Below are 72,089 nucleotides of genomic sequence, written 5' to 3' on the forward strand. Positions count from 1 at the left end.
CTCACACACACACACAGTTAGGGATCCATTTTCAAGGTAGGTAGAATGATTAGCGCTGCTGAAACATGAACAGTAATGAAAAAGTCAATATATTGTGATTTTAAGTGAAGATTGTTCCCTCGGTTATTGATCCATTCTGGTCATTGACCCAGCCAGTAATCTGCTGCCAAACAGATCTGAGATATGAGGCTTCTATTCATGTTGGCCTGTATCTCTGTTAAACTCATAGAGCTAAGGCTCAAACAGTCATCTTTTAAAGATAAAATATAGTACTTGCAAAAATGTATTTTTCTAGATACAGGGATTTATTGAGAGATATCTACATATTCTACAGTGCTGTGCAAAAGTCTTGAGCTGATGTCACCCCCTAATTTCTTTTAATTTTGCTAGGAAAACATGAAATGGGTGCAGTGATTTGTTGAAACATCTGGATACATACATAGAAATACAGTATATAAGGTAAAAGTTTGCACAGTTCTAAAAAGTTTGAAAGTCCAAATTGTGAATGACCACATTTATTCTTCAAAACAGCCTGAACTTTCTTCAACAAGATATCTTGTAATTTCTTTAAGTAGTCTTCTTGAAAAGTTCTCCGGGCTTCTTGAAAGGCATTCAAAGTGCTTCTGCAATTCTTCATTAGTCCTCCATTTCTTCAGTTTTCTCAGTCTTTTTAAGGACACCGTGGACACCATGCCAAGAAATGTCAGTTCTTCAGTTAAAAGAAAGAAAAAAACCCCCAAACTATTTCATGTCTGTCAAGCATTTTTTGTTGATTCAGCTAAAGAACTTGGAACAAATTGTGTGCTTTTGTGTGACAAGTGCCTAAAAAAACACTTTAAAATTGCTTCTTTGCTAAGTTGCCTGTTGTATGTAAACACAACACTGGTTTATCCCTTAAGTTAAGTGCCTTTTTTATGCTTGAATGGGTCAGAGGTCAGTGTTAAGTGGCTTATCAAACAAAAACAATCCTCTGAAAATGGGCAGGAAATGAGCGAAAAAGCAGCCACTGTCTAAAGAAAAACTTTAAAATAGCTACAGAAAGTCTGGAAAACTATCGCTTAAAACCACTTTAAAAAATTACAAGAAAGTTTGGCTCTTTGGGTTAGCTCAACATCTTTACGGACTACCCTGTTTCTACAGCAACAAAATAAGTCGGGGCAGAAAACAGGACAATACCCTTTTTTACACAAACACTTTGCCTCGTGGCTCCATAGTATAGCAGTTTACACATTTGCCTAACAAGAGAAAGTCCTTAGGTTTGATCCTGCATGAGGAAGGGCATCTGACATAAAAATCTGCCAAATCAAACAAGTGGATCTACCCCTTGTGAATAAAAGAGCAGCCAAGCTCTCTTATTCACAAGCTTTTGTGTGAACATGAGAGTCAGCGTTTTATTATGTTTGACGTGACTAAAATGACAGCTCAGCTGAATAGGGTGGAGTTACTAGCCTCTGTGCAAACTAGTAAAATTGGATTTATCATGTTTCTTTGTATGATGTGAGTGCAGGAGCCTTTTTCGTGTTTTGGTTATGCCTATTTTACACTAGATGGACACTGAACGGCTGATGCTCTTTCAAAAAAACAAGGTCATCTTTAAAAACTTTGCAAAATGCTCCTGAGGCATCTGGTCACGTTATTCCTTCTGCAATCTGATGTAAACTGAACTTCCACCTCCTGCGCTTTCACTGAGCCTCCGAGGCAGACCTTGTTGTCTTAAAAAACAATGCATTATTTAATTGGATATTATTCAGAGGTAATTCAAATGCAGACCAAATCATAAGAAAGACCTTGAAGTTTTATGTTTGCTTAATCCTTTGAATTTGTGTCTGCTATGTGATTCAGCAACGCACTGGAGCAAAAACCCAATCATTTAAAAAAAAAAAACCAAAAAAAAAAAACCACCCTCTTTAATATTTATAATCCCTTTTGAACTGTAAACTCCATCTGTAGTTTAAAGTGATGACTCATTCAAAGCGTAATCTTAATCCTTTTTTACGCAGCTTAGCTGTGAAACCAAAGGGAACGGTGGGAAATTGAAAGCTGCCATCAGTGCAATAAACCACAATCAAATACAACCAAAAGGGCACAATCTAATTCTCATACAAGGGCACCAATGCTGTTCATCTGTGTCCCTCACAGCATACTGTTATACAAGCTGAAAAAACCCCCTCAGCTTTAGAAAACTACATTCTGTTGAATTCTGAATTATGTAAGAATCAAATAAGCCGTATCACAAATGGGAGGTCGCCACAGTTTCATTGAGGTCACCATCCAACGTTGCTTCTTTGTGTAACAAATTGAGAGCACTGTACCAGAAGACATTGTACCATACAATTAGTTTACATGCACTATAATCCAGTTATTATAAGAGTAAAGCAACTGTCATGTCAGCACCACAGGCAGATAACCTTAACTACATTAAGGCCATCGTAGGAGCGTCATTAACTGAATTTGAAGCGGTGGTTGTTATGTAAGAGCTCGTGTCAAAGAGTTGTGATGCAATTTCGAGTCACAAACAATGCACAACAACGCTGTTTCTTCATTAGGCCATATATCTATAGAGCTGCGCACATAGCGAGCAATTGTGAATCTTGAGATTTACGTCTGAGGCTAGAATTTATTAGTGTGAGTCAGACTGACTGTGTGGAGGTCATCACATGAATAGAGACTAGAGTTTAGATCCTTTCATAGCTACTGTAACCACAATCTTTCCCTGACTTTAACTAAGCAGCTATTTTTTCTGCCTAAAAGTAGCCATTGAGGCGAGAATTTTAGCAGCAACTGTGCTCGATTTAAAAGTAAGCAGTGGACAAATTTAGACAGAAATACTGAATATTGACATTTGGCTCATTAATGTGTTCGCCACCAAACAATTTTTCCGAGATTGAGAAAAAGTCTTGTTTCTATAGATCATATAACTTTAATCCTCACTTAATTAGAACATTACTAATCATTTAACTTCTTCCTTCCTTTTGAGAGTCACACATCACTCTCCTGTTAGTGAACCTGTCCATGGTTGCGATTGCTCACATGCTGCCAACAACAACTCTTTCATGTGAACAGGCTCGTATCTAGATTAGACAACCTTTGGCTTACTTATCAAGCTGATAAGCACCTTTGTGTGACCATTAACTTGATTGTTGATGTTAAGAGTAAGTGAATGCAGATAAGGAAAATATATCCTTGAGCTTGTGTCATAGGACAGGTCCCAGATAAAACTATGATCATTTAAAAATGAATAATACAAATAAAAAAATTAACTCAGCCCTTCTATTGACCTATACTGTCAATGTCACAACTGATTTAGACATTTAGACTTCTGCAGTAAATCTCTACAGAGTTTAAAACATCATAACTGGCCGATGCGTTATCAGCTTTCATGCTTTTATGTGGTGTTTTGTTTTAATTACCTTGTGGTCATGTCTCAGTCTTTTAGCCTCAGTGCCAGAACAATAGAAACAAATTAAATCATGGGACATTTTTCCATGCTGGGTCTTTTTTTTTTTTTTCAGATGCAAACCTAAGTTTTTCCTCATCCTTTTCTCTCATGACCTTTTTGACAGTTGCTCCAGTTTCCCTCCAGGTATTTGCTGACATCAGTGAGTCCTTATATTGATTATTAATTCCTTACACTTAAGCAATCAATGATTGTTATTTTCTTCCTGATAAATTCACAAATCGCAGTGAAAAAGTAGCTTGAAATGCATCAACCATGCCGAACAGGCTGCATCAACACAGCGTGTAGTTACATTTCCAGGGTGGTGCACGTCAGGTTACGGTGTAGGATTTCAGAAGGGTTTTCGGTTACTGTGTACCTACGGCGTAGATTTAACCCAGAAGTATAAATCCCCGTAACTGTGACTGAGGCAGAACGTTTAATGCGCCAAATCTGTCCAGTGACACTTTCACTGCTTAACAAATACCTAATTTAAAATACGTGCAAAACCTCTGTGAGAATGTGAGTGGTGCTAAACATTGTTGTCCTTATCGGTTTCTGTTTTCACTCAGCTTTGTGTGGTGATGAATACAGTTTATGGACGCGTTAATTAGCAGTGAGCGCTCATCTCATTAGACAGTAAATGACATCAGTGCTGAGTCCACAACATGCTGTCAGAGCTCTGATAACACATTCCTCCACAGAGCTGCTTCAGCAGCTCTCTGCGTTTATATGGTCTGTTTATAGACAGTGACACACATTATTACATCCCTCCCGCTTTCAAAATAGAGTACTCTAAATCTAAGCTTACAAAATTAATTGAGGTCTCATTTTGAGGCATTTTCTGTGATACTGCGTATCTCCTTGCTGCTTGCAATTTGGTTTCTAAATGATTTGAACCACATAAGAAAGTACAATGCAGCACATATCCTGCCATAATCCATGCGACTTAGGTTTGAAACATCTGTAACTGTCTTTACTTCTATCCATACTACTCAAATTGTGCAGAAGAATAAAAAAATCATACTGGTTCATTGAGGGCCACTTTTAAAAGACTTGTGTCCTTGGTAGTTGACTCTGACTCCTTGATGTGTGATTGTGCTGTTTGATTTACAGCAGGTAAATGCAATTTTTGCAGAAGGCTTCAAAGGGCACCTTTGCCCACATATTCATTATAAATGTGAAAACATCACACAATGAGGGTCAAATGAATAAGGTAGTCTTTTTATACAGTCGAATGTGGAATCATCTACATTCTTTCGCATCTGTAAACAGGCTCTCTGTTAAAAAACAGATTATGACCAACACGAACATGCACGAACGCTTCGAGCAAAGCAAAAAGGAAGAGGTGCAAAATCTTTATAGGTCATGATTCAGCAGGAAGACATAAAAACATCTGTGACACACTTACAAGGACAAAGCTGCCAACGCTTTGAAAGAAGCTTATTTTTTCTCAGGGGAAGGCATGCATGAGAGCTTCTGTCCACAGTAAAAAACAGAAACCTGAGTGTAAATTCTCTCGTTTTATTCTTTACCGGGCACTGTAAGCTTGCTGGGTTAGATATTTAAAATGTATAAATGATGCTTTTTTTCCACTAAGAGGAAACTAGTCTTATTGTCCTTTGAGTGGTGTTACTGACCGCTTTTATACTTTAAACCAAACATTCACACAGTAGAGTCCTCTCCTTTTGATGTGACTCATTGTTTTCACTCTAATGTGCTTTGCTTTGCACTCACAGTGACTTATGAAAGAACCTTCTTGCATTTTAACTTTCCATTTCATTCAGCAGAATATCAAATCAAAGTCTAATCTCAGAGGAAACTGACACTCACTTGTAACCAAAAGCAACTTTCAAGGTTGGCAAAAGTCAAACAATCTCTAAAGACTCTTGTGCTAAAAAACAAAAGTTTGCTAGAGATGTGAGCATGTTCAGTCTGGTGCAAAAACATTTTCTCTTATTAGCTAATTCTGGTGTGTCATTTCGTCTTCTATACTCTTTTCTTTATAATATCAGGTAATCAGCTTTGGGGGTAACTGAATTTTGCTTTACACATGATGATATCCAAAATTAGCATCCCATTTAATTTCATGGAAAATTGTAGGAGCACCCTGCTTATCAAGCTAACTAGCCATAGCTGGCATTAACAGGTAACTCTCCAGCTCTACTCTCTCATGCCAATATGGCTGTGTACAAAACCAAAATGCTGAATGTGAATGTTCAGGCTGGTGGTATACAAACCTGTTGGTGACATCACAGTAGGTGTGCCCATCTTTTATGTACAGATTTTATATACAGTGCAAGCCTTTCTATTTACATCTTGAAAAAATACGAGTAATTTGTAATTTGTTATTAAAATCAAAAACTTTAGCTTTCGCAATGAGAAAAGCACACCCCCGTAATTTGCTATAAACTTTAATTTTTTACTTATTCGGTGATTCGAGCAGTGAACCTAATGACCACACGCAATTTCAGCACAACCGCTTCTCTCACTGATTTGATTTCCACAGACAAATTCCTACATAAATGGTTTAATACCAGAAGTGTCTCCAATTTATAATCTGATTAGGTTGGACTTAACTGAGTCATGGAGCAGGTGTGAATCCTTCTCGTTCTCCTCCTCGTTGACACGGGGGCAATCAAGCGCCAAGCCACAGTCACATTTTCATAACACCTTGCTAACCACTTTACAGGTCTTAAAAATTTAATGATCCTGGCAATTGGACATTATAATTCTTATTTTCTAATCATAAAAACCACAGGAGCTTTCACCACACCGGTCACATTTGCCACACAGACCATTTGACAAATCCCCCCACCCACCACCCCATCACCTCCCCGCAGCAGCCTTAATGTCTCTTGCATATTCATTGCTTTTTCAGAATCCCAATCAAAGTAGCTAGCAGGTCTCTGGTGTGAGCTGTGCCTCTCACTCCTCTATGAATCATTCATGCTGTTTAGCTCACAGTTGTTTGGGTGCATCTGGCACGGGGAGGTATGGGGTTGGCCAAATGGAGAGGCCACATGGCAGCTCCAGATGTTTTGCTTTTGTATATGCACAGCTCATCAAAAACAACAAGCAGTGCCACCCTAGAGTCTATGCCATCTGTGGGAGACCAGACAACAGCTTCTTGCACTCCCTGGTGAATTAGTGGAGGACTCTTTTGAAACGATCCGAGTTATTTTCAGGCAACCCCATACTGCTGCCTTCAGCAACTCTGAAGACTGAAGTCCCTGGTCTACCTTTTGCTAAATTTTGGGCAACGGGCTGCTAATTTGAAGTCAAGTCTTCAGCAGGAAAGCTTAGATTTAGGAGAAAGCAGGCATCTGCACATCTGCACAGCAAAGTGCCCTTGAGCAAGAGCAAATCCCTAACAGCTGCTGAGGATGTTTTATAGCTGCTAAGTGTCTGAACTGCCTGTGGAAAAGGATACATGTAATACAAATTTAAAAAGAAAGAATAAAAATGCAGTTTCAACACGAGTTTGTCCTTTCGCTTTTATTGACATGCAACACAACAGAAATCAGTAACCGTAATGAGAAAAAAAAAATCGAGAACTCGAGTTCACATTTTTTGCGCAAAGTTTTTGAAAATCTGTCGGGCCCCATTATTCTGAGTGCTGCGTGTTCTCTGTAGGCTCTTTGTGTCCAGGCCCTGTGCGCATCACACCCATCCCAAGATCCCTGCCACTCTCAGTAAAATCATTATTTAGTCCTTTTGTAAGCAAGCAGTGTCCCAGATCACAAATTAATCTTTCATATGTTTCCAAGATCTAGCCTTCTGTAATCCCATCTGTATGAGACACAACAAAGCACAGTGAGAGAGCGCCTATGAATTATTCATTCATTTCTCATGAAAGGCTTTCGTTATGTCTGTCATGTTTCACTCTTGCAAGGAAAATCCATTGATCCTTGCCTTTTCTCTGACAACAAGAACAAACAAGCGACATCACATGGCTGTACACTCCAACAAATAGATCTGAGAAAAATGCATTTGCAATAAGGCTATGTATAATCTGCATATGTGCATAATGTGTACACACATTACCAGTGCTCACTCGCACGTACTGTATGCACACCACATTAAACACATCTCCCTGCTCTTAACTAATAGCTGCAAGTGCAACCTCGGGAAAAATGTTTAAACTGGAACACGGCGAGGCGCAGTCGATAAAGTCACATGTGCCTTGCCAGTAATCATTTATCTCCAGATGTATTATAATCTCATGGGCATGTCTTCATTCTGACAAGTTGCCTTCATAATTCAGCACAACAGAATAGAGAAAACAGCATTGTTAACAAGAAAAGGCTTTAAATCACAAGCACGGAGTACATTTCCTGTGAAATATTAATGTGGAAAGTGTGTTTGTGTACAAGGAACAAAGGGCAGAGTGTTGTACATCAATGGGCTGACAGTGCTGCAGGCTGCACAGACTGGCTCTGCTTACTCCAGCTATGGCACGCCGTGTATGTATAGGGGATTGGTGCATGGGAGGAAAGAGAGAGGATCATTTATAATGTATAGGCCTGCTGGTGTGTGAGCTTAGTCTGCTTAGGTTAGTGCACACAGCTCTATGTGGCTGGTCTTCACCTTGCTCCAAGCACTTGCCTTATTTACTTTAAAGCTTTCCTCTGGAGTATTGCAAGGAAACTTGGGAGGCTTGATGAACAAGACAGATCTAGTTAATTTTTACAATCGCCTTACAAAGACGGAAGTGGGCAACGCATGAGTGCATTGTTACCTGCAATGTAATGAGTTTTGGCAGTTGGTTCTTTAGTGAGGCTTTTGGCTTTTAGTTTGGAGGAATCTGTCAAGAACAGCGGTGGCAATATTTCTGATCATAACTTAAAAGCATCACTGCATGCATTTGAAATCACCGTTTATTGACAGTGCAGTTATCGTTATTCCTAATGCACCTGTAGCTTATTCTATTCTTGTCACTCATACTTCTTTCCTAGTACACTGCAGCTCTGATATGACAAGTTGCTTGTGCTGATTGTGTGTACTTGACTATGTAGATTACACAGCAGCTTGCAGGATAAGAGTGCTGTTGTTGGCCCAGGCTGCCTCCTCCCTGCCTGTCAGCTCCAAGCAGAGATGAGCTCGTGGCCCGTTCTGTCTGCTGTTAATCCTGCCTGTTCTGCTTTGTCAAAGCTGCTGTTTGAACAATGGAGCTGTCTTCTTGTCTGCTAATTTAGGAACAAACATTTGCCTGCGTAGCAAACAAGCTCTCCCAGGAAGTGCTATTAATAGGATAATTAAGCAGATGGTAATGAGCAGGATTACTGCTAATTATGACAAGATTTGTTTTGGCATTTGCCTGAGAGGCAGCAGAGTGTTAAAGTCTGCACAGGAGTTCATCACTGCACTGAGAGAGCAGGCACCTGAGTAAACAGAGCGGGACCCACCGGGGGTATGGGTGTGCTGCGTGCACGTGTGCGCGCGTGTTGGTGGGTGGATAGGTGGTGGGAGGGGGGAGGAAAGCCAGGATAAGCAGAGGGGAGAATAACAATGCCGGAGTGGCGCTGCCAGAGCAGGAATTTCAAACTATAACAATCAAGGTCAGTTCAACCTGGTCCCTGTACAACTGAGAACATTTACACAGCATCTATTGTGATGCTACTGAGTAACCTCCATTCCACTTTCACTTTCAAGAAAGCAAAGTCATAACATCAAATCGTTTGTCTAGCAGTTCAAATATTCACAAAAATCCCTATATGTGATTCAGATGTTCCTATAATCAATAACATTGATCAGTTATTAAAGTTGTTCATTAATTTTCTGTTGGCCAGTTGTATCCTTTCCAGTCCTCTTATTACTTTGATAACTAACGAATTGTAATTTTTTGATTATAGCAAACTATTTCATTGCGGGATGTGGGAATAAAATTCCCACATACTTCAAAGAGTACTGTGTAAAAGTGTCAAGCTACCTTTATATTTTGATTCTAAGCAGCCAGAGTCTCTTACTGTTGTTTTAAAGTGGTCTTGATAATCCTCCAGGGTTCCTGAAGGAAGCTTATCTTTTTTACTCATTTTCAGTCCACTCTTTGTACTGACCATTTTCAGAGGAATGTTTTTATGATTAAGCTACTTAATCCTTGAATTATTCAAACATACAAAGGCACCTAACTCAGGAGAAGAACCAGTATTGTGTCTATACATAACAGACAACTTAATAAAGAGATTAAATTGTATTTTCTTTTGTTGAACCTTTAAAAAACACATAAGGTAGCACAGTTTGACAGGCATAAAATCGTATTTCTGCATCTATAAGGCATACGTGAGCATGGTGTGCAGTGTGTCCTACACACCATGAGGAAACTGTAGAAGTGGAGAACAAAAGAAGGCCTAAAAACCATCTACAGCATAAAAACAGCATCTGAAAGACCTGATACAGGACCTGAGAGATGCATCTGGCTCTTCAGTTGATCCATCTACTATTCACTGAAGTCTCATCAGAAACAGTCTCAGTGGAAGGGTGGTTTTAAGAAGCCATTTTAAGGAAAAGGGGAGAATGACACTAGAGCTGGACTGAAATCAGGCCTTACAAATTTGATGAATCCAAATTTGAAATCTTCGTTCATATCATCATCAGCAGGTATGGAGGAGGTCAGGAGAGAACTACAACAGTGAGTGTCTAGAGTCATCTGTAAAGCACAATGGATGCTGGATGTTTTGGGGCAGGATCCAGTGGTATTGGTGATATCATCAAAATTGATGGGATTATAAATGCATAAAAGTACCATCAAATTGTGATCCACCGTGTGATACCATGTGGAAACAACAATGATCCTAAACCCATTAACAATGCTGTAAAAGCACATCTGGATATAAAAACACTACCAGTCATGGATTGGTCTCCCCACAACCAGAACTTCAACGTTAATGAAGCAGATCGTCTTGAAAGAGAATGGAGCAAAAGGCAAATATCCAAAGAAGCTACACTGAAGACTACTTAAAGAAATTCAGTTCAGACTACGTAGAAGAATAACAAAGGTCATACCATGTTGCGGACTTTCAAACTCGGTTTATGCCTTATATATTGTATTTCCGTGTATGTTTGCACTTGTATCAATAAATCCACCTATTTTCTATTTTCCAAGCAAAATAGGCAGTGGCTCTTTTTTTAAAAAAGCAAGAACTTTTTTAAATGTCTTTCACTGGACACTGGCAGTTATTTTCTGGTTCACTTTGCAGGTGAGAGGAAAAAAATATTCAAATGACTCCACTACACGGCATCAATTTTAAAAAGCTTTTTGTTAACTTGTCATTTTTTGCTGCTATCACACACTAAAAGCACTGGCATTTTGTTTGAACTGAAACTTGATTTTATTTCATGTGAATAAATGTGTGATCATTTCTTTGTACTTGTGGTTAAGGTTTTGCTCCTTTGCAGCTAACAAATAGGCAAAAAAAAATTAATTTTCATCTTACACTAGATTAAAAGTTTGATTATTTTTCAGCACGCTGTTGTATTATTAGTTATAAAATCATTGTCATTTTCATACATGATAAGAGATTAAATGAGACTGTTCCTTCCTAGGAAGTCAGGAGAATTAAACTGCGGGGTGACTTTAACCGAGATCAAACCTTAATTCACAAGATTCAATCAAAAACTGACAACAAGCAAGCCTAGTTGAGGTGAAGGGGAATCTTAATGCGATTGTAGCTAAAGCTCAGACAGTGAGCCGCCTCCATTAAAGCATGCCACACAGCCCAGCAGCTCCAGATAAGACAGCTGAGTCTGGGATTTAAAGCTTTGGCTTATCGTCATCTTCACACCGCTGTCTCACCAAGAGCAGTGAACACGGCACCCAAATCCTCTCTGACGGGGAACCAAGTTTGTCTTTGGGCTGGAAGTGCAGTCCAAGTTGGCCACATTTTTGTTAATGGGTTACAACTCCCAATTAGTACCTTGATGTCTGAGCCTCTTCGGAAACGCACAGCAGCTTTGGCACGCTAACAAGACTTTTCATTTTGTAGCAGTAGCTAGGATAAGATTAGAGAGAGAGCGAGCTGTGTAGAGTAGTGTTTCAGAAATAAAATTGCTTTTATTCCACCCAACATGTGTTCAGTGAGATTAAGGCATAATCTTGCAACGTTTAATAAGAACCCGTTTGTGGCCTTCCGGCTGAGGCAGAAAAAGTGGAGCATGCTTGCTCTACTTTAAATCCTGTTTATTGAATTACAAAGAACCTTAAAGGATCAGGAAAGCGACTCATACATTTAAATATTTGATGTTATTTTCACATTAAAGCACGCCGTCAAGGAAACGATGCAATGCTTCGAAAACTTTTTGCGTCCATTTATTTATTTATGTTGAAATATAAATGATCCGTATAACAAAATGGCTATAAACGGTATGGTTCAGGGAACAGAATGCAACTACCTCTGTGTAAATGCATGCCAGCGCTTCAATATTAATTACCAAAGGGTTTCGGGCTGACTTTCGGTAATGATCCTTTAATTTAAGATTCAACACTAAAGGGAAAAAAATGATAAAATGTCACTACATCCTACATCCAAGTCGTGCTCTATGTGCAAACATTAGGCCATGCTGGAAATCCCTAACCTCAATTTATGTAATCCAAAGCCCTCGCATGAACTTCAGTTTGAGCTCTGGCTTTCAAGAGGTATTTGGAAGTTAAAGTCTCAGATCAGATTTGGGCAGATTAGAATTACGACTTCGAAGTCTGGGAGGGGTGGATATGAGGATTTGCACTGCTCCACGAGACGGCCTTGTCAGTGATAAGTTATACTGAGCCACTGGTAAGAGGATTGCCTAGACTAATCCGAATCAAAAGACATACCATGTGAATTACATCCCGAAACAGGTTCGCTTACAGAGATTAGGAGCCTGCATGTAAATCCTGTCATACTCTACTTGGCACTGGAAGATGAGCCTGAAAGAACAAATACAAACATGTGCTCTGTATCCCGCTGCAACTGCTGGCACCAGGTCGCTTACCAAAATCATCGGCTTCCTTGATTACAGCTTCCTTTTTTCCCCTCATTCTTCAGAAGATTAAATGGCCATTGATGAGACTATCTAGGCCAGGCACACTAATTATTCACACCACATCTAAGAAAGTGCTTATACGGCGGGTTGAGAATAACCCTCCCCATGTGAACTGACACCAACAGACACCCACATAGCAGCCTGCTCGACCCTCCTTTTCTCTCCCTCGCCATTCCTCACTCCCACCATCACTAAGCTGAGCTCTAGTTCAATGAAGCATTTATTTCTCTTCCTGTTTGACATGGGTGATTCTATCAAGGCATCTGGCAGCAAGTGCTGTAATACAAGGCTTGCTGTTGAGACGTCAAAGAATGTTACTCTCTACTGTTGCGAAAGAAAGAAAAAAATAGCTTGCATTTTTTTTTTCGCTCTCCTTCTCTCTCTAGAAGTACAGAACAAACAAGACTTGTATCCCTGGCCCAGAATGCTTCAAAGAGCACATGTCTGCTGGGACTGGCTATGAAATGTAGAACGGTGTTGGCTGCTTAGCTTTGCATTTCAGCCAGAGCACGCTCATAAGAGCACTGCAGAAACTTGGGCAGATCTGTAAATCAGGGAGCGTGAGGGAAAAAGCACTCGCCCTGCAACATCCACAGAAGGTGAAAACATGCTACTGTGATATAAAACAACTGCAGTTTCATGAGTTATCCTCTGCCGATACTTCCTGAACCACACATGCACCGCTGTGGATGATAAGACACGGCGATGCCAAGACGCTGCGAGTTACACGGGGCCGTGGTGCTACTGATAAAAACTGATGAATATCATTGCTTAAAGGTGGAGTGAATGTGTTGGGCCCCTGTGTGCATATGAGAAATATACTATGGTAATTACCCTAGACATCAAGCCTTGTGAAAAAGCAGCAAAGCAAAGCTATTTTGTTGTAGACTGAGTGGATGTAAATGCTTTAGGGCACGCTGTAAATGGGAAGCACTGAGACGAAAGCAGTAGGAGCAGGCATAAGAAAAACCATCAAGCGGTGGTGCAAAACTCTCTGCAGTGCTATGAAGCATGCCGAATAGAGGTCTCTCACTGCAGTATAACGGCTCATAAAGCCGCAAATGGTATTTCCACTTCATTCAGTCTCAGGGCCAGGTTCCAAGCAGCTCCTCAACGATGGAATTGAACCCATTAGCAATCGATTAAAGAACCAGCAGGCAGTCGCCGCTCTGCCTGTGGGGAGGACAGCGTCTGGCGGGGGTGGGGGCCTGTCAGCCAGCCGAGCCTCCCGGGGATTGAGGTTCAAATCTTTGTTTATGTAGAAACTGTGGCCAGCACTTTAACCCCAGATCCCACTCCTATGGTGCAGATTAGGACAGTCGTACCATGGAGCCCGTGGTGCTCTGGGATGCAGAGCACGAAAGCTTTTGATTGACACATCACATCACTGATGCACAAGGTACATGTGTGACACCTGCCACTCCTAAAGAGATGATGGCTTACCAATTTGATATTCATAAATCTTGTTTAAACAGAACATGAGATATGAATGATGAACAATTTGACCTTTGGAAACAAATTAGAATTCCAATCAAGTGACCAAAAACCAACTCAAAACACTATAATACAAAAGAAATGAAGAATTAAGTTGTGTAATTACCCGGCTTAAAACAACTTTACATTTTTTTCTACAAGTCTTTTTGGCGTATTGTGAGCCTACAAGGAATAAGATGCATATTTCAACAATTTATAACACAGAACATATTCTATTGTGATCCTAGTTCTCCCCCAGCCATTCCTTTACTATATATTCTCTCCAAATAGCAGCCTGTCAGCTTCTATTCTTGGTGCTGACCTTTGTATGCATGGGCCTCATAACTGACATTTTCAATTACACTGCAAACAACTTATCAATATGCATGGATTTCCCAGCCAATATCAGAGCAAACAGAGTCGTTTGGAGAGCTGTTTCTGTCAGGGGAGAGAAATAGGGCAGACATGTCAAGGTCAGGATTTTGTTAATGAGGGACGGACCGCTGAATAATTGAATGGGCTGAGCAGTATCGACTGTTGAAGCAGAAGCATTTAAAGCGTTGGCGATCGTTAAGGAAAATCCTCCCAGCACTTTATGTTCCATGGCAGTAATTTATGCACGGGCATCCAAGCGGGTGCCCTATGGTTCACAGCACTGAATGCACAAAGCAATGAGTGGATTAGCCAAGCACACTTTAGAAGCAGCAGCCAAGCGTGCAAGTCATTCCTGTGGATGAAGTGATGGCTCTGGCAGTGCAATTATTCAGCTGTGCATTTTAAATACACAGACAAATGGCATCGAGAGAGGCTCTGAATATCTGCTCGGCGTGGACGGAAAAAACAGCTAAACACGAAACGAATGTCAGGGCTGAAAGTGATCAATCCTCAAATTACGCATCGCACAAACACACAATGAAATGAAATGCAAAACAGGCGGCAGCAGTAATGGAGGGCGATCGGGAACACGAGCATGTGACGAAACATGTGATGTAATGTTGTGCGCATTTTGTTAACAGGCTCCTTCCAGGTTTTGGGGAATGATTGAGCTGATAGCCGGATTCCCTGGCTGAAGCAGCTGTGATGTTTGGCCACGGAAAGCAAATTGTGATAATTGTGGGCTCAAAAGCAGCAGATGTAAATGCATGTAAACAAGCCAAGTAATACTAGTTTGGCCAAATGCCCCCTTTGTTTTGAACACAGTCTCAGCCATTTTTAATCTGCACGGAGAACTGCTCAAGCTGTTGTTGTTGCAGCACCATACTCGAGCAGTTCTCAGGCCTTTAAGCCTCCACCCCTCTCTCCTCTCTTTAGGTTGGGAGCTCTGAAAAGGGGTGGGGTGGGGTGGCAGGGGCTTCTAATCCCTCTATGTAATTACTGCTCCCTGCAATGGCCAGACCATCTCTGTGTAAATCAGATTAGCTGACCTAAATCGCTCTCGTTTCTCTCTACCCCATCAAACAATTCCTTATCTTCACCCAGAGAGCTAAACAACACCGCTCCTCCAACATCCACCCCCAACACCCCCCACCCAAAAGACATGGCCTGTTTATTTGATCAGCACAGGAAAGCAAACAGTTTCTCCATGATACACAAACAGGCAGGGCTGGGCCAGGCCCTACTGGGTGGCCGGGGGAGTGAGGGTAGGGCAGAGACGCGGGCTGGGGCTCAAGACATGCAGATAACCACTTCCATCACGTCCGCAACTTCCACACCGGGCCATTAAAAGAAGAAGGAAGCCAGGCAGACACATAACACGGCCGGCGATGATGCTCAACGCGCAGTAAATAAAGGTCACCGAACATGATAGAGATGTATTACTGCTCTCTGTGCTGCCTCCTCGGCTCCTTCCCATCCAATTTATTCCTCAGGTCATACATTTACAACTTTGAGAGCAGGAGGAGGAGGAGGAGGGGGGCGTAGAGAGGAAATGCTGCTCTTCAGTGGGAATAGAGACAGGCTAAAGTAAAGAGGGGGAACAAATGAGGTCTGTGATCCTGTCTGTCCCCTCCTCTGCCCCCCCTTCCTTCCCCCCTGAGCCCCAATCAGGCTGAACCACTGCTCTCAGCGCGACAGCCAGGCCTTTGTTGCTGACTGAATGGAGGTTAAATATCCCTCGAAATCAGAGCTCTTTGGCTTTCTGGACGCATAGTCAGAGACCCGGTGCCTTTCACATGCTAATGCCCGTGTTTTTTATTTCCTTTGTAACCATGGTTAGACAGCGGTATCATGCTAAAGGGCGATGAATAAAGCTGGTGAATTTGTTTTTTTCTCAGCTTTTTTTCCTCTCCTCTTTTCTCTCTCTCTCCCCCCCCGCCTTTTTTTTGCCTCGCTCCCTCTTTTATCACCATCTCTTAGAGCCAGCCCACATTCCATCCCCCCCTCCTGCAGGGGTTTAAAAAAGCACAGATGGTCTCTCCTGACCCGCTATTCATCATTGTGTCAAAAGCTTTGTCAGAATAATGCTCCCCAACAACAAGCTGGAGGATTTTATTTGTTTCAATTGATGAGGCCTGTTAATTTCACAGACGTCTCATTAGGCTTAAACCACCAATTAATTTCTTTTGTTCTCATTAAATGGCTAATTCTAAACATGAACCGCGCTGACAATAAATGCTGCTCAGAGCCAAAGCCAGACAGCGCTGCTCCCGCCAGTGAGCTACTGGAGCGTGAAGCAGGCAGGTAGAGAGAGAAAATTGAAGAGCAGGAGGAAGGGCGTGATGGAGGGGAGGGCGCAAGGATGAGGCGAGAAAGTGGCGGCAAGAGGAGGCAAGGGGGGAGCAAGAGAGAGAGAGCAAAGGAGAGCCCTGACAAAAGGGTCTAATTTGTAGACACCCTTAACACTAGGAAAGGATGGCAACTCATTAACTGCTTGCGGATTTTTTTTTTTTTTCCCCTGTCTGCGGATCAAGTGGTCCTCAGGAGTAAAGGTTGCAATCATCTGTTGGTGGCTGCAGCCAGCACTCAGCCCTGAATGAAAGCAGAAAATAAAAAAATAAAAAAAATGATAGAAGAATAAATCAAAATTCAAATGGGAACAAAAGGAAAAAATGAAAAGCACAGACTGGGAACCAAGGTAGTAATTTTTCTATTGGAAGTGTACTCACAAAAGCTATCTTGTGCCTGCACTCCATTATAGCAGTGCAAGCTGTCATTACGGCCAAGGATATATGGAAGCCTCATAATATCCAGAGATTGGTAGTTTGTTAGACAGCACTGTACAATTTGCTGCAGCCTTGAAGGATCCTTGAGTCTCTCTTGACAATTTACCGAGGGAATTGCCGGAGCGTTGCCTTTTGTCTGCTGGAGACACAGGGGCAATTATCCAGCCTCCTGTAATGTTTCCCTGACTTTAATCTCCTGGCTGAGAGCGTAAAGCAGAATGGGTAAGGTTTCAGAGTGCCTCTGGGTTCTATTAACACACAACTGCTGTTTCTGTTCAGGCCAGGCAGCCAAGAGAGGACTGCAATCTGACAGACGGGCCTCCCCCGGGCTTTTAGGGAGAAAACATGATTATGTCATAATATATTTTCAAAAAGAGATCCATTTGAAAGATTGCCCCTCTGTCTTTTCAATCTAACATGGCTCTGCTTTTGTCAGGCACAGTGGGAGCACTGGGAATGACAGATGCTTCAATGAACCAAACAGGAATAAAAATAAAGTGTTTTACCAAGAAAGGAAAAAAAAAACTCACCAGAGACCGGAAGCAGGGGCAAGAAAATTCAGTTTCTCTAACAATTTCATCATGTGAATCTCGTCACTCTGGTGTCAAACTTTAGGTCTGTTTGCGTAAAGATGAGATCCTGCAGGAGGCCTGCAAAAAAGACAGATGTATGAGTTATGAACAAAACCATGCATGCCTACTTTTTTATTCATAACTTATAAACTGTCACCACCACATCACCATTAATTAGATTGTAGAGTGAATAATAATCTGGAGGTAATTGTTCTGCTAATAAACCAGTCACTATAGTTCTTTTTCAAGTCACAATGAAAAACATTCCCTGTTTTCAGCTTTTTAAATATAAGGATTTTATATTTTGTTTCCTGTCATATGCTTAATTAATCTGAATATTTTTCTCATTTTATCAACTTAATGATCAATTAGTTAAAACCCAAAAGGACTGAACGATAATTAGATTTTGTATTGTACAGTACTTTAGATTTTGTTTGAAATGCTAATCATTTCTGATGATAATTTCTTGTGTCTAAGCCACTATATAATAGCAAACACATTAAATCCGATTCACAAGTATTTGGATAGGTTTGTGCCCTCCAGCGTGGACCTGCTGTGGCTATTTTCCTCTTTAAATGTGACTTTTAACAAAGCCAAGCAAAAACAGCTATCTCGATTACAGCCAATACCTTTTAGCAGACCACCTACTGTCTGCATCTTTCCAGTAATGACTATAGTGTAGTGGAGCATTCACCATATAGAAGCAATAGAGTACAGAGAGGATGGGCACATTGATTAAGTAATAAGACCCCCCGTGCCCCCCATATTGCTGTTTAAATTCTTCAGTTCGAATGACACAAAAAGGTTTACCAGTACTGATGTTTGATGGATATGTAGGTGCATCACACATGAACACCTTTTATTAGTTTTTGTTGGAAAGGTGTGAACAAATGAATATCTGCAAACCTCGCTGAACTGGTTTGTTAGGTTAATTGGTTTTTCTCAACTGGCTCAACTGTGTGTGTTAGCCCTGTGACTGACTGGTGACCCGTCTAGAGTGTACCCCACCCTCTGCCCCATGGCTATCCTTGCTGCCATGGGGTAAAGCATGGGGCTGTGGAAACCTGGAAATAATGTAAGAAAATAGATGGATGGCGGAAAGTCCAATTTGCGAGATACAATTTCTAAAAAAAATTCACTCTTTTTTTTTAAATCTCAAAAATAATTTCTTTGATGATCAATCTATAGCTCAATACACTGCGCTCTTTTTTCTTCGTTTTTTCTTTTACTTTTTAGTCCAATTCATGCTGGATTTTTAAGTGTCGCTACATGAGTAAAGGAATGAAAACCTGATATTGATATATCATCTAATACATTTTTTTCTAATGAAAACTAAACAATATACTAAACAAAAAAATAGAAAACTTAAATCACATACTGAATCCAGATGAATGAAATATTCAGGTCGAAAATATTTCACTGGTATACACTGTGTAGCTTGTTATGAACAAAACGATGGCGCTAAACATGAAGTTCGAGGTCTCCATTAATTTATGAATATGGAAACAAACCCAACCATCTCTTTAATGAAAAATACAGGGAGTAGCTTGTCCTAAAGCTTTCTTACCTTAGCCAGTTAACTCGATTTGATTGTTGCCTGGTTACTGTTACGTCTCTTGAGTATATCTAGAGCTATAACTGCATCGCCAAATCATCACCTCAGCAGGCACGGTTTTGCCTTCAAAGCGCTGCATCTGGTGTTAGCTTGAAGCCTTGCAGCATCTCGAAGCCTGCATGATACCAGCGGTAACACATCCATGGAAAGGAATCAAAACCGCACATTACACTTCCTCCTGCTACATGATGTTGCTAGCGGGTATATGTTTTCCCCTAAACACGACCTTCTAAACTACTCCAGCTGCTTAGGAGCGGATACAGCTAACATATGGAGAAGAGACAGAGCTACGTGTTGAAAGCTACAAACAAAACCTCAAGCTAGGTATCTGTTCAGAATGACAGCGGTTTTTCCTCCACATAATTAATTAATATATTTTTGTTATTCTAAAATATTTCATATCATCCAGTACCTGTGTTTGGGTGATAAACAGTCACTGGCCACTTTTTTGGGACAAATGATTAGATATTGCAGTTAATGCAAATATCTGCTATTCATATGGCAGAAACTCTGTGCATGTAGGCATGGAGTCATAGTCAAGATGATCTGCCAAAGTTGAAACTGAGCTTATGAACGGTGAAAAGGGTTGATTTAAGTGACTTTCATGTGGTTGCTTAAAGTATTTCAGAAACTGCTGATCTGCTGGGATTTTCCCCACATAACCATCGCTAGTGTTTACCGAAAATGGTAAGCAAAAATATCCATTAGAAAGGTGCTCAGTGAATGCTCACCCCTACCTTTTAGCTGATTTGATCAAAGTTACACCACCTAGTTATCTAAAGGAGTTGTATCTCAAATAACCACGTGAAGTGACAATTAAATTCACTTTTAGCTATTTACCTTATAGCTATTTACACGTATGTACATATACATGAAAATTAAATTTTGAGCTTCTGTTCATTTTGAAAACCAATAATAAATATATTCAGATTGGCAGGTGGACCAACATAACACAAAGCTCCCCCTTTTTTTTATTTCTTAGTAATGAATAATGTGAAGTATAGCTTCAGGCCTGTGTAACAGCATTTACAGTATTAGTGCATGCAAGATACACCTGTCTTCTAAGGCTTCACTGCAGAATCTGAAGTTGTGAATATCAAATGGGATATGAATTAGGGAAAAGCCACAGGGTGCTGTAAAGTTTAGAGAGAAGACAACTTGTTGCATGTTTTGTACTAAGTAGTCGATAATATTATCTTTATGAATATGCCCTGTATTTTGTGGTTAACTGTGACTGAAAGCAATTATATCTTATCCCACAGAGAACAACAAACAGAAGCTACTATACACAGTTGGCATATAGAGTTGAATCAATATTAACTACTTAGGAAATATAGGCTTACAAACCTTATATTTGTTCACAGGCCCCCTCTATTATTTCAGAGTAAGTGGTCAAAGCTGGTAACTGGCTTTCTCAAAAGAAATTAAGTATGCATTAGAAGTAAACAGTGAGAAGAAGGGGCCAAAGGGAAATCCAGCTTCCACCACTTTAGCTCAGTACCTCCATTTCCTCTGTAATTAGTCATGTTGCTTATACACCTCCAGCTGTGCTTTAATCAAAGAATGTGTGTGGAAAAATAATTAGCATGTTAGCATAATGCACATAATAAAGAAGTACTTGTAGCCGTCTTGATCTCAACATCAAAGACCGTGTTGGTTCTTTCTTGGGGCATTACTATCATACAAATCTAATTACCCCTGGTATTGAATTACCGGATTTTAGTGGATACTTGGAACCAATATAAAGGAATGTCCTCACAGATCTCCAACCTTCTCCATTACAAAAACAGCACACATGGACAAATGTTGAAGCAGAATACTAATAATGTGTGGTGTTTGTCTCTGGGACATGTTAGGAGAAATGTAGTTTTTTCTGTGGTTCTCTAACTGCAGCCACGTAAACCTGCCCAGAGCAGACACTCCTTTGACCTCAGTGTCTAAAATAGCTCCCAGTCCACTACTGTGGCCGTGTCCTCTGACTAAACTCTGGGACGCCACAGGATTAAGTGCGGCATCAAGTTCTCATGTAGAAAGTCCTGTGAACATCAGTAGTCTGAACACACCAGCTACAGCAAAAGCAGCAGCAGCAGCGGCGGCGGTGGCAGCAGCAATCCAGTCTAATCCAAATGAATCCGGGTCTCCCAGGTTTGTTCATCCTGGTTGGAGGGTGATGACTGCTCTGCTCTGCTGGAGTGCTTATCTGCTGTCAGTGGTCGCTGGCTGTACAGGCCTCGTGTTATCAGGGCTCAGCCTGCTCGGGGATTGGAGGGTCTGCGGAAAGTAAACACAGAACCTGTCCTTTGCTTATCTGTCCCAGGAGAGAGTATGTGTGTATGCGCGTGTGATGTATTAGTGTGCGTGTGTGTCTGTGAGAGAGAAAGAGAAAGAGAAGCTTGTTTCCATGGCAACCTCCTCCTTTAACCCCCCCACACCCCTCCCCTCTAGAGGAGAACCCTGGTGGTCTTTGTGTAATGCGATTCCACTAGAATGCACTGTGGATTAGAGCTGTGCTGCCTTCGGGCCCTAGGCAGGGCAACAGTGAAGACATTATTACCCAGATCAAATGCTGTAATCACTAGGCACTGGGGGCTTTCACGTCCATTGCAGATAAAACCTAGGACTGGCAATACTCAGGTGATTAGGGGATTATTATTCTGCATTTCAGCACGGTGCCAGTCCCTCGCTGTTGAAAAATAAATAAATAAATCCTGATTCTCTGTGTGATGGATGGGGGAGGGTAGAAAACAGAATGCCAGCCAAAAGAACCAGCCAGAAATCTGGTGGACTGTGATCAGTGCCTGAGAGTTAAAGCTAAAAAAAACAAAACAAAATACAACCAAAAAAAAAAAAAGACATTCACACAGTGCACACACTGGCATTACAGACCACCCTTGAATTTCTGTATTGTCTTTGAGTCTTGGCTCTGACAATGCAAAAGAGAAGAAGAGAACTGGACCACGTTCTTATCCTCAGAGCTGCTGTAAAACACTTAGGCCACTCTATTTCCTTACACTGCACTGTTGCCCTTCTCTAAATAGAACAGAGCACCATGGGCTTTTGCATGAGAACCTGCTTGAAAGCCTTCCATTCAGAGGTAGATCAGCGGAAGGCGAGACAATGACCCCTTCAATGTCCAGCAATAGGCACTCAGAGGTACAACCTTTCATCTGCAGATATTCCACTGTTTGATTAAGTGAGGAAGAAAACTGTACTTGAGCAAGAAGCTTGAGCTACAAATGCGCACAGGAAGTACACACTTCAGCAATGTGGGAAAAGAAAGACTATAGCCTTTAACAAATGAGCCCGTGAGAGCGGGGCATGGCGGCTGGCTCCATGCTGAAAGCATCCGGCCCCGCTTTTATAATCTAACAACAACATGTTTGAAGAGGCAGCCATATGAAGGGCTCACAGCTTCAAGCAGAGTCCTAGGAGAGCGTTGCTCTGGAGTGGAGGGATTGGGCCATTCATCCGTCCAGCCCAAAAGTATTCAACTACCAAAAGACCACTCAAGGGAACTCGAGAGCAGTGTTTACGTCATATTTCTGAAGTGGCACTTCATAAACCTCTGCCTTATTGTATCACTCTGTGATGGGCGTGTGATTTCATAGCTGCCACCATGCATTAATCCAAACTCTAAAAAAAGTCACTAGCCGTGACAGTGAACACAGTTGGTACAGCACGATGCGACTTTGAAAGTTGCATCAAGTTCATCCCTCAAATATTAATGCAAGCTCTGTAATCTTCTGAGTTAAAACCAATGGCAAAGGTCCATAGCAACCCTCTCTAACAGCACCCAGAATGTTTTTTTCTATCGTGTCTGTGGTTCTCCTGAGACAGTTGTCAGCTCCTATCTGAATGCATTTACAGCAATTTGCTGATGTGCTTCCATTTACTGTCAAGAGCAGCCCGTGAATAAGATTGTATGTAATGTAGATGCAAGCTAGAGCAAGGGAGATCCCTCACTAGCAACACACAGGACAAGGGGGACTTTGAGGTTGCATTTTTAGTTTTTAGAAGAGGAAAAAGCAAGCCCGAGAGACGTTCAGCATGTCGGTGCATTGCCCTCAACAGCAGTAAGTGCTTTAGGTGTTTTACCACACCCACTGTTGGCTGCACTGTAAAAGCAAATATTAATCAGTGACTTTAAGCTTCTTTCCTTAAACAAATGGTTTGGCATCTTTCTTGCCAGGAGTTGTTTGGTAAATTTGAATCGACAGGCGACAATCTTAGCACAGAGGCAAGGGAAAAACGGGTAGCCTTAGACAGTCTGGCAATAACAAAATCTGTTTATCAGTTCCTCTAAAGCTCACCAATTAACACATTATGCCTTGTTTGTTTAATCCAAAAACCAAAGTGCAAAAACGGCACGTGGTTTTATGCCAGGCTGCGTTCTGGAACATTTCTTGGATGGATTCAGTAACTTTCTGGAGGCTTGTCATCACAGATTTTTTTTTCCTTTTTAAACTGAGCCTAACCAAACAAATAATAGTAATATTTGGGCACATACACCTGTTGAGATTAAATTTAAAAAAAAAAAAAAAAAAAGAGCTTTAGATTTGCGGGTAGTTAAGCTATTTCTGCATGTTTGGTCATGACGCTAAGGTGGATTCTGTTGGCAACTTCATCTTCAGGCATACACTCGATTTAACGCTTTACAAAAAAGAGCTAATAACCATATTACCCCAAAGTCTCCAACTAATCCTTGGAAACCTACCACAGCGAGACCACAGCACTACAGAAATCCAGTCAAGATAAATTTTATATAAAACAGTTTATTGATTTATCAACAACTGTCAGCTGTACAGTCCTTATGGATGATGCCACATGTATGCTACACAGTCTTAACTTGTGTTTATGATGAGACCATTCCCGTCTATGAGAAGATTGTAGTGAATATTATGAAATACTGAAGAAAGCAAAGAATACACCCAAAATGTCGAACGTGGTAATGGCTTTGCCTGCGTCCTTTATGAGTAACCAAGTCTTGCATATCAGTCACAGGCTCGCAAACACAAGCGGCAATAACGATCTCTAATAGACTGATGGCTAAACTTTGCAGAGTGGAGCAAAGTTTTCATACAGTGGTTGAGTCAACAGAGTGAGCTCAAGTCACAGCTGCTTCTCTGTAAAACCCATCAATCCGACAGTTGATATAAATCCATTTTGATGTTATAGACAGGAGCCAGGGTTCAGTGAAAGGTCTTCATTTCAAAGCTGAAATTCTGCTGATCAGGGTCAAAAGGGTAAACATAACTGGAAACCATGATTTTTTCCTCCCTACAGAAAAAAAAAAGCCTTTCCAGAATTCTCGACTGCAAAAATCCATGGGACAAATGTCTGTGATACAGCAAATAGCGAAGAAAAAAAAAGCCTTTGTCAGGGAGAAAAAAAAAATACAAATTAGATTTCCGAAAAGGTCATTTTGGACAAGGAACATGAGAAAAAAAAAAAAGCCGAGGAGGGGGAAAAAAAAAACTGAAATAGAATATCCTCTTACAAAGTCCTAATCTAATTTCCATCCCCGGAGGGGACAGAAAATCACGGAGAGAACAAGAAAGAACCATCACAAGCGTAACTGGACACCAAAATATAAATCTATAAAAGGCCTTTTATTACTCCATTATGTACACTTTTCACAGGACCTCCAAGGAGAAGCTCCAGAGCGAAGCGCCGCTTCTACTTGTGTCATGGAACTTTATCTCCACATTAAAAAGGACGAATAAAAAAAGAAATATCCAACAAACAGAAACAGCAAGACATTATTTTCTTCTCGGTGCCTTGGGAAACTGCACTCGCTGTACAAGTGTTAGTTGTATGAGTGAGGAAGGGCAGAGCCGAAGGACACAGCATCCAGTGCCACAATAACACCACCATCCATTTTCGTCTGGCACTGCCAAACTTCCTGCCCATCCACCTTGGAGCTGCAGGCAACATCCATGCTGTCTGTGTGAGGGAAGGAGGATGGAGGAAGTGTCTACTGTTCCTGAGCATGAGCATGCTCCGATCCAAAGCAGTCTCTTCTAATAGATCACTTCATACACAGTGGCCTTCTTGTCACCAGAGCCTGTCACGATGTACTTGTCGTCTGCAGAAATGTCACAGCTCAGGACAGATGAGGACTCCTTGGACTGTTTAAAGAAAAGCAAACAAAACACACAAAAAAAACACTTTAATCTTGGAGGCAGTTAACCTTAAATGTTGCTGAGTAAGTTAAGTGGTGAAAATTAGCTGACTTCATGGCAAGATTAGATTGCACTGACATCAACTTCTGGCCTGACGGGCCTCAAAAAGGCGTCTTTGTCAGGTCAATAATTCAGGTTCAGTTTTCACTGATAGGATAGTCCTGTCAGACAGCGGTCGTTTTGCCCTTCCTCTTAGAGATCTGTGTGTACGTTTGGCCTGGCTACAGACAGAGTCTATTGATCTGCATACCTGGAATATGCTGGCGCCATAAGGAGTCCTCCAAGCATTCAACAGATTGTCCTTCCCGGTGCTTACGAACCATTTACCTGCAAAGACAACAAAAGTGCCATCAGGACACCTTTCACTAACAAGTAGTAGGAAAAGTACCTACAAATGAAGAGTAGCCTTGAGATGACAACAAGCATTTACGCTATTTTAAAAAAAGGCACTAATAAGGACAGGCAAAGGGCTCTTCACAGTTAAATACGGTCAGCTTTATCTGATGCTCTTTTTGTGTGTTTGTTCATACCGCAGTAGGCAAACTTGAGGGAAAGGACACAGCTTTCGTGCAGGTGGAGCTGATACTTGTCAGGCTTTGAATGGTGGAGCACTTCCACGTTGCTGCTCTCCATTCCCACAGCAAGCCACTCGCCAGTCGGACAGTAGCCCAAAGAAAAGATCTGGAGATCAAACAGGACAATAATTGCAGACAGTTCTTCGGTCGAAAGGAAAACAGACTCCAGGTCTGGCCCCTTGCATTATGCAGCGTTGTACCTGTGAAGTGAAGTCGTGCTGCTGCAGCTGTCGACCCTCTCTCAAATCCCAGGAGCGAACAGTGTTATCGAGACCACCCGTCCACAGCTTAGTGCCATCATGGGATATGTCAATACAGCTAGCACCATCCGTATGACCTTGAAACTGCCTAAAATCAAAATCGGAAGGCATACAGACAGTTATTGACATTATCTTTTAAATTGACTCAAGCCCACATACTGGAAATAAAGTTTTGTTTCCGACCTAACGAGAGTCTGGTTATGCAGGTCCCAAACGGCAATGTTTCCATCACTGCAGCACGAGAAGCAGACTTTGGCATCAGGGCTGATGGCCAAGGCGTAGCACGCCGGGGCTGAGGAGGTGAGCTCAGCTTTGATCCGCGGTGTCTGAGAGGCCAGATCCCAGATGGTCAGTGTGCTGGCCTCGCCTCCGACAATCAATGTGCGACCATCAGGCAGTAGCTTACAGGAGCGGATGTAGTTATCCCTGTTCTGTTGCACCGAGGACAAAGCAAATCAATACATGTTCAAGGCAGTGGAGCTAGGGAGAGCTTTAGAAACAAACAAATCACAGGCGGAGGATAAAAAACGTCCTGTCATAACAAATAAACCAGAGATTGAACCTCAAACCTAATCTGAACTATGTGAATAAGTGTTTGGCTTGTTAATTTTTTTCTAGTGTTAATGAAATAACGTGTGTAAACATTAAGAAAAACTGATGAGGTCCTCACCAAACAGTCCAGCTGGGACACGGGGCTCTTGCTGCCTGGTTGGCTCATGTCCCAGATTTTGACACAGCCTTTGCCACCAGTGTAAACATGACGTGTGGGGTTGCTAATGGTGACAGCACAGACCACCTCGCCATGGCTCAGTGTGTTGATCTGACGGGCGTGGCGTGGAATACCGGGACCAATGAGGGCGTCGGGTGGGAAGGGCACAGGCTGCATTTGACCATCTGCGCTGACATGGAAGGAGTACGCTCTGAAGGAAAAGACACATGCCTGTCAGTATTTGATATCAGCTGTGTTACAAAAAAAAAATGGATCTGCAACATATCTGGGGAGACACTTACGGTTTGCCGCCAGAAATAGATGTGAGGCTGGCTGGGAGGCCCGGGGCTCTCATGTGGGTGTGAGGATCAAACCCCTAAAAGATGATATGGGAATGTTTGACTAACATACTCAACTGTTATCACAGTAAAATCCCTCATTGCATCCTGTACATGACTTTTAGATGATCCAAAACTACAGAAAAGGAAACGGAAAGCCTTTACCATGGGAGTGCGTCCATAGGCTGCTGCTGCTGCAGCGCTCATCTGAGGGGAGATGTGCAGACCAGCATACACCCCAGGGCTAGTCAGGCCTCCGTTCATTTCATGATGGCCCATCATAGCAAAGGGGGTAGGATAGGAACCTGCAATGGATAGAGGTGTGCGCAAAGCTGGGGCTGCTGTAGACAAAGACAGGAGATCGGTTTGTGGCCTAACAGTTATGCGAAAGAATGGAAAAAAAAGATCATCTCAGTTTCTGTAAAGTGAAGAGAATGGTACCAACCGAGAGCTTCCATGCCTGGTGGCTTGCCCAGGATGGGTCTGAGCCCAGGAGTGGAGCTGGTGCCAGGGGTGGGGGCATCGTTTCGGGGGGTGGGGGTGTTGGATTTGAGACCAGGCGTGGAGGATTTGTCATTCTGTCAAGGGAACGAGAGAGCAAGCACAATCACAATCCCGGAAACCAGGCACTGTGCAGACTGACAATTTGAAAGCAAACTGAACTTAATCCAATCTAATTCTGACAACCCTCATAGTCCTGCAGAGCCATAAACTGCTATTTATTCTAAAACCTATTATGGTCACAATGGAGATGGGGACGTTTTTATCCCCTTACTGCTTTGGCTTTAATCTTTTAGTGAGGCAGAGGGAAAAATCCTGGAATAGTTAAATACATTGAGCTATTAACAGAGAAGACCTGACTGATCCTGATGCGGGACAATATTATCCCTGACGTTTAGTCATGCACTTAAAGCACAGACAGCCATTGCTAATCCACTGCAGAAAATGTCCTAGATCTATTTGCACATGTCCCTTTGGTCTCTCGGCAATTGTCATTTAAAACCCTTTCTGTCCCAGTTTGTCCACAACTCTTTTGATGTCTTACATGACTGAGCTCCTTAGCCTTGGAGGAAGGGGTGCTTCCAGATGACGCCACTGATGCGGGGCTGTTGGGTGTGTCTTTCTTTGGGGGGCGGGGCTTGTCAATACCATTTTCAGGTGGTGAGTGGGCTGGGCTTGCCCGTGGAGTGGCAGGATCCTGGAGAAACACACCAGTAATATTTACATAACAGCAACGTCACGTCAGTGTGCTACGAACAATTGCTGTGCAGCTCACCTCATTGGACACATCGACCACCAAGTCGTCGCTTTTCTCTCCGTCACTGTCCTGTAACAATAATTAGTAATCATTTAACTTAACACATACAGATGGGGAAAAATTAAAGCACAGACTCCAGGATGTTGTTCTCTGGTCTAAACTTCATTACTTTTTTAAATTAAATTGTGAACCTAAAGCAATTTTTTTAAGTCACCATTCATAAGTACATTTCCCCAACATGCTGAACTACTCCTTCAAGGACTTACATATCTACTCATGCTGTCCTTCTCCTCCACTTTGCGTTTCTTAGAATCCAAGCTGTAGTCTGAGGAGCTGCGATGCTTCTCACTGGCTGTGCGTAAGCTTTCTGATGGGGATATTGAGTTATTCTGCAAAAGGGGAAAAACCAAACACGCTTTATTACCATTTTGTCTTCCTTCTGTAAGAGAGCGCAGCAAGTCATTCATCCATTACAAATTCACAGAGAACACACTGTGCCAATCCAAACACTAAAAATGCCTTATTCACACAATGATGGATACAGCGGACTCTTAAAATGCAGCTGTAGGCCAGCTCCAAACAGTACCCTGACACCAGCCAAGCCCAATCTCGCACACAAGCCTGTCCCTGGCCACACAACAGAATGGGCTGTTATCTGAACTGAATGGAGGAGGGCTTGTTTTCCGAGCTGGGCTCCCTCCTCCTCATAACTGGACAACAAACAGCCTCACAGGGACATGAGCAGTGTGTTGTAGCTGAACAGAGGGCCTTTTCTCCGGAGTCAGTCAGGCTGAGCGTGAGAGAGAGAGAGATGGGAGGAGAGAAAAACGAAAGTAAAGCGAGAGAGAGGGGGGAGAGAACCTATATGTTGTGGGTGCTGGGCATTGATTGCTGTAGTGCGCTTGGGCACCATGTCAGCTGAGGCTTTGAGCTCAGATAAAGAAAGAGAATCTATATCCTGCCAGTGGGCACGGCAGCGTGGGACTGACTGGTGCTTCTTCATGGAGCCTGCCCACACAAGCTGGGACAGCTCACTCTAAACGCCAAAAGAATGGGAGGCTTTAGGCAGGTGTCCAGCAGCTTTCACAGGAGTTTGCCACTTGCCTGTAAACTGCCAAGTTCTCCCGATTCTCTCTGTCCCTCATCTGAGGACCAAAGCGAAAACATGGACTAAGTCAGCGGCGACTCAGAGAAGTGAACAATGGCTGATGGACTAGCAGTCTGGGCAAACAGCCACTGTCTGCATAATGGCTGACCTTTAAAGAGATGCTTAGCGTGACTCATTAACCAAAGTCACCATTCTACTATCAGATGACCAGGGACGAGAGCACAGAAACAAAACAGGCCCGCTAATCGCCCCAGGACTTCCATTTCTTCAGACATGACTGCACCCATTCAGCTGGCCCGGCCTACAGAAACACAATCTCACAGGCCCATCACAAGCCATCATAGATCGCAGCATTTCAAATATAACGCTTTAGCAGGCCCAGCCAGACGAGGTGGAGAAGAAGAAAAAAAAAGAAAAGAAAAACAAAACAACACTCCATTTGTGTTCATAAATATTCATCACATGCCAAGAAGAAGAAAGAGAGAGAGCTGGTAAACAAGGGAGACAGTAGAAGGGATCAAATAAATCCTTTAAGAAGGGGAAGTCCAAGCCCTTCTTTAATTGTGATGAAATTACAAGGCTTCTAATCTCTCCAGCATGATACCAGTCATTTCCCCTTCTGGATTAAACACACACGACTTATATTCCAGACCTCATTTTCCATTAATCATTTTATTGAACTCAGATTACACCGCATGAAATCAGTATATGCATGCACTGATGGAGGAGTTCTACTTGACACTTGCAGCGCAGATGAAAATGTGATGAATTACAAAAAAGCAAAACAAGTGCGGCTCGGGAAACTTACCGTGCTCTCTGTGTCGCAGACATCACGGTGGCGGCCGAGGCAAAGATGAAACCAAGCGGAGCAAAGAGAAAAACAAGTCAGTTAGCACATCATAACAGATGCTTCTAGCCGAATGTGTGACAATCAACTGCAGGGCACAAGGCCCCTCTTATCGGCGTGTATTGGAGCTGCTGAATAGCTTATGCAGTCATGGGCTGGGAATGTACCAGCTCATTACCCAGACAGAATGTGAACAGACAGGATGTGCTCCTCACCTAAGGGCCCTATGATTGTGAGAGTGAGAAGCACTCAGCACTAAATTGGTTTATGTCAGTTTAACGTCTTTTCAGAACTGCTAAAATTAATATGCCTTTTGATTCTCGCAAATAATAACTAGCTAACAAAGCCATGGGGCCGAGCTCTTCTTCTCACCTCGGTGTTCGAGATCATGGTGGTTCTTTTCATCCTTTACTGGGAGGTGGGCTTGGCTTCCCAGAGCTCCTAGCGCCAGCAGCCCTGATCCGGAGCCCGTCACAGGGGGGATACCAGGGGGCTGCAGGCCCGAGGGGTGAGGCGGCAACTGGACTGGAGGCCCATGGGCAGCATGGGAGAGGTGCTGTGCCTGGAGCTGCTGCTGCTGTAAGGTGACAGGGAGATAGACAGACAGACAACAAATGGGTTGGAGGGAAAGGGCAAGGAGAAACCACCAACTAAGCACGAGGCTAAACCCCAGATGATATTAGCACATTCACAAGTCTATTACTGTCAGGAACACACAGCAATCCCCCTCAGTGCTATTTCCATACCAGGCCAGGGTGGCATAAGCCCTAGATCTGTGCTGAGGCGAGTAAAACTTATAACTGACTGACCGCTCTCAGCATGTGTAACACACGAGGCAGAGGTGCTCAAGTTATCGAAATAACCCACTAATCGCAGTGTATTATTGAAAACTGAAATATTTTTCATTCTACTTTATCCAAAAAGAAAAAAAGTCTGCTTCAACCACATCTTAAAAGAGAAAATCATTATGCTTAAAAGGTAAACTGGCACATATTCTACTGCAACAACACAACTCCTGTGCCTCTGTGATTTAAGCGATCAGAATACAAAGCTCTGTGGAAATGTCTGTGGGCTAAACAATACCCGCTTTTCAAACACATCCAGTGTCTGTTTACTGATCTCATATTCACATTTCTGGATTGACGGAACATGAATCATTTGCACACCCAAACTTTAAGAGACTGCGGGAACACAGAGTGCTAGAAGCTGGCACGCCTTCCCTCTCACTCTGAGTCTTTGAGTGTGTTTCTGAGTGTGTGTCTGGAAGGCTGCTGCGGGAGCCAGGACCAGGGGTCCCATGCTGGCACTCAGTCAACCCTCCAATACTCAGCATCAATATTTGAAAGGCACAGGGAAATAGATGGGAGTTAAAAGGCACTCAGCATGGAAGTAAGCAGTTTAAAGCAAGGTTAAATAATACTTAGCTGAGACACCAATAAAAACATCAGCAATTTATTACCCGTATACGAGCCAGCTGAATAATTCAGATGCTGTTACAGCACACTCCTCTCTCTTTTTACAAGACGGATTTCAATCAGTGGCCATTTATGGCCATTTCAGGAATATTAGAATCTTTGTAATGACCAGGGAGGTAGTGCGACGCATAGAAGACGGTGGTGGGCAGGCCTAACACATAATTAAAAATACATTAACTCAGCAGGAACTCCTAAATTCTGTAGCAGGAATACAAAATACACTTAGTGCTTAAATATGTCCTTAGAAATATAATCCACATTGTTCTTTTGTTTTTCTGTTGTAGAAGTAGAGAGGACTAGCATGACTAATAGCTAACTTTTTAACTTGCAACCTTGTGCTTTGTTACATGGGGCAGATGTCAATCCAATTACAAAACGTACCCAAGACAGACACAGGGAGCTCTCTCTCTCTCTCTCCGTGTCTGTCCGGGAGCCTAAGAGAGCGAGTACGTTATAATATTGTGTCCATGAGGGAAATTAAGGAGCCAGTTCATTGGCAGGGGAGAGCCATCCTTGCTCATTGTGTTTAATGAGGCACTGATGGGTAATAAGCATGGCTGATCAGCAACAGCCCTCATTACAGGGGCCATAAATGAAGACAATAATAAATAAAGAAAGGAGTCTGGCCTATTTTCTCTAATTTAATATTCTAAGATAAAGACCTACTCTTTGCTCCTTTTTCCTCTAACTGAGTGTAGCTAAAGAAAAAAAAAGATACACACAAAACTGAGCAAATATATTATAGTAGTCTCTGGTGTGCTAACAAACTAACTTTAGAAAGGCAATGCCCTTGGGCTGGAAAAGTGCAATGCAACTTGCACAACACCAAATCCATTAACAAGAGTGTAGTGCAGACATATTTGTAGATGCCGTTTAAAATGAGACCTAGACAGGGTTAACAGAGCACTCATGTCTTGAGCTGCTACAGATGCTTCTGTTCTTACTATATAACACAGTTAATGGTCATTCAAACATAAGAAAAACTTGTAATAATCAGTTAACACTTTAAAACAATGAGTATTATTTTACGCAGGGAGAAATGTGGGCTCGTTTAAAATGCCTCGTTTATGACGCGGATATTTTGGGTATTTTCTAGTCTACCAGAAAACGCTGCTTGTCAGGTTCATCTCAACACATGCAGCTGTCCCAGTTTCATTCTATTAATGGCCCTCAGCTCCATCAATAAGACATGCAGCTGGCTCCTGGATGCTGCCTGTCTACCTGGCACGCTCTTTCACCTTGCTTTACAAAATACATGAGGATTTTGGCATGCCTACGGAGCTTCTTCTTAATGAATAACTAATGGCAAGGTATTCGTAAAACATACAGTGGCTACATTTCCTCCTCCTCTGACGTGAGTGACCTGAGTGACCCGGGTGGGAGCCTTACTGTTTCATAAAAACTGTCCTGGTTCCCACAAAAGACCACAAACTAAAACTCTGAGCTTGTCAGATAGCTCATAAAATGTTTTCTTAATGCTTTGAAAGCCCAACAAGGCACAGTCAGATGATGAAAAATACAAATTCAAATGTACAACATCCTAGTACTGTGGTGCTCTAAATGTGAAAATCATATAGACCACAAAAAACCCCACTAGTGAAATATCCTATTCTTAGGAACTACTGCTTCTTCTACTACTACTACTATTACTGCAGCAGCTGCTCTTCCAATAAGTGTAATAAAGCATCTGTTTCAGTCCAACAGAGGAGTAACAAACAGTTTTCCATCACCTCAAGACACACACTCAGGCAAATTCTAGGGAGCAATTATCCAGGAACAAAAGGTCACCAAGGGGGTTATTAATTGAATTCCAATATGTGCTTCCAGTCATCAAGTGAGCCTTTAGGCTAGTCTTCTGTGCATGCCGGAGAGTCTACAGTAGTCACAAGATCACAGACAGTTTGAGCTTTCTATCGCAGGTGAAACCAATCACTTTCATTATAGCATGCCAGGGTCAGCACAGCTGATCAATGAGGAGCAGATGGCGTTTGGAAGCCGCGATGAATGCAGGATGAATGCAGCGGATTACCGCTCGCTGCCGTGGCGTGAAAAGAACTGTGCAGCGGAGCCGTGATGGCTGACGACTGTCTGTGCTGTCTCAGTTAGCTTGCAGTGCTGGCTGTGTTTAGTTCACCCTCAGCCTTTTAATTCCCACAGCAATCCAGGTCAACTGTGAGAGATGAGGCTCCTCATTAAAACCTTAGCCAATTAAAGCAATACGAGCTGCGAAGGGGGATCTCGAGAGCTCTCAGGCTCGCATTTATCAACACACAACAAGGCATTGAAGATGCCACCGAGGCCAAAGCTAAAGCAAAGCATGAGTCTTTTTTTGGTTTGTTTTTGGGGTGTAGTTGCCAATATTAATAGTTTAGTTTGAATTTAATAGTGAAAAATAAGTCATGAAATGAAAAAAAAAAATAGTGATGACACATTTGATTTAAAAAGAGGCAAATATGCACTATAAGTTTAGCAAGTGGTGTATTACAATGTGTTCACTCAACAGTTCAGACTACTCGGTATATGAATTTGATGTGAAGGTTTGCCCCTACCCAAGGTCAAATAAAGGAATAAAAGGGGGTATACACACGGTGAGAGGCAGATTGGGAAGTCCACGTACCCCGATGATGGCATTCAGCTCAGTCATAGTCACCTGCTTAGCCCTCTCTACTGCCTGAGCAACCTGCTGTTGGTGCTGTGGACAGACATTTGCAAAAGATTATTTATCACACATTCACACTTGCTTATCTATGAATTTCACAGTTTTTTTCCAAAGCAACACTAGAATTATAAAGGTGAGATAAAATGCTCTTAACCACAATTATTCCCAAATGCAAGGAGTATTATCTTAAGGGTACAGGCAACAATAAGTGGCGTTGCTTTAGTAGTAAACTGTGACACCATTTGGAAACCGGGCTCAAAACTCACCTCTTGTGACAGGAAAGGCATAATTTGAGCTAAAATTGCGTTGAGCCGTTTGGCAATCTCCGTCTGGAAAACAAAGAAAGGAGAGCAAAATGAGACGGTAAAGTATGAAAGAGACAGTGACTTCATATAACCCCGCCTTTAATGTTTACACCGATTAAGTCAATTACTGCGGCAATCAGAACTGCTTGACTCAACATCCTCTAAACAGCGTGATATTGACATTTGAAATATTTAAAACATTAGGAGAGCCCAGGGGGATGGAGCACAGCTGTGCTAAGAGTGCACTCCATGCTAAACGGATATGAGCAGGCAGAGTGCTGCTGTGTTGAGAGGATCCTCTCTCACTCTGCCCTTCTTCCCCTCATCTGTGAATGTGCTGTCCTGCAGTTAACCTCAGAGTTAAACCACACAACCACACCCCAGGAAGGAAGGCCTACTAACTACAGCGCATTGTTTACTTACATGTAACGGTGTGGGGAATTTACATTAACAATTAGGACTGCAGAGCATGCAAAGACAAACCATAATAACATTGTAGGGGAGACACCTTAAATCTATCAATCAATACCATTAAGCAAGCAGCCTGTGTCCCAAGTGGCGTTTGCTAAAGCTACAGCTTTTCGGGAGTAAAGCCCAAGCCGTTTCTCACTGCAATCAAGCGCCCAGCCCACCACCCTCATAGCCTCCCAACATCCACGACGCCCTGCCTCCATTCTTCTGCTTGTCTACCAACTGCCATGGCAACGGCTGCAGCCCTATCTTGCTGGGATCATTATGCAAATGGCACCTCTGCTTGACCGTAACAGGCTTTAAAATCATATTACGTGCTTGGAGGCAGGTCATTAAATTGAATTTTCAGCCTGTCGATCACATGAACGTACCAAATGAATGGTGGATAAAAAGAGCAGTGGGAGGAGGTGTGCGGGGGAAGATCGGGGGGGGGGGGGGGGGGGGGGGGGGGGGGGGCTTATGCTCCACGCCCCCCACCCCCTCCAGTCTCCTGTAAAAACACTGCACAGTCGGCCTGCTCTGCCTCTCTTTCTCCTTCCAGGGAAGGGAGATGAGACTTTCAGGTTCAAGCTCTGCACTGGGAGCAGAAAAATAACAGTGCCAAAGCTACATCATCTTTGGAATTTATGAGCTGCAGTTCAACCCAGGGCCACTGCAGAACACAAACACATCACAGGGATTTTCTCTGATTTTTCATTTGGAGCAGCAGCACACACAATGTACTTTGCAGGCCGCTAGCTTATTTATTACACATGGCAGAAATGCCAGGCAGTTTTGGCAGCCAGACATATTACCTCTAAGCAGAGCCAGAGAGATTGGAGAGTAATGTCCAACAGAACGAGACCTGCTGACCCAAGCTGCAACATGGATAGCCACTTAGCCAGTCAAGCCAGCAGGACAAACAACAACAAGCTGAAGATGCAATATCAGATGAAGCCGCGGATCAGATGCAATAATGCCAAACAAATATATGGCAGCATGTGTCACAGGAAGTACAATAGTCCAAAAGATAACACTGACTATAACTTGATTATTGCCCGCAGACAAAAAAAAAAGGAAAAAAGAAAGAGACTGAACCGCAGTCCCCTTTGGCACACAATAAATGTGACCTACAGGTAATAAAGATAAATGTTTTACGAGCGCTGGTATTAATGCAATGTAGTAAGTGTTCTAGAAAGAGCTGAAGGAGCCCCACAGAAATGGTCGAAAAGCGACAGGACCCGTATAATCCATGTTTGTTCAGATAAGCCATGTAAATAGCAGTCGGACATTTGACAGGATTTGCAGAAAGGCCTTGAGCGCACGGCCCATTCCTCTGTAGCTTAGTGTCATGGTGACAGCTGGCTGGGAAAGGTCAGGAGGTGGCTGATCCACTCTGCCCCAAACAACTGGCAGTCTCTACACTCTCACAGCACAACATGCAAATACACGGAAAAGGCAACAACTCAACTCGCCACTGCTGTCAAAATAGATACGGTGCAGAGCTGGGAGGATTTCTTTTTTTTCCCCCTGCCGGCAGATAAAAATTGGGCTGTTGTCACTTTAAGCAGATGACAGCTTGGCCCTTGAGAGGCTGGCTTTGCACTGCCGCTACACAATTACAGGTACTCGGACCTGTGTAGCACCACTTTAAGAGCACTCTCGGGCTGGCTTGTCAATGGTGTGCAGAGAGGTATTCGCCTGTTGCTATCAGCAATGGGAAAATGGACTCGAGACACTGATGAGTATTAAATGTAGAGGGAAAACAAGTGGTGGCTCTGGTCACATGATCCATCTATAAACAATACTTGACTAGTCACATTTAGAGGCTCAGCAATTTTGACAGCGTTGCCTCATGCTTCCACTAAACCAGTCTTTGATAAAGAAGTGTAGTGAGTCCAGAATTAGTTTCTAATTGGCATTTAAAGTTATTGGTATTGATTTGAAAAATGCTGAAAAGCTGCATAAATGAATACGTGAGTCATTACTGTGATTAGTCTTGTCAGCTGCAGCAGTCGAGCTGTGTTTTTTTTTTCTAAACAAAGCATGACACAATCTAAAAAACAATAAACTTATTCTAACAAAAACAGCATAAGAACATAACTGTCGTTGTTACGCCACATCTTAAAGTACAGTCAAGTAACTTTTCTGCTTATGTAAGTGAAACTGACACCCAACAGTTCACACCCTGAAATTATTACACTGCAGTCCAGTCCCACATGACAGATTGGGGATATGGAAGTACTGATGGCTTGGAGAGCCACAGTTCCTCCAACCACTTTTCACTGCACGCCTCTTTTGTATGAAGACTGCAGACAGCCTGTTGGCTGACCAAGTTTGCTTTGGCGCTCGCCATGGCAGATACTTTGCTACTTAGCAAATGATTCCTGCAGACATAGCTGCGTTACGGCCGTAGGTAACGACCTAATCTGATTGAATTTTAGCACCACACAAGCCCCAAACCCCACGCAGCTCTTGGAAAACAAGCACCATATGAAGATAATTACCAGCTGACATCATGCAGCAGAAATTAGCAGTTTGCATCGACATACTGACATGGCTGATAGAAAGGGATCAGATAACACCACCACGTCAGTCTTAGCTTTGCCCGTGTACGCATTCTGAAATGTGAATTATGTCCCTGCACAGTAATGAAAAAGGCACAGTTAGAGGAATGAATTTCCTCACCATGGAATAAATCTCCTGGCAGGAAAATAATATGCCTGTGTGCATCCAATAATCCATCCCAACCCTGCCTGTTAACCGCTCCCCATCTTCTCCTCCTCCCCTGCCTGAGCTGTAAGCTGGGGGAGCTGCATGGACGGGGCCCACATTGTTTGCTCACAAACACGCCGTTCAGCAGGTTAGGGCCCCACTGATGAATTATTCAAGCGCTTCCATCAGCTCTGTTGAGGTTCCTGATAAAAGTCAGGCGCTAAAATGGATCAGTCGATTAACCTGTTTACACAGAGCTGGGCTGTTGCCCCGCCTCCAGCTCTATTCTCCAACTTGTCTCCTGATCCCATCCCCCCCACCTCTCTCCTCTGGTTGGCGATAAGTGCCTGACAGAAGCTATCAGAAGGGCCTGAGCCCTGACAGACATGTGGAAGTGTGACACACAGCACAGACACTGATGGATCGCCCTAACACGCCAACCCACCATGCCGCCAACGCTGTCATTATAACCAAGCCAGGCAGTCGCAGGGGGGCGCGGGAAGCGGGGGGGGGGGGGCATCAGCGCTTTAAGAACAGCATACAATGAAATGTCACTCATTCACACAATCTCTATCACTTCAGTGCGATTTATCTGCAGAGACATACAAGATAGGATCTTCTGATAAAGATAAGACCACAATGAAGTGACTAAAGGACTTTTGCTCTGCTGGTGTAATTACTTCATCCTGAAAAAAAGAAATACTGACCTATCAGAGGGCCTCTCTTTTTAATCATTAAGTCAAAGGCTAAGCCTGCCAAAGTCTACCTTTAATCTTATCAGAAAGCTGAGTCAAATCCCGGATGCACACCATATGCAAATTTCCAATAACGGCTCACAGCACTTGTACAAGCTGTGGCACAAGTTTGGGGTTGTGTTGTTGTTTGTGTGCAGTGGATCTGCCTGTTTTCAGACCACTACTGATGCTCAGTTCAGCTCACAGCCTGTAAGTGGCTCCGCCTGGATCTGACATCCCCTGACACCGTGGAAAACCAATGAGCTGAAAAATATGAGCAGCACTGTGATACGTACCTGCTTGTGCATCTCTATGTTCAGCCCGTAGGACATCTCGTAATACTGAAACGAAAGCAGGGATTTAATTGTGGTTAGTGACGTCAGCGCAGTTACAAGATCTGATGATATTTATTACGTGTAACAACAGGCGAGTGTTTTTGCGCTCTACACTCATGAGACCGGCGTAACCTCAATGTAATTATCGCTGTGCTGATTACATCACGGTCAGGATTTGAACGCGATAAAGCCTATATAAAAAGTGTTTTTACAGGAAAAAGAGATACGTTATAAAATCAGATAACAAAAGGATTTCTTTGAGCAGCTCAGAGTGAATAGCCAATAAATCAATGCTTCGCTGTTTGCAGTGTGGGCAGAAAAGAGAGGGTTAGAGTTATTGATCAGCTTAAGCCCTCAGATCCCTGTGATGTTTGTTTACTTAGAGTAACGCGATTGCTCAACACTCTTATTTCCAGCCAGGTCAGTCTGTCTGGCTGAAATGTAATCCGCCGAGCCCACAAGTGGCAGCCGGAGCAGAAATGGCTTTCCAGTCAGCGTCTATTTGATGAGGCCAATGCATTATTCAGTCCATTAGCTTCTTCGAAAATTACTCTCAAACAAGAGAGCCATTCTGTCTGAGATCAGAGCCCCACAGCCATGGCGTAACCTGACACCGAGCGCTGGCTGTGGGATACTTCCCAACATGTTTACCTAACCTCCTGCTTGTCAGGCCGACATGCTGTTTTCCTGTGAGCAAAAAAAAAAAGAAGTTTAATTTAAGGCTGCATGCATTGGTTTAAATAATTCCCGGTGTGTTTACCTGGGATAGCCTTCTTAGTGTGTCATGTCTGAGCTAATTTTTGCGTCAGGGGCACACCTATGTTTTTCTAAAAGGCTGCTTTAAAAAAAAAAAGCAAGCTAATGATTAAGGTTTACAAAGAAGCTGAGTATAAAGGAGAGTGCAGTGTGCTCCACGTCCTCCATTTTGTTTACTGTGGTGTATTTTCCCACACGCTGCTCTGGGCCTCCGCCCTCAGCTCACACCTAATTTATGGCCATGCATATGTCTGAGTGTGGAGTCTCCTAGGAGAATAATCAGATCAGCACACACAGAGGGCAACACTGCAGCCGACCCTTGGAGATCAGGGGCATGCTATAATGGAGCGGCAGCCCACTGCCGGCCGCCTGTCAGGAAGCGCTCCTCTGTAACAACCTGCTACATCAACCCCCACGGGGGGGGGCTTTCACAGGCCTGTACCTGCCACTCAGCCCGCCCTAACAACCACATAGGTGATCACAATAGCCCCGTCTCACTCCACCCCAACTAGATCTTCAACAAGCCGTGCAATCTGGAAACCATAATTGCTTTCAATTGTAACACAATCTTACCATGACATAGTGGCGCTGCATCTCTGTCTTCTCATTGGCCAGTTTGTCATACTCCACCTTAAGACTTAAAATAGGAGACCAGGTGTCATTTTCAAGCGTCTGTGCCACTTCAATCACTCAGTCACACTTAACCACTTAACAGAGATGTGCACAGGATAAAAACAGGGCTGCTTTAAAAAAACAAAAAAAACCCCAAACATATATATATGTTCCTACAGAAGTCAACAGTCAAATATTAGCCTTAACCTCAAAATCCAATAGAGTAAATGTTGACACTGTCATTCTTTGAGTATAATCATTACCTGTGATACTGGGCTTGCAGGAATTGAAATTCATCTTTAATCCTGTCACAAGACTCTGCTACGGTGAATTTGAAGCCAGGCTGGCCAGGCTGATGTGGAGCCTGAAAAAAAGAAAAGAAAAGAAAAGAAAAGAAAGGTGGTTGTAAAAAAAAAAAAAAAAAAAAAAAAAAAAAGAGTCAGAGAGAAAGTTTTATTCTGCATTGTGCCCTGACCTGCTAAGGAGAGCTGAACGGTTCACACATTTAGACTCAGGCTTTTAGGCTAACATCTCCTCTGCGGGAAGACATTACCACAAGGTGGGTCTGATTCACACCTCCAGAGGGTAATAACACATTAGCTTTCACACCAAATATGAAATGTAATTTCAAAAAAGAAATTCAAATCACCACCACCACTACCACCACCTGTCTTCACGTTCAGACACAGTCATATGCAAGTGTCTGGCTGAGTAAATATCTCCAGGCATACAAACAATCTGCATCCATTTAGTACTGACTGCATATTCCGATGAAGCATAAATGCACTGTAATGAAAACCATACAGAAATCCGATGACCTGCATTAAGAGCGGAAAACGCTTTGCAGGGCATGTTTCAGGAGAACGTGGGGGAGGACACGGCACAGGCAGGAACCATACACCCGCACCAGTGTTTTGTAATAAATATGCAATCTTCTCTAAGTATAGGTGAAGCGAGTCTTACCGGATGTCGGCCTTGTGGATACATCTTGAAATGTATCCTTTGTTTATCCCTCCAGTGTACAGGTCCTTTGGCAAAACGGGTGAAATTTGCTCACAGCCACACCAGTCTCAGCAGACAGGGCCGAGGGGAGTGAGGGAGGGGGGAGGCAGGGGATGAGGAGAGGGGGGGAGGGAGGTCGTGAAAATCCTGTGTTGAGAAATGACGCGGTTTAATCTATAACCGTAAAAATAAAATAGAAAAAAAAAACCACACACACACATACAGTTCACACTGTTTACCAATAAGTAAGTAGTCACCACAGCACACTAGTCCCAGTTACCGCAGCAGTTCGAGCCGAGTCAGAGAAGCAGCACAACAGTCGAGCGCTTCTGTCTTCTTGATGACCTTATTCGGTCAGTGGTCAGACTCGATATCCTAACAAATCTCAACGTGCAGTTTAACATGATGCCAACACGTAGACGATGTTGGAGAAGCCACTTATCCGCCGTGCAATTTTAATGCTCAGATCAGTTTCGTTATTTAATTAGAAAATAATAATAATAAAAGAAAAAAAAGAAAGAAAGGGAACTGACTGCTGTTTGTGAAATGACCACCACCGCCCCCTCCCCCGGTCCGTAGGACGTCTACAGGCAGGCCACAAGCGACAGCCGCTGGCTTGCACCTACTGTTTGACTCCCGCTCAGAGTCGTGGAAGCGGGGTCGAGCGTACGCCCAAAAATTAGAAAAAAAAAAACTAAGAAAGAAATCAACAGCTCTTGTAAATACGTACCCGTGCGTGAGTCCGAAGCGTCCGTCCGACTTCTGCTCCCGAAGAAAATACTGAGCAGGCTATAATTCATGCGTTTAATCCCTCCTAATGTAAGCCTGGTGGACGCAGTTTTCGTCAAGCATCCTCTCTCCCTCGCTCTCTCCAAAACGCACCCAGCCAGGCTGGGAGAAAAATTTTTAGTGCGGTCGGGCTCGATTAAACTATACTTTATTCTTCAACCGCGAACCTCCGAGGAATGTGCGCCTTCTGCGGCTGGTTAATCCCACAAAGAAGAAGAAGAAGAAGAAAAAATAAATAAATATGCTTCCAAAATCTGTCTTCCGACTCGAAGAGGTTGGAGATTCTTTAAAAGCGTAACATGGTACTCTCCACAATCTCGCGTTTCCCCCAGTTGTCCAGCTTACCCCGGTTGCCACACACAGGCAGCAGGGCTGAACTGCCGTGAAAGCGCCTATCTGTCCAATCGCATTACTCGGAAGGAATACGGCCACATCTGCCTATCGGAGAGCGACGGCCCCCACGTGGGGTGCAACGGTACATGACATCATCCCGCGGATCCACAAGGCATCATCCGTCCGTCCCACCGTGTACAACAGCAACAACAGCAGGCATTGATGTGCCGACGATGATATCCAAATTTGACAGAGACAGCACAAATTCCACATCCGCGCTTCATTAGGGTGTTTTCCTTTTTTCCCCCTCAGTGTGTGTGCGCGCCTCCGAAATAAGATGATGAATTTTTTTTTGAGGGGGTAAGACCACCAGCGGGACGGGGGAGGAGGAGGGGTGGGGGTGTACGGTGAATTTTTATCCCCACACTCGGAAAAACGGATGAGGGGAGTGCTTCTTGTAAAACGTGGTTACAAAATACGAAGAAATGCTAACACGAAATATACAAAGTAGCGGGCAAAACCAGAAATATCCGGGTTTAACCCCCCCTCCCTCTCGCCACCACCACTATCACCACCTCTTCCTACACGCACAGCGTGAAGGGCACAATATAATGACCAATCGATCGACGACACCCACCAAAATTGAAGCCACGGGAGCATCTCGATATAATTTCTCGTAAGTGTTTCGAGATTCTTGAACAACATACCCGCTCGTCTACCTATCAGCATTTGGATGATAGTTGCTCAGCGGGGGAAGAGGAGATGATTGCCTTTGTGTGATATGAACATCAGCCATGTCTGAGCGCTGCCTCTGCGCCTTGTTTTGAAGGTTCGGCTCTGCCCCCACGTGGGACTCCTCTGCGGCTTTAAGGCCTCTCGTCCAATGGCCGCGCGGCGCACTTACTCGCCGGCTTCCTATTGGCCCGCCGGCGCCGAGCCTGTCATTCACGCAGCAGCGTTGTCAATCAATACCACGCGGGGTCAAGCGCTGACAAATGCCTGTGCTCCTCGGTCCTCTGCCTGTGAATAGAGCCTGGAATGGCTGCTTAATTAGCTTCGAATGGCTTTTCTCTCCAGTTCAAACAATCTGTTACCACCACGTGGTAATGAGAGCCTACATTAAACAAAGGAAGAAAGGAAGCATGCAAACAGTTGTAACATTACAACCTGTAGTTTTCCTTTACATATGGGCCTATGTAACTAGCAGACAAAAGGCTCTTGTTTACCTTTATCACAGAGGCCAATCCACTTGTTCCAACATTAGACATGATATTAAAGTTGTGTTGTAAAGATATGTGTTTTGCCTTCACAAGGCAGAAATGTGACACTTGACTGCTTGTGTATATGATGGATACACAAGTAGCTACTAACTGTGTGTGTTTCTCGGTTGTGAAACAAAAGAGGCAACACCACATCCATACAGCTGCAAATGAAAATCACATTATCTCTGATCTTTCTAAAGTGCTACATGCATTCAAAGATGCTAAATTAGCAACAGATGCGTGTGAAATCTTCACACATATTCAAGATGTAATTGTGTATAATAGTGGGGAGTTAAATTATGGTTATAACAAGTCTGGTATAGCCTTGCAGTAAGTGACTTAAATACAACCAGCCATGCTTCACTTTGGGGAAAGCTGAGGTCATTATGTCACCTTAAGGTCTGAGATTGCCCAGCAGTCGTCTTACTTGTCATTCTTGTCAGCCTCCTTGAGGATGTGGGATAACTGTGTTATTTCCAAAAGTATGGGGGCAGTCTGTGAGAAACTCAAGCACTCACAAGAGCTGGCGGGCTAATCTCAGCCAGGCACCCCCTCATGCTTTTCAATAGAGAGTGCTTGGATTAAAGGCAACAAAAGGCTGGGCCCAAACCCCAGGGAGAACGGTGGTGGTGGTGGGGGCTCTCCACCCACCGAGACCCCCACACTGTTTATTTACATGGAAACCCCAGCCTCGGTGAAACTCCCACCCTGAGGCATTACACACGGGCCTATTTGCAGAGGTGGCTCTAATTCTTGACAGAGCAGGGATTGTCCTCACTCCAGCCACTTTGAACTTACTAGCGACTCACTTTCCACATAGCTCAGATACAGCCAGTGAGCAAATATTTTGCTTCTTCCACAGAACAATTTCCTTGGGGTCATATTGTTCAAAGGTAGCTATGCCTGTCACACTCTGCTTGGATTTTTGTGTGGAAAATATGGTTGAGCACAGAGGTTGAAGTCACGCCTTTTGCAGCCAGAGAACGAGGCAAAGATCCACATTACGGTGGAACTATTTATCATAAACCTATATTGGATGTATTTGTAGATTACACAGTCTTGGCTCATTAATGCGACTTGCAGTTAATAAGCGACTTGGCCATTTTTCTCTCTTGTGGAAGCTCGCTTTCCTGTTCACGGAGCAGAAAATGAGGGCCCTGATACTGCAAATGCTGGGTGTTTGTTGCAGTGGCTTACACTTCAGGGAACTGGCATGTTGTTTGTATGGAGATACGCAGACGTACATACCGCACGTTCACAAACAAACACACGCACGCGCTATGTATCGCAACCACGTCATTCACAGGCAGGAGGCAGAAATTCAGAAAAACACGCACACACGCATTCCATGCAACAAAGAGCCTACAGTGTGTGGTGGAGAGATGAATTGCCTGCACTGTATTATCAGGATGACTCATCAGACAGTAATCAATGAAAACAGGATGAAAGTCTTATCAAAGGAGAAAAATGCAGACATGAAATGTGTCTCAAAACAAAAAGAGGCTTTTGGCAGGAATCCGGTGCTGTACATAGCCCTCGGCTCGGGAGGGGTGGGACATAACCAAGCAATACTCCGAAATTAATATTCCCTGCAATCAACAACTCTCAATGATAAGCACACAAAGCAACAACAATGCACACACAACCAGCAGTTTAAAAAGTCAGCTCTCTGAGCAAATGCATTAAACTGTGGACCCACTTGTAGTTTGAAACATCTGTGGACTGAACACATTTTTCTTTAAGAGCATACTTTCATTTCTATTGGGTTTTCAAATCTGGATACAAATGAAGTAAGTTTTTCAGTGATGGGGGAAATATAAATCTGTCTCCTAGCCTTTCTTTTATTCTGCAAAGATAGGTCAATATAACAAATCCCCTTATAGCATCAAGGCCGTTGCTCTTTTCCAGGAGGATCAGCTTCACACTAATTTCCTGTTAGAGCAGACAACTGAAAAGAAATTGCCAAACATATTTTACTGTTGGAGGTTTTTTTCCTCTCCTTAACACGACTTAATAAAAATCTCTTTAAAATTCACACGTTATTAACACACTAAAATTAGACAGTGTAGAGCAAATGATTATCATTATTAAACGATATGTATGCAGCTCATCCGCCAAGATTATTACGTGATAAAAGGATCCTTGAATTTTAGAGCGACTTCTTTCACATTCACTTTATGCAAATAAAACCTTTTTGTTTCTAGACAACACCTTAATGTTTTAAACTGCTAACATCCTGCATATTAAATATAGTCCAAAAATAAGTACGTGAAACCAAACCACAGCAATGTGTTTTCATTTGGCTTTGTCAGACTGTCAGAAAAGTAGTTGAGTGAATTGATGGGACATTGTTCACACCCAGAGAGCCACAGTGCACTTAAAAAACAGCCTGAGGGTAACAATAAATCTGTCTTCAGAATTTATTGATGTTTGTTAATCTATTCATCTCAGTTGCAACCATGACTCACTTGTTTTCAATTAAAGTTGTGTCATATGTTGTGAGGACACTGATTATTCTCTGGGTGTGCTTGGGACCTGAGCTAACGCAGAGGAAAGCTTCAGAAGTCCGTGCTCTGTGTTCCAAATGCTTCAGTGTTGAACCTGCACTCATGGTTGAAAGCTCCATCCTCTCGCAGCCTCATGTATGCAGTGCTGTTGTTTTCTGGTCGTTATGTCCACAACATAGTGCTGAGCTGGAGGACTGCCAGCTATATTCTTATCCACTTAAATACAGCGGCCTATTCTCAGAGAGGTGATGTTTGCAGACAGTAGCCTTTCTAAACTTTTTTTTCCCACTCCCACTCTTGACTCAGTATAATCAAGAATCAGAATGACTGAAGCGAGTGCTTGTTCAACAGAGCCTCAGCCCGGGACATTTTTAGCTGCATCATTTCTATTTTCATAACCAACTGCACATTACAGCTAGTTGCAGGCAGCCAGTCTACATATTGAATTATTCCCAGCTGACAATCTGCTTCTGTGTGTGCACTGCGATCCAGACGTAAATACTTGGCAAAGTCAACATTAAACTGATCAGAGGATCAAGCTGTACCAGTTGATTGAGAGGACCTTGAGCTGTACAACAAAGATTTTGTTACTCTAATCCAGTTTTCTAAATCGTTAATAAGATTAATTTTTTTTGGTGGGGGGCTAAATTCAGTTATGGGTCATGATTACATTCACATGGCATGGGAATGACTTCACATGACTGTCTTGAAAAAAAAATTGTTGTCAAGGTAACAGGCCACGCGAGAGGCGTCTGAACATTACATTCACTTATATAAAATAGAGATGTACGAAGGGCAACACCTCAGCAGGGAGAGATGTGATGAAGCACAGCTGAATTTATCACCGAGGGTAATGAATAGTAAGCAGACCACTTTAACTAGCTCCATAATGACAATGTGAGCTGTATAGTATCTCAGAAATCTTCTTATGAGACCGCAAGCTTCTGTCATAATATACTGCATTTCACCACTTCTGCCTCACTGAGGAGCTTTTCATATTCTCTGGCACACAGTATTATAGCTCTACTCCTCCATGCCAAATTGACTCCACAAGTGCTCCTATACCTGCTGACTGACACATGCTCACTGAAAATGATTCCTTCACCAGGGGCCAGCATTGCTGCTTGCTCTGGAGGGGCGCTTGATTCCATTATTAAGTTGAAAAAGGGAGACAGAGTGGAGGGATAGGGAGAGAGAGAGAAAGAAAAAAAAAACAGCTCAACTGGGTCTAGAAGAATAATAGAGAGCTGAGGAAGTTATCAGGATAGAGGAGAGTAAGGCTGCTGTCTGACAGCAGATCAGAGCGCTCCTCCAGCTGGAACCCCTGCTCACGAGTCCAGCAGAGCAGCTCCCAGCAGTCGACCGGCATGATGAGCTATGCTGTGCGGGACAGGTCAGAACAGTAGCACCTATACAGCCTATATCACAGTCAGTGGTGGCAAAAAAAAGAAAGAAAAAATGTAGTTAAAAAAAAAAAATCACTAAGGCCTTTGCACTTTATTTCAGAGTTCCTATCATTGTGCTGTCTGATGTTCAAAACTTTACAGGCCTCATATCATTGCATAGTTCATAACAAGAAGCACTGAATGCTTTTGGCTCCTAAAACAAACCTGCAGGGTGCTGGTTAGCACTGTCACCTCATAACAAGAAGGTTCTAGAGTCAGACATCCTGGACAGTTGGAACTTTTCTTTTTGTTTTTGTTACATACTTACCCGAGTTAAGGTTCAGATTACAATATGACATTGTTAGTCTGTAACACCAATAAAGTTTCATGCCAGTTTTTCCAATCAGACTGGTGACTGGTGAGCAGATTTTCTGAAATAAACCTGGTTTATTTGACACAGTGTATCTTTTCTCTAGGTGTAGCACATTTCCCAATTCCTTCAGCCACCTGTCAAAAGTTGGAGGTAACTCAGACTTACAGAATTGCAGAATTTGTCATGCTAATACTGTTGATAAGAAAATGGCCTGAGCCTCATAACGATGCATCACACTGTTTGAATCTTTCTTTCTGTGTGAAGTTTGCATGTTCTCCCTGCGCCTTCATCACTGCGCTTGCTTCCTGTGAAACTCCAAATATGTGCCTGTTTGGTTAATTGCTAATTGGGAATTGGACCTGAGAGCAGATGGCTGTCTGTTTCTCTGTGTCGCCCCTGTGATGGACTGACAAACCTTTCCAGGGATAACCACTGCTCTTTCCCAATATAGTATAGACTCCGACCCTCCAGTTAAGAAAAGGTATGTGTGGTTTCCAGAACACTGCTGTCAGCCTATTTATTTCCAACTTGTCCCCTAAACAAGGACAAAAAAGGGTTAAAGAATTATGGAGACAGAAGCCCTGAGAGAGAAAGCGAGACCAAATCAACAAATTAATGCCTGTCCTATGAGAGGCTAAGCCTCTTATTTTTATTTCAAATGAGGATAGAAATTGACTTCCTTATTAAATCTAATTATTAGCCAGTGCCCTCCAAAAGTCTTCTGAAATCGCCTGAAGCAGGCAGGCTATTAGCATAAACACCACCACTGGCAAGCTTAAAACAAATGGTATATTTAGTCAGTGTTAATGGGATTAAAGTGTGCTGGATTCAGGAGCAGTTCTGCTAACAGTGAGCATCACATCTTCATTATGGATGCCCTGACTTCTCCGTTCCCACTCTTTGTTTGCGTTTCATTTCTCTCTGCTGTCTCTGCTCCTCTCAGTTATTCAACAGATTGTGTTCAATCTTGATCCAAAAAAATCCCAGACAATCATAAATAATAAAGGATTACACCAATCTAAAAAAGCTGGTGGCTCGCCAGCGGCTATGCGCACACAGAGAAATAATTGTTGGCCATCTGTGCACCAGATTGGTAAGAGAAAGGGTAAACAAAGAGCACAGTGTACCTGCTAAAGCTTTCTCCTCTTTTCTCTCACTCCCTTTAGCCAGAGAACATGAAAGGCTTTGATGACGCTCACCCCTGCAGAATCCACTGGCTCACTCCAAGAGATTTTTTGATTAGGGAGGTTTCAGTACCACAGACTGACAAGCCACGCCTGTCAGGAATCTAACAAGGCTTGAGGTTATCTCTCTATCAGCAGCCAAACAGTGCTGAAATGCAGCTCAGAGCCAGTCAAACAGAGTAAAGATGGAGGATAATTGACCAGGCAAATGATCACATTTACATGTCATACAAAAGCTCTCCAGAAAAGAGAGTGAAGTCATGAAAGCTTACCCTCTGCAGTCTCATAAATCACTCTTCTGTGGGCTGAGATTGGATTTACTGGCACAGTGTTACATCTACACTGCCAGAACCACTGTAAGGGCTGCATAAACCTTCAGAGAGCATTGCAGGTCTTTATTTTAGAAAATTGATCTCGGGTCAATCGATGCATTTTGATGCAAGCGGCAGAGCAATATGCATTAGATTTATGGGTCAGGAAATAAATCAATACGAGACAGATTCCACACTGGTTCCAGCGTCTGTTTAAAACCATGTCTGACTCCAGTTAACAGTGTCGTGATTAAGACTCATTTGATATTAATCTTCAAATTTACTGTTTGGATAAAAACTGCCAAATTCAATTTTGCACATGAAACACACGTCACATCACAGCTGTCTCTAGCTTTTAGTAGGAAGCTAACAACAAAAGCCTGGGTTTGGCTTATTTTTGGCTTCAGTCTCTGCAGGGAGAGAAAAATGACCTTACGGCTTCCCATCCATCCCAACTGGAGGACCCTCATTATACTGCGAGATTTATGTATGTATATGCAGAGAGAGATAGATCCAGATGAATAGTGTGAGATTCTGGAGCAGGGAGGAGACAAAAAGATCGAGCGCAGTCATAATGAGCTGTGTTTATGTGCAGTGTTGCTTGGCCTGCTGACAACGGATAATGAAGTTACTGTTAGTGGGGGGATCTGCTGGCACTAATTAAACTTGCTGTCATTAGCAGTGTTGGAAAAAGGAGGTGCTGCAACAGAAATAGGAGGAGCAAACACAGGCATATGCATCACAGCAGCAGTAGCATGCACACAAACACTAAGCGGAGCTATACATATGTGACAGGGTGGATTTGATAGTATTGTATCCCGTCAGGAATGAACTCCACTCCTGACTTTGTATTTAAGTTTTATTTGAGGAATTAAATTCTCTTTAACTCAAACTCAACTGAGGCTTCTTTCTTTAGAAGAAATTTGTCTGCTCCTGTGGGAAAAGGCCGTGATGTTAGGATGTGAGGTATAGGATTTAAACATAATTTCCAGTAGTCTCTAAAGTGTCTGAAGAAATGAATTCACTGCTGTTTATAATCAACTGCAGATGCAGGAAATACTTTACACCTAAGAGAACCTTGCAGTGTGGACAGGCTAGTGCAGAAGCCACAACTCTGACATCTGGAAATGTTGCAGTCACCACTGAGCTGTTAGAAAGTGGGAGAGAAGCTCGATTGACTGTCGCAGAGTCGAAGTAGAGCTCAGTGTGTGCCATCTTAACCACAGCTCCATCGTAGCCTGTAATCCAGCTCACCACCAAAGCCACCGCTGTTGGCTGCTTGTGCAGACCAAGCTCCACTGTTTGTTTATGCAGCACGTAGACCCGGCCATTAAAAGTGGGAAGCCTGTCAAAAATAAAAAGAGACTTTTCATGTTTGAGGGCTGCAATTGTGGCTCTTGTGTGATGTTTTTTCTCCACACTGACCTACTGCTTTGAGGTCGGGAAGCCGCTTAACCCTGGCCTCTGGAGCCAGTCGATTGGCTGGGCCAAACACGGTATTTTGAATGTGGTAGTGTAGTGTGTGTGTGCCTCCGGCAGAGATACTATGGTTGCGTGCAGTGGCTATGGCTTTGTAACCGAGACAGCCTACACATCATTATAATGGCTCCTTAGGCAAAGAGGCTAAAGATTCTTCAGAAATGTGCACATTATGTTTCCCCCATTGTGTCCTACTTACCTGCCCTCGTGCTCCCCAAACCTCCATAATAAAAGGCAAGCTAAGTAAAGGCTATGACTCAAATAAAGGTATAGTGACATTCCTCTACCAAAACACTTACATAGGCTTAAATACCTCTATACAAAAGCTGCTTACAAATGATACAAGCTGTTTAAGACAGCTATTCCCAGCTTGTAGCAATTCAAATAATAAAGCAGCACCGGGAGAATGTGGAAATTTGCTATGTAGTTAACTTGCGACAGCCACCAATTAGGTTTATGATTCGGGCGCCTTTGGGCCACTGTCGCCAGGCCTCAGTCTCCCTCTGATGTCATTACACAAATCTGCTGCAGTCTGACAGAGCAACAGGGCTGTAGGACACAGGGGGAGAAGGAGAAGGAAAGTTGGCTCGGCTCCTCTCCTCTGATAGCAGCAGATAAGTCGGCCTTGGGGCCTCTTATCTCATCTGTGCATCCTGTGTAAATGTAAGTTTTAGTCTGGCAGATTACATCAGCAGAGCCTGCTGGGGACAGAGGCCAGCCGCCAGGGGACCACGATGACTCCCCTCATGCGACAAATGCATCCCCCTCCACCCTTCATGGACTAACAAAGTAAGACCAGGGTGTACTGTGGGAGATGGCTCCTCTCAGCCAGTTAAAGTGAGTCCCTAGAGGAACCAGAATTAAAACTGTCAACTTCTATTTAGTGCAGAAGTTCACCCTGTAGCATTTGTTTTCACTGTCAGCAGCACACTGTGTGCCGTGATAATGATATTAGTGGACAGCATGCCTCACTTTTCATAAACGTCTGTATTACAGCTGTGTGGAGGTGTGTGTCCTGACGGAGGAAGAACACACCGCTGACGTGGGACGGGCTGCCGCGGTCCAGAGACCACAAAGGTGCCATGTGACTGTGAGGGGTTCATTTTAGGATACATAAACACACCCTCCCTGTTTGTCTAAAAGCCTCTCTATTCGTATACTGTATGTACAGCAAATTCCAGTCAGCCAGACAGACAGGCCGCATCTGGGGACGACCAATGGAAGGGCAACCCCCCTCACCACCCCCCATCCTTCTTTTCTCTCTGCTCCCTGCGACTGTCATCCCACCCAGAGAGGGGAAGTGGTGAGGTTGCAGCGGTTGGCCAGATGGGGCCAGCTGTGTGACCACAGACCTCTGAGGGAGAGATGGAGGGAGGGACCCACAGGCCTTATTACAGACCCAGCTACACACTGGGCCTCACAAACAACTACTTCACAGCCAGTGGCAGCCACCAAGTAGCAGAAACAGCACTGCAGGATTTGTACTAAGGCAGCATAAGAATTAGTGTTACTTTCAATTACAAACAAGAATAACTAGTAGCTAATGTTTCAGTGTGTACTTCACTGCAAGTGCAGTTTAGAAAGTAAACTTTAACTTTGCTGGTTTGCATGTAAAACAAACAGAACAAGTAACTGGAATGACAAACTTACTGCAGTCATATAGATGCTGAATAACCCTGGCAGTTTTGGGTGGACTGTGTTGTACCACAGTCTGCTGCCAACTCATATCAGCTGAAAGCGACTGTTGCTGGAATGCATCGTCAGCCAGATCACAGGACAGAAAGTCTCAGAGTGATGAAGTCACTGCTTTGCAATGGTCCCCAGGGCAGTGATTTGTGAGCTAATCTGGGTCTGTCTCCCCAGATTCCAGGTCTTTCTCTCCCTGGGGAGAAACTAATGGGACAGCGGGATGGAGCCACCATGCAGCAGAAGTCTTTTCAGCTCACAGCACTGACATCCATCTCTATGATCACAAAAGAAATAGAAAAATGCTGATTTCATATTGCAGCACGGCCAGCTGTACACATGTAAATGCATGTGTAGCGAGGGCCTTGTTTTTAAGCCCCACAAACACAGCGAATCAAGCCCACTTCCCACACGCAGACAAACACACACACATACACTTTTGCAGAAGCGAATGCAGAATAAATTAAGTGCTGCATATATAACCTTGGCTATTTGCAATTTGTCATGCAGCCCAAGAAAGATAATTGAGGCAACCTCCCAGTATGCAAATAGAATGATAATCAGCCTCACTATAGCAAACACATGGACAGAGAAAAAGAAAAAAAAAGCAGTTACATTGTTAGCAATTTCTAATAGAGGACACCTATTGACCCATTTTCTCTCAGAAAGCAATTTGTCCCTCCAAAATAAAACTAATAGGTGGCAAGATGAATGGATTAGAGTGGGCTAGACTGGGTGCACTGTGCCACGAGGCACTAAATCACCAGATTATTAGTTTTATGAGCCAAGCCCATGAGAGAATGATTGCTAATGTTCCCAGAGTAACCAAGGGAAATAAAGGTAATGGAGCAATTTATAAATTCTGATTGGTATACATAGAAAACTTCCAGCCCATCTCCTCTGTTATTTCACTGCCCTCAATAAAATACGCCCCGAGCCACACAAACACAACGGCCAGCTATCAGAATCAATACAATCACAGAACCACGAGTGCTTCTTCTGCTCCTTTGTTATTTTTAGCGCAATGCAATCTGACTTGCTGCTATAAATCAAAATAATGTGGGGAAAGGGCAGGAAAAAAAACAAACAATCACCAACATCAACTTCCATTTCTTAACTTCATTTAGCCCGTTTGGGAGACACACGGATGATGATTCACCAACGGCAAACTCTGCATAGGTGAGCGTTATTGATGACGAAGATGCGCTCTGTCTAAAAATCATGCATCACAATATGTCTGCAGAGCTTCTCAAGATTGTTGCACCCCAACACACACACAAAGCCAGTCAGACAGACAGACATGCAGAGGAAAGGCAAGCCGCTGAGGCAGACAGGTGTTCTGTTTAATCCACCCAGCTCAGATGAATAGCCACCCTTCACTCATCCTGTTTTTGTAACCACAGAAATTTCCATCATACAAACCCAAATCCCTAATTTCCACCTCTTCACAGCTCTCTGATGTTTAAATTGTATGTTGCACCGAGTCCAAATGTAGTCTGAAATGTTCTGCAGATGTAGGCCCCTCTCATGTGGTTCATGAAAGCAGAGATTTATCTGGTTAGAGAGGGCTCGTTGCTTTTGCGGCCACAGCCCGCCTGCCTCATATTGAAGTCGAGGTGGGTGGCCTCAGCGTCTTCCCATGTCCATTTCTCAGGAGCACAAACAGCACGTATCCTGTGACGTCCTGCTCATATTGTTTTGTTTTAAACAAACCACCTAATTATAATTTCATTAAAGTCAAGCAAGCTGTGCTCTGTGTAAGCTAGACGTGTGCAGCTCCCGCAGCTTCTAACGTAATTTGAGCCACTGCGGTACTGAAATTCACACTGAAGTCAAGGTGAGAGGAGGCAAAGCAGTTTAGAAAACAATATGGCAAGATAGGAGCTGGGTTATAGCGACGTGTCACCTATCGGCTCTGAGCAGCTCGTCTGTCGGAGCATCTGTGATAGATTTGTTCTGCAGCCTCACAGAGCTGATGTCTTAACATATGCAGACACAGCATACTGTCTCTCTCTCTCTCACAGACACACAGTACTTGACCTTTCAACAGCAGTGCTGACAGCTCACAAACTCCTTTTGTAAGTGCAAATCTACTCATATACTTTCCACCCACTTCTTGTTTTTTTTTTCTTTTTAATGGTGAAACTGCATTGCTCACTTGTGCTTTCACTTCCTTGTCTCACAGGTATGAAGTAACACTGTGAACTGTGACAGCACTACATGCTGAGACTTGTCAAGTAAATTAAGTGTTGCTTTTGTGTATTTGATAGTCATTGCTAAGTGTGTGATTCAGCAGAGACAATTCACCGCTGTCCTCTGGCTAATATGCACTGTATGAATTTTTCAAATGCAGACTCCCACATATGCACACTTTGTAATTCCATACTCCCGGGGGTTGAGACTGCCGGCTCATCTTCACCTCACATTTCCTGTTGTGAAATAACACGAAGGAAAAACAGACCTCAACAAACCATGAGAGCTGAAACGATGTGGGATGACGGTTTTTCAGCTTCTTCTTCCTATGATGATGATTGTTATTTTATTTTAGTATTTTATTCTGATTTTGGCGTGTCGTTTAAATTGAAGCCGCTTCGCTGTTAACCTAAAATGTCAATTCAATTCCACACATCGCTTTCAAGAACCACTGACAGCGGGATGCAAGCTCAGACACAGAAATTGATTTTCCAGTGGATTGATTCCAGCCTGGATCTTGTGCGGATCTTCAGAGAAAGAAGCTGTAATGACACATTCTGTGATCCCACAGTTTCTATACGATGTGGTTAGGTTTTATCCAAATGCGACAAGGCCTGTAATAAATCTTGTCTTACTTCCATCAGCTTGCCAGCAGCTGGGAGCTGTCAAGGGAAGCCACCCCAAGCAAAATGTTATTCCAGCTTGTTAGTGTTTGAAGTCACAGCAAGCTGGGCTGCAGAAGCTGCTGCCTGTGGTTTATGGCTTGTGGGGTTGCTCAAGATATGGAGTCTCACTTTCCAAGTCAGGATGTCTCACCGCCATTGAAGCCACAACTGTAGCTGTGCGATAACACAGGCACGTTGAGAAGAAAGGACTTCAGAGCAGATATGTGGTCTTGCCTCAGTGAGTGACAACACAGTATGTGTGCATGTGTGTGCGTATGTGCGCGCGGGTCTCACTTCTTGTTGTTTTTCCACATCCACCCACTGATGCAGCACAGCAACTACTTGCCCAAACACTATTACTTCCTCTTCTTTCTGCTTTCATTTAGTTACTTTTATCCAAAACAGGTGGATTTTTTTCATGACACTTGTAAGCGATTTATGGCTCTTTTCATTGTGACAATAGAAGCATTAGGCAAGCCAGAAAAATAGTTTGTATAAAAACTGTCGACAGTTGAACAAATATGTGGAGTAAAAGTGCAATATTTAGAATGTCAAAGCTGCACAAAATAAATATCAGTAATTTACAGCAACTGTAAACCTAGGGAGACTCATTCGTTTTCACAGGTGCAGAAATGACCTTCTAGCATTGCCAACACAGCAATGCTATCGACATAATGTCAATGACAATGTTGTCATCAATGCTTCTACATGTCATCTCTACCACACATGTCAGTTATAATCAGGGCTCCAGGCCTTTCCTCGTCTATAAAATATCAGAAAATTGTATTAAAAAATATCCATTACAGTTTCACAGAACCCAGACAGCAACTTCAACTTTTATTTTCTTGCTTTAGTCAGCAGTACAATAAGCAAAATTTTCATTTTGCAATCATTAAAGACAATGAAAAGTGGCAAAACCTGCCACTTTTGGTGGATGAATGGCATTTTTGCCTAGAAAAATGTACTAAAATCATAAAACACTTCAACTGAGTGCTTCAACTTATCAGTACAGGTGTAGTTCAAATACCTGACAGTAACTGTTACCTGTGTGCACTCCCTTATTAGGATGAACGCTCCAAAGAAAAGAGGAGTACAGTTGGAACAAAGTACTCTGTGTGAGAATGGCAGGGGAGAATGTGAAAATGTCTCCTATGTACTACCATGAATAAACCATTAGAGCTTCACTGAAGGACACGTAGATACTAATTGGATATGCTTGGTTGATTCTATTACACTGTGAAGATAAGGTTAGGCAGAAAGGTCAAGAGGCCAGTGTGATGCTCCGTCTGACTCAGTGATAGTTTGCTCCATTCACCATCCCAAACCTACCCTGTGCAGAAAGTGCGTATGTGATCATGGGACCTGGTACGCACGCACACGCACACACACACACACACACACACACACACACACACACACACACACACACACACACACACACACACACACACACACACACACACACACACACACGACCTGAGGGTCAGCTGTCATGGCTGCTGCTCCAGCTTGTCCCTCAGGGAGAGCAGGTAGACAGGCTATTGATCAGCCAGAGTATTATCAGAGCTGAAGCTGTTTATCACGCTGTCTGCTCTCAGCAGGCAGGCTCCGTCTCTAATGGCCCCTGGTAGGGTGCTCCCCGGCACCTGTCCTTGTCACCCCCACACCCTGAGCATCATTGATCCCGTTGTCACCCGTCCTTGTCCCACTACGGCCCCATTTTCTGTGGGAGAGTGGCTCCTCCTGTACTATCATCTCTGCAATGTTTCTCATTGGTGTTGTCCTGCTGATTACTTGGTACTTTGTCACAGTGCAAGGTGGAAACAATGATGAGCATATTATCACGCTCTGACCTATCACATTATTCATCCTTTGGTAAGAGGCATAAAGAAGAGTCATTATTTTCCTTTTTAGGAATGTCTTTCCTCTTTTGTTCTTAGTAGCTAAAGGGCTAATCCAGGGAGAGTTTGGGAGAAATTACTGACCCTAATGACATTATTGTGACATAATAAGAGTTATTTTCACATACTAATGAGGCCTCTAAATTAAACAGCAGTAGCACACACATAACTATTGGAGTCATATATGCATCCATTGGCATGTAAGTAAAAAAGTGACTGAACGTCTTGCTTTATTTATAACCTCGGTAAACACTTTCCTGGTGATTTTATGGCTTTGGCGGTTACTTTAAAGTCTTATTTAAAACAACATGATGTTCACATTATAATGGCATAAAACAGACAATAAAGTAGGGTTTGCTTTGAGACCCAAGAATACCTACAGGATGAGTCTGCGTTATCCTTAATTTCTGCTCGTGATGCCAAAATGCCAAACTTTAAAAGGAGAACCCACAAACTAATAGGTGCTCTCAGGTGGCTACGTCTTTCTTATATTTACAGTCAGTCAGGTATAATTTACCCGTTCCCATGTGGACTACTTTGAACCTATAGCAATGTCACCAGATTTACTCTTTTGCTCCCAATGTTGATAACTGAAAAAGCAAAAGTGTCATTTTGGGTCAGAGAACTGACGCTGCTGATTTTCTTGGGAGAACAGTTTAAAGACATTACCCAGCTGTTTTTATTGCTGTATGGGATTATAAATGTGTAAATTTACCCAGTGTTTGGCACTATTTAGTTTTCAGTAAGCTTGTAAGCTGCTTTTAACACTTGCCTTGATGGCTTTTAGCCACATATTGTCCTTGTTTGCAGACAAAGCTAGAGTTTATTTTCCATTAACTGTGGGCTACCTTGAAGCCCTGTATGTACTCACTTGATGGGATAAACCAGTCACACACTATTCAGCAGTGGTCAATATCAGCTCTGTGTACAACAAAGCTGTTACACTGGCCTATTAAAAAGGAGGCAGTAAATGCCAGGCACCAGAAGCTGAGGCCATAAACAAGCCAGTGGACAGTGGTTTTTCAGAGGTCACGCAGAGTGCTCAGTCGTCTGTGGCGGCTGGCCGGGGGAAACAAAGTGATGAGGATTTAATGATATCCAGCTTTGTAGCTATTGATAGCAGAGTCAATGGGCTGCACTGTGGGTGTCTCTCTGATACACAGCAGATTAGCAGCTCTGTGCCAGATGAAAACGTCAGAGATCAATAGGACACAGGGGAGAATCAATAATCGTCCCGCTGCTCTGTGGCTTTCATTTGGTGGATTGCTCTGGTCCTTTATGGCTCACCGTGCTGTCAGCGTGCCATTAACTGCATTCATAAAACATGCATCACAGATCAGTCACGGGCATCATATGTTAATGTCAGCTGCTAATGAATATGAATGCTCTGCTCATAAGCCAAGTCTTTCTCTCATTACATTGCTTTACACCTCGCTGAGCCGGGGGAGCTTGCCTTGGATGAAATGTAAATCACTGCTTTATTGGGGGAAAATGCATGACTATCATACTAAATGCCATCCAGGTGAGAACCAAATATACTCCTCTTGCAGTAGATCAAATTCTCAGTGAAGGCAATAGTCTTGTAAAAGTGGGAGAAATGAGTGCTCTAATTACAGCATCATCACAGAGTCTAGGACAAGGAAATAACAGAGAACGTTCAGTCATGTCCTTAAAACTATAATCAGCATTACCTGGCTTGTCGCGCTTCATTATAGTCCAGAGATCTTAGATTAATTAGCATTATTGTGCACAGTGAGTGAGAGAATTGGACAGTAATTACATTAACCTTCTGGATCACACCTTGTCTTTTTACAAGACGTGTCTGAGCAATAAAAGATTGCTGCTGCATAGATGATTACTCTTATCCTTGACAGTGTCTGCCTTCCAAATTGATCCAATTAGCCATTCAGGGCTAATTTAATTACTTAGGGCTGCTATAGCCTCTCTATGTTTCTGTCCTTGCCACCAGGATAATCATAACTCTGAGCTCTGGAACAGATTATCTTTAGCACATGCATGAAGAAAGCAAATTTAATCTGATATGGGAAAACATGAATTAGCCGTCCCTCTTAAAGCAGCTGAATGCAAGCAAAAATACCTCTCTGTCCTGGTTTCCCGGGTATTAATGTGCTCTATAGTGAGGTTTTTCTTCAGTGCAGACTGAACTGAGCAGGAAAAGATAGCGAGTCTTTGTCACAGTTATCAGTCTCAGAAGTCTCTCGCTTCCCCAGAATATCAAATATGTGAAAAAAAAGTATGTTTCATTTTATACACTAATGAAGGTGAGAGCCGGTTCATATCAAAGAGCATATCCATATGATTAGTATGCATGGGGCAGGCTCATAGTTGATATTAGGTGAAACCGTCTTCATGCACACAGCGTAATCTCATCTGCTTCACTTTGAGCACAGCGGCGGGACGTCGGGCACGTACCAATCTTCTCTGCTCCAGGGACAATACAAGTTTGAGAAATGAGAGGTGGAAGCCACAGCGTTGCCAGCCACATCCATAATTGGCAAAGTGAACAAAATGAGAATGAACTCTGGGCTTGGTTTAACTTCGTTGTAATTAAGATGAAATTCACCAGTCATTTAAACTCACAAATGGACGTTTGACAGAAGGCCAAGAGCCTATTGAAATACCATTGGCGTGCAGTTTCGAAATTCATCTGTCTTTGCAGAATGGAACAGGCGCTATTCAAGTTTCTTTAATCAGCATTCAGGATTGAGATTCCAGTAAAAGTCTGAGTCAAGGTCAAATGGGACTATCAGAGAAAGCAGACAACATGTACAATGTAATTAGATGCATATTAAGCTGGAGTGTGCGAGATAGAAGCGTGTCTTTTTGCTTTGTGGATGAAAGAGAAACTCATTTGCACAATATATCTTCTGCCATATGAAAACTAGCATCTTAACAAAAAAGAAAAAATTGCCACAGAGATCCACAGGAAACAAATCTGTTGAACCATACATCGGGAAAATGTGTCTCAGTTTGTATTTCTGTTGTATCTGCTCATCTCTCTGTGGATTTGATTCATGAGCATGACATATTAGATTCAGTCCAAGTTTGGGAACTAATGAGTTGAAGCAGATCCAGAGACTCGGTGTTCACAACAGCCAGTGGGAGCCACATTAAAGACAGCCTGTTCACAGCTTTGCTCCTACTACACGGGCATTCTTTGGGGCTTGCGTGTGAATCTCACTCAGTCATGAACAGAACGTATAAACACAGCTTTAATCAGGGAGTTGTTTGGGGAGAGTTCTTTTAATCTGTATTTATAACACCAGATCAATGAGGACCCCTGCTTTGAGTCATGTCAGTTGGTAAAAAGGAGGATTTACATCAAATATTCATATCCAGCTTCCCTAGAGGATTTAACACCACAGCCAACCACTGACTTTTATCCTATAGGGAGCAAACAGAACAAAACCACAAAACTGCATTCTCTGTGAAGCTGCTCCAGATTGGGGCCTTATGTAAGGACGGCTACAAACTGCAGTGATTATCAACAAAGAGCTGCTTTATGTTTTGAGAAGTAGAAAAAAAGGGCTCTCTTTCCGTCCTCCTACCCAACCAGTAGCATTTTAAACATGGTGACACTGCAATAATGAGGCAAACTCATCTTTCTCGTCAGATAGATTTTGTCATTGTTTCATGAAATTAAGAGTTACTTAAGAGTGGACATAGTCTTTTAAGAGCAACAGCACCATGAACATCAAATGATCACTATATTACTAACGATGATAAAGTTTCAGGAATTTGAATGTTTGATGTTTAGTCAGTGCAGATGTTACCAAACATCATGTGTTTTAGTGAATTTGCTTGTTTTACATGCAGTCATACTCAATGTAGTTGTCATATTCAATAATTTATTCATTATTTATTTCTGATTTATCCACCTAATGAAGGCCTACATTCCCCAAATACATACATTTAGATCCTTTATAGACCCCACTGGATGCTAACAAATCAGAGCCCTGATGTTTCGTGGCCATTTAAAACAAAGCAGAACCAACACAAGCATATCCATGCAAGCCATTTTAATCTTTTAAAATGTTTGATGGTATTTGCTTGAAAGTGAAAGCAACAAGTACATAATTATCTGTCTAATTAAGCTGCCAAAACACAAGCACAGTGCTGGAGCACCTCTGAAACAGTGAGTGCACCATTCATTAGCATGTGCTATAAGCTTATTAATCATCTAACAGCCAATTAGCACACTGTTACCATTTGCAGTGGGTGTGTAAATAAATTCCTGGGTTAATTTCTTCCTCTGATAATAAAGGGAACATTATGAAAATTAGCTCTGTGACTATGTAAATGATCTATGTCGTTAATTGCATAGCAGCGATAGATGTTTGCCATGAACCAGGCTGGTGATGCAACAAATATTTCCCGGGCTGTTAGAGAAATTAAACGGGTAGCTGCTGATTCCCTGGAGGAATCCACAAGCTACAATAATGACATTTACCCAGCCCTCTGGCACACTGATAATGACAATGTCGCTGCTTGGCAGCAGGCCAGTGGGAGGTGAGGGCGATGGCGTGGGGCTGGCAATCATCTCTGAGAAAGACAGACACACAAATATGTGCACACACACACTCACACACTGGCCCCACTGCCAGAAAAACAGTGGGCTTTAAAGACTAAATCAGCTCTTGTATCACCCACTGGTAATTAATAATAATTGCTTTCTAATAAGGGCCATGCCATTAGCAAATTACCTCTCTACTGAAATGCAACCACAGCAGAACATGCTGTTATTGGAAATGGAATCTAATGGGATTCACTTGACCAAAATAAAGATGTGTGCACGCGTGTGCACACACACACACTAAATTCATTGAAAACAAACGATGACCACTCACAGCTAATGGAATTAGATGCATAATGCATTACGGCTGTCAAAATAATGTCATCACTTCCAGAGACATCAGACTGATACTGAATCACTGTGCAGCTCTGACAGCAGAACTGAGGGGGGATTTCACTGCTGACGTTTCCCTGACAAGTGAGAGATGTTTGGATGTTAGACAAACAAAGAGCAAGGTGGGCTCGGTTTCCTTTTGCTTGATCTCCACCAGCACAGCACCTACCCCACCCCATGTTCTGGCTCTGTGATAAATGCTTCAAGCTGGTCTTAACCATGCGTGTGACAGAAGAGGAAATGGAGGCCAGTGCAGACAGACAGGATGAATGGAGCGTTTACTTCGGGTGGCTTCCATAAAACAACCTTCCATGCAATACTACCCCTGTGTTGCTGACAATGTCTGGATATTGGCTGTGCAGCTCAGGCGCTTTGGCAAATACACCCAGCATGGCCGACCGGATGAAGTTAGGCTTCACTAATGCCAAGAAGAAGAAAAAAAGATTGAGGGTATGGATTGATCTGCCCCTTAGACAAGTTCTAAACTTTTCTTTTTGTGTACGGTCATGTTATTATCATGTGCTTTCATCAAAACAAGAGAGTGGCCTGTGTCGTTAAGCGAGTGTATTTAACTGTTTGGACCACAGCGATTTTGTCACACTGTGTAAGCGAATGTTCCGAATTAGTGTCCAACTATCAGCTGCTTAGCCCTGAATTCTCGCAGTCAGCCCCCCCCCCCCCCCCCCTTCTGCTATCCAATCAATTAACACACACGTAATACCAGGCCTATTAGAGTCAGCCAAAACTTTCTCAGCCCTGTCATCTGCTGTTGGAACAATTGCTTAATATAACACCAGACTCGAAGGAGCACTTACCAGGGTCCAATCTTCTGAATCAATAACAACAGGCAGGCTATATTGTTTCAAACAAGGAAACCGTGGGGGATGAGAGGGAGAGAGAGGGAAAGAGATGGGAGGTGGGTCAATACAAGTGCTTGGGTTTAAGAGATGCTGGCTCAGCCGTAAACACACACACCCACACACACACACACACACACACACACACACACACACACACACACACACACACACACACACACACACACACACACACACATTTTGCTCTAAAGTACCACTATTCTCTGACATGGATATGAGTACCACTTCCTGGGCGGAGGGGACGGCATGGGGTCTGGGTGTTGTTGAGGTCTGAGAAAGGACGTGGCCTCTCACCAGGCCTCTCCACAACTATGGTAAACTATGAGAAAAGTCGTGAGGTTTAACCTCTGATCAGTAACACAAGAGCTAAAGGGCAGCAGCCTGAAGGGAGACACTGTGTGACTGTCTACAGCCTTTGTCAGCAGCACTGTGGGACACCGTCAAGGAGTGGCAGCAGCGGTGGCATTTAGGGTCAGGAAAGATTTCATTTTCTTGATGATAATTCTTCAGGAGCTGTCCATCAAAGTTGATGAAAATTTAAATTGTGCTGTGAGCAGATGATGAGAAAGGCATTTGCCATCCACATAACATAAATGTCACAGTCTCGCTAGCATAACAATGACAGGGCAAAGCCACCCAGCCGAGCTAATGGAGAGCATTTTTCTAGTAAGTGAAGCTGTTGCCTCCCTGGGGCCTGTCAATGTCAGAGCTGCATGGATCGCATCATTTCCTGTGCCAGCAGGGTGAGCTGGCTGGAGACACCACAAGGTATCGATCTGTCTGTAATCACACAAGCAGTTTTGGCTTCAGAAAAACTTCATCCTGAAGTGCTTAGCTTTAAGAAGAGGATCCAATTTCTTTCCACAGTGCAAGACAGGGCTGAAGGAAGGAAGGTGGGAGGGAGGGAGAGAGATACGGTGTCAATGATCTTTACTCGAGGCCTGACACAGAAGAGCAGACAGATATCGACATGATGCCGTCTGTCATCAGCAGTGGAGGCCTAAATCTGCCCCTGTATGATCCAGTAGAAACACTTGCATGAAAGTGCAGCAGCAGTGCTGAATGTTTTAGCCCACAATCGAATAACCAATCCTTACAGCTAGGAATGGGAATCAAGTACCGGCTCTTGTAGAAAACTGGTTCCCAGCAGTCCAATTTCTTGGAATTGTTAGTCTGCCTGCCTATCGATTGTGCTTATCGGTTCTTGCACTTGCACTACAATTGGCTGATTTCAGTTTGCATGTCAGAGGAGGAAAATAACAATGTAGTCTAGAGCATAAATATGGACTTTTTTATTGCACAAAAGCACGAAATAAATGGTAAAGTGAAAAACTGCATCCAGGACAGAAAGAACCCCATTATGCTGCTAACACAACTTCAGTTCTTTGCATCTGTCAAGACATTTGACCCACAACATGCAATTAATTTGCACGAATCTCTCTTTAGTTCTGCTTAGTAATGGTAGTGACTCTCAAAATGGAGCCAATGAGAACCCAATGACAATTCATAAGAGAATTGATCAATTCTGATCAATTCCCATCCCTACTTGCAGCACAGTAGCTGGTGTCAAAAACAAAACTGAGAAATGGGAAGCCACAATTCTGCAATACTGAGCCTAGAGAGCGCTTTCTATCCATGCTTATGCATTTCTTTAAAAAAACAAATAAATCAAGTATCTGAATGACTTTGACAAATGGAAAATTTATATGAAATATTTAAAAAGCAAGGTATTTTTTTATGGAAGGAACTGGAACTGTCTATTTTGGGAGCAGAAGAGGTGGTCTTAACTAACAGTGAATGGGTGAGTGATCACACCTGCATCTTTGAATGAAGTCAGCGAAGCTCGATGAACAGAAAAAGGATCGAACGAGAGGCTGAGGAAACAGGTGAAGAGGAGGTGTGAACCACAGCATCTTCCTAGAAGAAGTGCTCATTTCTGCCTCTCGTCTCACTTCTCTTTGATGCCTTTACATGGAAGTCAGACTCTAATCTGACTTCATATCAGTGTGTGAAAACTGATTTGTTTAGCCTTACTTTGCTTTTACGCTCCTGCCTATAAATAAAGATATACGAGAGGAAATCTGCTCATAAATACTCTAAAACTGATTTTTAAGTGTGAATTGAAAACAAACCAAACAATATCATTACACCTCACTCATTCAAGTCAGGGAACAAAGAAAAACAAAGCTTTAAAATGCATAGAGGAATCTTTAAAAGACAAACCTGACTAGATATTAGCTCACATGTGCAGCGGACCAGCCGCCTGCTGACAGACAGGCAGAAAGACAGACAGGCAGGGGGCTGTCTGCTGCTCTATGGCTGCTATCAAAAAGCACACCATGACTTCTTCCAGCTTACAGCATGCTACCTGCATACGTCCCCACAGTTGCCATGGTAATAGAGAGTGGCGTAAGTAGTGTTGGGCCAACCACAGACATCAGAGCAGCTGTTAAGCAGAAACATCAGACGACTGCTGGCGGAGGTGATTTATTAAGCCCATGTTCAAAGTCCATCTGAACCATAACAAGCCTATAAGCATGCAACGGATCGAATACATTAAACTGGTTGAGAAAACCCTCTCGCTCTTCATTAGAGTGTTCATATTACATTCCACCATGCAGGGAAGCCCGAATGAAAGGACAAACAATATAGTGAATAAAAGAGAGTGGGGTGTGCTCACAATCAAGCCCACATCTTTTTTTTTTCATTCTTTTTTTTGGAGCGTATCATATTTATGCACAGAGTGAGCTATAATTTGCTCATAAATAATTGACTTCTCCTGTGTTAAGATCTCAGGAGACCCTTTCTGTTTATTCACTGCATGGCCTTTGCAGCATGCATAGCATATTAGCCTTTCAGAAATGTCTTGTCAGGTCTGCCACTGGGCTGCGCATAGACACTCCTTTCCAGAACACCTTTCCCTGAATAATAACCTTCAACTAACCTTTAAAACACGGTGAATAATTTCAATTCTATTTTCATATCAATGGCTGAGTCAAGCCAGGCAATTATCTTTTATCCATATACTTTGCTGTCAGTGGAGAGAATAATAAAGTTTTCCCTTGTGAGGAGCTGGAGAATGAAGAGAGAGAGGGAGCCAAAAAGGCAGAGCAAGATGCTGGAGATGCTATCTAAAGACATTAATGTTGCAATGAATTATTCAGTAATGACTACAAGATCTGTCATAAAAAAAGGCTCTGCTAACATCTGCACTGTGTTCTGAGGGGGCTGAGCAGAGCAGGGGCACTGACGCCAGAACGCCTCTGAAGATAAACATGACAAATTGGCAGATCATCTGTTCAATTAGGATTGCGGAGCAGGTGCGTCGGTGAGGTGTCTCTGCCACGGGATGACACAGTTACCAAGCCAAATCAGAGGCATGATGGGAAATACCTTGTTTGTGTGACAGTGATTTAGAGCAAAGCACCAGAAGGATACCCCATTAAAAATAAAAAATAAAAAATTGGATATTCCCCTTGGTACTCATTAAAATTCGACTGCAGACGGCACCCTGCCCCTCTCCCCCTCTGTTTCATCGCTTCATCCTTCTGCTTTTGGCTCCTCAGCTGCCTTGACTGGACCTTCCAAGATCATTTCTTATTAATCCATAAAACATACTGCACTGGTGATTGGATTGAAGAGAGCAGTGGAGCAGCAAAACTTGAGATATGGAAAAATATCACACATTTTGGCGAGCAAGCAGGCGGGGAGGCAGGCAGGTTGGGGTTGGGGCGAGAGGAGAATAAGTGGTGAACAGGGAATGGGCTGCATGTGTGAGAGATGATGCTGGGGGTGTGGGTGGGTGGAGATTGGGGGGGGGGCATCATTGAGGCAAAGGAGGGAGGGGAGGTATAGAGAGAAGCGGGGAGATGGGAAGAGGGGGGAGTCGGGGTGCAAGCAAGAAACATGTTTTGAAATATTAATCTGTGGTTTTGGCCGTGGGCTGGTGCACAGAGATGAAAAAATGCAGGGGAACCTTTGAAGCGAGGGAATGTTCCCTGAATTTGTGAAGCAGGCGGTGCACAGACGGCCATGTTGGTGGAGAACAACTGGGGCAGGTGCAATGTTTCTGAGAGCCCTCATCTCCACTCTATCCTATACGGCTTATTGGTGCAGTGTGTGTTTAGAGTGCTCCCTTTTCTCGGCTCTGACACAAATGAGATGAGTGTGGTACAGTCTCTTAATCCCCAGTGCCTTGTAAAGCCTTTGAAAGGAATACTTACTGCGGCATAAACTATCGTTCACCGTCTTCAAGCAAGCACAGGCCCCGCGCTCCTAGGGAAAAGACATCTTCCTACACACACTGGCTGTAGCATCATCAAACTTAAGTGAAGAGGAAAAGTGCATAACAGGATATCACAGGATCTTACTGAACCCTAATGACCTGCTGAAATCCTGCTGAGGAACTAATAGATTCAGCACTCTGTTGTGACTGCCCTGTGTGCCTGTTATAACCACGGCCCACTTACTCACAGCCCTGTGTAGCTAAGCGGCTAGCCGCATCACCTCTCAGTGGTATCACACATTCCCAGTCTCAACACAGGACCGAACATGTGCCACAAACCACAACGCACTCGCACACACACAAAAGCAGAATGAAGATGTCTGCAAAAAAATGGCAAAAAGTGAAGGCTCATTAAACATGAAAGAAAAAAATATCTCATTTAGGTGGATAACTTAATATGCAGTCCTCGAATTTACCACAGCAAACACATCCACTATGAAGACAATACATTAAAACACTTTGAAAAATCACATTGGGAAAAGTCATCATCATTAAAGCATACTCAGGCTAAGTATCTTAGATGAATTATGCTCCCTGCATCAAAAGACAGCAGGAATAACATTGAGAGTGTGTCCTTTTTGTTTCTGTTCTCTGGCAGCACCCTGCTGGGAAACTTGAAATTACCCTCTGTCTGGCTATTCTCCACTAATAATAATGATAAAGTTTTTTCTGCCTAATTATGCAAAGAACTCTCAATTAGCATAACTCGTCCTCTGTGTCAGTACAAACAGTAGAACACCCCGCGGGCCCATGATGGTTTCATTCTCAGCCTGTTTTTTTTTTTTTTTTTTATTATTATTCTTTCTTTCTTCTTCTTCTCTTTTTTTTAATTTCCTCTTGTGAGCTAATGAAGATGTACCTTAATAGAGATAGTTGTGGAGGAGTAGGAGGAGGTGGTGCAGGTGTAAAGGAGCTGCTGTAGGAGAGGATGCTGTGTTTAGCATGCTGCCCTCTGCAGGCCTCCCAGAGGGACTGCAGTGGTGTGAAAGCAGGCCCACAGACTCAGTGGAGAGGCAGTGACACGCACTACCTCTCACACAGCCTGCAGCTAAGATTAAAGATGTATGTTTAGGGCAGATCAAATAGCATGCAAAATCCACAGGCCCACAGAGAGAAAACAACACATTAGAAAAGATTTTTAATAAAATCATACATACTGTTTGCTCAAGGCTTTTGTTTGAGCCTGGAGTCACATGGCGGCTGATAACGTCCATCAAGCTCGCCATCGTCAAAAGAACCAGCCCTCCTGAAAACCGGAGCTACTATCTGAGATTTGTGCATTTTAAGGACAATGCCGCCCCACAGGGAAACCCTGAAAGGAAGCTCAAACAAATGATGTCTGGTGTAAGATCTTTTTCATGTAAATGTATAATGGTGTGCTGCCACTAGAAGATGGTAATCAGGCCTTACAGACGGACATAAGTGACCCCTGGGACTCAAAGGTGTCATATATAGTTTTTCAGAAACGCATAAGAGTGTGTGAGAGTGAAATAAGACATTAGAAGCTGAGCGAACACAGGCGGGGAGGTGTGTATTATGTACTGCTGAGTGCTGATGAAAGTGCCTGTAAGTCCTTAAGGGTTTGGCAGTAAACACAGCAAACAGACAATCTCCAGAGAGCCCCATCACCCCCCACCTCTTCCTTCTCCTCCTCCTCCAATACTCTTTGAGTGGGAACACCATTAAGACCACACTGAGAGCGGAGACAAAGCATTTTCTTAAAAAAAGAGGAAAAAAAAATCAAACCAGATGTCAGTAAACCTTGAATAGATCCACAGCCTCTGCTGACTCGTGCTCTATCGAGTCTCGTCAACACTGAAAGAAGTCACAGCTGAAGGTGTGAAGTGGACACCGAGCCACCACATGACACAGTGATATCCAATCAGTGAACAACGTTTTGACACCTCAGCAGCACTTCAGAGCGCCTGTGTCGGCTCAAGTGTCCACATTTCTGCTCTGTGGGGGTTTGGCTCGGTCAGAAAATCACACACACACACTCATAGAGGCGTGAACAATGAGCAGGGCGGAGCACTGCTTCCTGTGAGAAGTGGAGATAAAAGGTCAAATTATAGCGTCAGGTTAGACATGGCTTTGGGGTCCGGCCCTCTCTGAGATCGGTGAGACACATTAGAGGGACATGTTTTTCCATCGCCTCATCGCCTTGTGAAATCCTCTCCCCTCCTTACACTCCATCGCCTCAGGCCCTCTCTGAGAGAAAGAGAGAAAAAGGGGGAGAGAGAGAGGCTAGAGTGAGAAAGGGAGAAAGTGTGTGTGAAAAAGAGAGAGAGAGAGAGGATTTCACAAATGCCTTCATCATTTAAACGGCTGTGCTGTCGCTGGAGTGCAGCATGAATAATTCAGCGAGACTGCTCCTTCTTCAAACAGACAAATAGAACAGGATTACGCCTCCACAAAACAAACGGTAAACACCACAATCAAAACAACAGAATTAATTAGGTAATTAGGGAGACAAAATAAATGTGAAATAATGATAAACTCTTCTGAGACCACAGCTGCAACTCGGTTACAGTATGCAAATATGCAGATTCAAGAGTTCAGAATATATTACGGGCTGAGAAGGATTGTTTGGAATGAATGGCACTCGCAACCATTTTTAAAGAGATGAGATTCGACGCGTAATCCACATCCAAGCACGCTGCTGAGGAGGAATTTCAAAGGCGTATTTATAAGGAAGCCTCGCACAAACCTATATGAAGCCAATCAATCACTGGTGATGAATATTCAAAGCCATCATGAGTTGATCATCACGCAGCGAGCGTGCTGATTACTTTTAAACCCTGGGAAAAATTGACTCGTACTCTTATTAATGCTTGTACTTGAAAGTTGAACGAGATTATAAGGCTTGTCTGTCAAGAATTTATTTGTATATACACAGTGACACCATTGAGTGGGAACAGGGGGGAAAAAACTGATTTGGGGCTTACATAACTGAAGAATGAACAGCAATCCAGCTCAAGGATTTGTAGTTCATTTGCAGCCTGGAGTTAAGAAGGCCTTTATCTCCTTCTCATTCCAGCTGGAGTATTTCAGCGCTCTATAGCCGATTAAAAGTGTAAGCAAAGACAATCCTTTCTCATCTCGGAGAAATCCAGCCATGAAGAAGGAGTGACAAAAGCGTGCGGAAAAGCAGGCCCACAGAGAATTCTGTTTGCCTTGTGATCTGGAAAGGTCGGGGCTAAACTTTGTGCTAGCAGCAATTAATGTCTACAACTCATGCACAGGAAGTGCAGTTGACATCCTCCGGCTTTCATCGCATGACAGAGTCTGGCACCGTGAAGGGGGGGCTTAGGTAAATACGAGCTATCCATTTCAAGCAATATTTAAATCACATTTCCAAATTGCAGCCCTTGAACAGCAGTTTAGAGCACGATGAGGAGGTGGAGGCATAATGACAGCTTCTCGGGGGTTTATTGAAAGTGATGAATGCTCAGAAGAGGGGATTGCTCGATGTGAATTCATGAATTTGAAAGAGATTATTTAAGCAGAGATCAATTTAAAAGTCTTACAGCTCAGCACTGATGCAATGTTTCAAGGGCTAAAAAAAAAAATAAAATAAAAAATACTGAGCACCACCAAAGTGAAAAAAGCATCCCTTGAACAGGATGAACGGTCCTTTTGCTGCTGCAACAAATTAGCTCTCTAAATCTGATAATGCTTCCATCCAAACTAGTTTCATCAGCACAAGCAGGGCAAGGGGGACACTCCATGACACACTAGAGTGGAGAGACATTGTGTGGATACAGCTCGGCTTAATCTACCCACTGGATATGCAGCAGCAGCAGCAGCATGTTATGATGGGTAAGCAAGAGGATGAAAAACAAGTCTTGATGTGGACCAAAGCAGAAGGGGTCACAAAAATAAGGAACAATCGGCAGCTGTTATGCCTCGGAGTGACTGTGAATTTACTACCAAACTGCCTCTAAACTGCTGGGACTAACTGCATTAGCCACCGCTGAATACAAACCCCCGAAGACAACATTAAAGGCTCAACAAGGCAGACTGCTATACGGCCGAGCTATCAAAAGACCACAGAAACAGATCCCCTGTGTCAGAGCAAAGAAAGGAAAATACATCACTAATAAATGAACATGTGATGCAAAGAAGGGGGAAAAAATCTGGGACAAAAAGAACGTGGCGCACACATTTCGTGCGAGTCAAATGGAATAGTGAATGAGGAGCTGCTGCTGCTGCTGCTGTCCTGCAGGGGCAGGCGGCTGTTTTTCTACAGCAGCACATCCCCATCTATGCCAGCACTCATTTACTGATCTCATTAATATCCCCACTCTAAGGAGGAGGGAGACAGCAGCCGTGA

At 43.1% G+C, this 72,089-nt stretch overlaps 1 protein-coding gene across 1 annotated transcript; it reads right to left on the reverse strand.

The window, feature by feature from the left end:
• Positions 1-24,054: 24,054 nt before the first annotated feature.
• tle3a (TLE family member 3, transcriptional corepressor a) lies at positions 24,055-42,993 on the reverse strand. Its single transcript, XM_063479571.1, has 20 exons — positions 42,329-42,993; positions 41,560-41,745; positions 40,860-40,960; positions 40,558-40,621; positions 39,190-39,234; positions 34,956-35,018; positions 34,648-34,722; positions 30,911-31,132; positions 28,867-28,989; positions 28,619-28,669; positions 28,388-28,540; positions 27,788-27,920; positions 27,508-27,683; positions 27,307-27,380; positions 26,966-27,215; positions 26,479-26,726; positions 26,236-26,383; positions 25,991-26,141; positions 25,711-25,787; positions 24,055-25,406 (listed from the first exon to the last, which is right to left on the reverse strand). Exons 2-20 carry the CDS (start codon positions 41,581-41,583, stop codon positions 25,299-25,301), a joined length of 2,286 nt encoding a protein of 761 aa, XP_063335641.1. The 5' UTR covers positions 41,584-41,745; positions 42,329-42,993; the 3' UTR covers positions 24,055-25,298.
• Between the last annotated feature and the right edge of the window lie 29,096 nt (positions 42,994-72,089).

Source organism: Pelmatolapia mariae, linkage group LG7 (assembly GCF_036321145.2).
Source record: "Pelmatolapia mariae isolate MD_Pm_ZW linkage group LG7, Pm_UMD_F_2, whole genome shotgun sequence".
NCBI lineage: Eukaryota > Metazoa > Chordata > Actinopteri > Cichliformes > Cichlidae > Pelmatolapia > Pelmatolapia mariae.

What these genes read in the sequence shown, in the direction of transcription:
- tle3a (XM_063479571.1), bottom strand. Translation starts at nt 41,583, where the DNA reads ATGTATCCACAAGGCCGACATCCG. An exon ending in GAGGTGAGAAGAAGAGCTCG is followed by an intron (nt 28,990 to 30,910) that starts GCCCCATGGCTT and finishes CCCCTTTTGCAG; the next exon opens with AATAACTCAATATCCCCATC. An exon ending in AGGACAGCATGAGTAGATAT is followed by an intron (nt 28,670 to 28,866) that starts GTAAGTCCTTGA and finishes TTATTGTTACAG; the next exon opens with GACAGTGACGGAGAGAAAAG.